At 50.1% G+C, this 62597-nt stretch overlaps 1 protein-coding gene across 2 annotated transcripts; it reads left to right on the top strand.

Moving 5' to 3' along the window:
• Positions 1-3834: 3834 nt before the first annotated feature.
• Positions 3835-60915, top strand: WNT9A (Wnt family member 9A). 2 transcript variants are annotated; one of them, XM_066197396.1, is made up of 4 exons: positions 3835-3964; positions 41564-41823; positions 49583-49845; positions 60442-60915. In XM_066197396.1, the coding sequence occupies exons 1-4, from the start codon at positions 3870-3872 to the stop codon at positions 60913-60915; spliced, it is 1092 nt and encodes a 363-aa protein (XP_066053493.1). In that variant the 5' UTR covers positions 3835-3869. The 2 variants fall into 2 exon arrangements, with proteins under 2 accessions (XP_066053493.1, XP_066053412.1); XM_066197315.1 differs by lacking the exon at positions 3835-3964 and having other exon boundaries at positions 41426-41823.
• Positions 60916-62597: the final 1682 nt, after the last annotated feature.

The raw sequence follows: 62597 nt of genomic DNA, 5'->3' as shown, positions 1-62597 counted from the left end.
TTCTCAGCTATCCCGGGAACGGCCCGAGCCCGGTGAGGTCCTCGCCTCTCGCTGCCTCGCTTGGGTTACTCCAACCTGGGAGCCGCTGCCAAATATCTGGTGGGGGAATCCATGCAGGACTGGCAGGGAGGGATGAGCGAGATGAGCTCACGGGTATTTTCCTTCCCGCTCACCCTCCTGTGAGTCAATGGCCCCGCTGAGCTGGAGCGGCTGCCCTGGAGAGAGCTCGGCTTGGTGCAGAGAGACCTCCGCGGGCAAAACGCCGAGCTCTGCACGGGGAACGATCGGATGGTGTGCGGAACCCGGTGTTGCACTGCAGAGAAAAACACCTGGAGCAAAGCTTCAGGGAGGGGAGGGAAGCCCCTGAGCAAATGATGCGCTGGGATTCCTGCAGGAAACACACGTGGATGGGAGCGAGGGCTCCTCTGGGATGGGGAAGCCTCAGGCAGAGCTGAGTCACGAAGAAGGAAAACTTGAAGTCACCTTCCAGATCCCTCTGGGAAGAGCCTGCTGGGGAGGACACAGCAGTGCTGGCTGAGATCCTGGCACCTGAGCTGCCATGGGACACAGGGCTCACCCCCAGGACTGAGACACAGGGCTCACCCCCAGGACTGGGACACAGGTGTCCATCATCCCCAGGACTGGGACACAGGTGTCACCCCCAGGACTGGGACACAGGTGTCCATCATCCCCAGGACTGGGACACAGGTGTCACCCCCAGGACTGGGACACAGGTGTCTGTCACCCCCAGGACTAGGACACAGGCGTCACCCACAGGACTGGGACACAGGTGTCACCCGCAGGACTGGGACACAGGGCTCACCCTGGCACCGGGAATGGGATGTCGGGGCCCTCTGCAGGACGCCAGACTTGGATCCTCACAGGTTGGCGTGTGGATCCCACATAAAGCTGTGTGCGGTCCCACCACTGCTTTGCCTGCAGGAGCACATTCCAGAAGCACAACGGTGGGGTCGGGGTTAGAGGGAGGACGCAAAATTTGTGCTGGTGCCAGAGCAGAGGTGACAACTCTGGAGCTCCTTGTCCAGCGTTATCCTTGCGCCTGGCATCTTTTAATCCCAAAGAAAACAATAACGACCCTTTGGAATTGCCACTCACACCACCAAACTCCTCGCGTGCTCGGCTGCTTCCCCCCGGCTCTGCTGTGTCCCCTCCATCCCGGGGAGAAAAATTCCAGCTTTCCAAAGCCGTGGCACTGCGCCTATGTGGCACTGCCCTCTGCTGTCGGCGGCTGCGGGGACACGGCCCAAGGCCACCGCTCTGAGTAGAAGCACCGAGATTTATGTCACCCGAGGGATTCCTGAAGGACCTGAAAGCCACAGAGCTGTCCCAGGAAGATGCTGCATCCACGGTCCCCAGGCGTGACGAGCAGCAAAGCCCCGGAGGACTCAGTGCCGCCTTGGGCTTCCCTTTTTCCCAGGCTGGAAGCAGAAGTGGGGACTATTTTTGGTGCTGCCTCACTTTGGAAAGAGTCACACACGGCCAGGGCATCACCCCAGACCCGGCACCTCTGCTGCGGGCAGAGAAAATGAGTAACAGCAAGGGTCTCACTGCCTTCCCATGACCCACAGCTCTGCCTCGGGGCTGCCTGGAGGAACAGGAGTTTCCTCCCACGTGCTGGGATCACCAGCTTCTTGGGGATGTGCGTGGAAAATGAGTCTTAAACTGTTTTTTCCACCGGAGAAACGCTCAGGCAAAGCCTCCCAGTGATAACATCGCTTGTCCTGCCCTTCATTGCCTTTTCCCAAGCTGGAGGAGCTCGGGTGGCAGGATAAGGACATTCAACATGATCCTGGCACTGGTTCTATCTCCCAAATTCTCCTCGAGGAAAGGCCTCTAGGTGAGGCTTTAATGAAATATTGCTCTGGTCTCTGCCAGGCTGTGATGGCCCCTGGGGCTTCTGACCCCCAGCACCCACAGGGGGCTGACTCGGTGCCACTTCACCCCAACCACTGGGAGAAGGGAACGGAGATATTCCCAGATAATGGCGAATCACGTGGATTTGAGGAAGCTGGAATGGATGCGACACCCACCCCAAGCGAGTTTCAGCCCCCACCCCGAGGGGTGCTGATGCAGAGCCACAACGGGAGCCCCCACATCCCATGCACAGGTGGGTGTGGGAAGATTTGAACGGTGCTTTTCCACAAGGCCGCTTTTGTTTTGGCAAAAACGCGGTCAGGAACTGGGCTGAGATGTTTTAAACATTAAAATAATAGTAATAATAAGAAGAAAAATTTTCCCCTCCTCACCCCCAAAATAAGCAGAATCCACACAGTCTACACAATGCTGGGAAGAGTGGAAATGCCCAAGGGCATGGTCAGAGGTGAGAATAAATTCACCGAGCTCCCAGTGTCACTCAAGGACAAAAGGCTCATCCCCGTTAATTCTCCCCCTGTGTGGCTCCTGAAGCGGTTTGTCCGCAGGTTTTGGGGGACAGAAACACCCACGACCCCATCCCGAGCACCCTTGCTGCTCACCGTGCACTCAAATGTCACCTGCTGGGCACAGCTCAGTGGGGCTGAGCTCAAACCCCCAGGGACAGTGGCTTTTGAGATGAGAGCCCAGCGCCAAGTGTCCCCCTGCCTCTGTCCCCACGGGGTGGCTCAGCAGGGTGACACACACATGCTCAGGCGGGGAACCTTCCTGTTCTTGGGTGCTGGAATTGCCTCCAGGATGACGGCGACAGTGACATCGACAGAGCTGGAAAAACTCTGCCACTGAGCCCGGCCGAAAGGGTGACATTCCGGGCGTTAACTTGTTGGAACCCTGGAGGCTGAAAATTCCAGGCTTTCTGCTCTAAAAAACACTGACCCTCAAGCAGGCACTGCATTTGACTTGAGGGCGTGGAAAAGGCTTCCGAAATTGAGTGACAGCACCGGGGTTGCGGGTGTGTGGTTTAAACAGTATTGTGTGATCCCACAGGGTGAAAAACTTAGGATTTAAGATTTTAGTGGATACTAATATATGGGGCAAGATTAAAGATTTAAGGTGTTGTCCAAGCCTTTCTTCACCACCTTCTTCTTAGTTTCGGGTGGGGTTTGGTTTTTTTTTTTTCCTAATTGGGAGAAAAAGGTCCTTTTAGGTCAATTATTAGGTCAAAATTATAAATAATTTAAGTATCATCTTGTTATTAGGTGATTAGCGCTTAAATAACCTAATAAAAGAGTTAAAGGCATCCATTTTACTGCCATTTTCGAACTTGCTTAACTCTTTCCCGCCCGGGGTGCTCGGTGTCCCGTCCCTGCATTGCTCACAGGAGTGTGCGGGGTGTGCACACGAGCGTGCGACGCCTGTGCCTTCCCACATCCAACCTCTGCACCGGCGTCCAGATGCGACGAACCCACCCCACCGCCGGCACACCCAGCCCTCTCCCCACTGCTCGATTCTTGCGCAGCTGCCCAGATGTGGCAGATTCACCCCTTGCACGACCGCCCACCCCTGGAAGACCCATGCCTCGCACACCCGGCCCTGGCACTGCCGCCCATCCCTTGCACACCCACCCCTGGCACGCTCACACCCCTCTCACGCCTTCCCATCTCTCTCCACCCCGGCACCCTCATCCTTTTCCCACTCAGCCGCGTCCCACCACCCCGGCATCCCCGCTCCTCCGCTCCGCTCCCGTTCCCCCGCGCTCTCCCCGCCCCGCCGCTCCGTCCCTCCTCCCGGGGCGTGTCCCCTCGTCCTCCCCCGCCCCTCCGCCGTGTCCCTCCCCTCCCGGCGGCCCCTCCCCGGCCCGCCCCGCCGCCGGTCGGGCTCTCGCCGCCGGCCGCGCTATAAGAAGCGGGGCGGGCGGCGGGGCCGCAGCGGGCGCGGCGGGGGAACGAGATGAGCAGCGCCGGCGCCGCTGCAAGATGCTGGATGGACACGTCCTGCTGGGATGGCTCTCCTCCTGCGCGCTCCTAGGGCTGCTCGCCTGCGCCCCGCGGCCCTCCGCCGCCTACTTCGGGTAGGTGCCCCGAGCCCTCCGCTCCTGCTCTCGTAACTTTTGCCCGAGTTTGTTCCTTGACGCCGGAGGGGTTTTGCGCCCCGAGGTGGGGATGCTGCCCGTGCTCCTGCGGGCACCCTCCGTCCGCTCGGTGGGTGCGGGCATCCCCTCCCGCTGGCGCTGACAGCCGGGCAGGGGCAGCGGCTATCCCGCGTCGCAGCGCTCGGAGCCGGGCGCCCGGAATCCCCTTGGATTTTCCACGCGGGACCGGGCTCTCCGGGAGCCGCGGGTCCGTCTGTGCCTCGGGGTTGCGAGCAGGAGCTGCCGGGGCCGTGCGCTTCGTTCCGCCGTTCCCCGCGGGGCTGACGCGCACGGAGCGGACCTGTAGCCGCGGGCTGGAACCCGCTCCGAACACGGGACAGCGCGGAGAAAACTCCTTTCCCCGCGCAGTGAAAACTCGTGTTTTAACGCCAGGTGGTGGCAGGCGGGTGCCGCCGGTTGTTTTTTTTGGGGGGGATCCGATTCGCGGGTGCCGCCGCATCCCCGGCGCTCACCTGTGCGCGGGGCGGGGCGCGGCCGGCAGGGGGCGCTCCCGGCCCGGCGCGAGTCGCGCAGGTGGATCCCGCTCCTCTTCCCGACCCCCCGATCCCGGGGGTTTGGATCCCCCCGATCCCGCTGGACCGGCTCTGCGGGGTGAGCTGGACCAGCCGAATCAACCCGAGCCCCCGCTCCTCTTCAACGCCCCCCGCAGCCTCGGCTCCGTGCGGGGTTTTCCCTCCGTGCTTTTTGGGGTGTCGCTGCCTCTTATCCTTAATTTTGAGCCTTTTGTCCCAAAATGTTGTCGGTTTGAGAGAGGAGTGGAGCGCGAGCACCTGTGTAAGAGGTTTCGTTGTAAGTTCACACAAGAGTAGTGATTCTTGCTTTTTTTTCTTTTTTTTTTTTTTTTTTTTTTTTTTTTTTTTTTTTTTTTTCCTTTTTCCTCTTTTTTGGGGATGTTGTGTTGCGACCGCTGGTAGGAGCCACTGGACCAGCCCTGGAGAATGTTTTAGCAGACTTGAGGTTTTCCCCCCTTCTTTCCAGTAAAACAAATCCCGGTGTTGAGGCTTGTCCATTGCTTGTGGTCTGGCAAAGTTTTCCAAACAGTGCTACTTACATCTTCTGTTTCCAACTCCAGAACCGTTTCACTTCCTGCTGCTGGGGCTGGTTTTCTAAGGAAACAGCCCGTCCTGTGTGTGCAGGTTTTTAGGAAAAGCCCTTTTCTCCCTGGGCAGTGCACGGAGGGCTGTTCCCAGCCCCTTGGCTCATGTGCCTGCCGAGGACCACCGGCACTGTGCAGCTGAATTGTGCCTTGGGGACTGACAAGCTTTGGAAGCAGCTTGGCTGTAACTCCCCTATTAATCCCTGCCGTGCTGGTGTCTGCTCTAGAGCAGCAGGTAACTCGTTCCAGCTTTTTCTGGGATTTCTCTCTTGGCTCGTAGAGGTTTTAGCATAAGAAGGGACGTTCCGAGCCAAGGGCAGTGTCTGCTGTCTGTCCTGACCGCTTTGAGTTTTTCTGTGTCTTGGTACAGCTGCTGTTTCTGATTTGAGACTCCCTCCCTGGCAATAAGGAGGGGAGGGGAGATGCTGCCAGATGTGCACCCAGCCAGATGTGCGCTCCAAGTGCTCCGGGGCTGCTGTGGTGTGCAGGGGAGTTCGCTTATGCAAAGCATCCTTGTCTCTGGTTAAAACCCCAGCGAAGGAGCAGCATCTGCTGCTGATCCCCTCTTTGTTCTGCCTGGAGCAGAGGCTGCACTTGCTGAGCTGCTGGGGACACTGGGAATAGTCAGTGCTGAGATCCCAGGTCCTGATAATCCACAGTGAGATCCGACAGGTGTGTGTGGAAGAGCTGAGCCCTCCTCGCTGAGGGCTTCTGTTCGTTGTTAAGGAAAGAAATCCCGCCTGGTAAAAGCTGGATGTTCCTGCAGAACTCGGTGGCTCTGCAAATGCTGATATCGATCTTTTTTCTTACGAAGGAGCTGCTCCAGGTGGGGCAGCACATCTGTTCATTCGGATAAATCCTTTCTAACAACTTGGCTGCATCACCTGAGCTAAAACACACCCTCCAGGCAGGGAAAGGGTTGCTTCTTTTGAGTCCAAGGCGTCACCGAAGCCACCTTTTGGTGCCCTGCTGGCCCCTCGGGGTGCTGACATCCCTGTGGAGGAGGTGGTGGGGCACAGAGTGAGGCTGTGTGAAGCAGATGTCACGCTGTGGCCGCAGCTTGGCGGCTCCCTTCCGCAGTCTGGAGGGGGATAGGGACAGCTGTGGATGATCCCTTTCCCCCCCGCCCCCCCCAGCCCCAATGTCTTATTTCAGGGAAAGAATTCCGTGTCTCCAAATGTGTGGCCTGGTGGGGAATTAGTGCCCAGGGACAGAAATGGGGCACGGTTACACGATAATGAGATTGTGTCAGCACGGAGTTATGTCTGTGCCTGTCCCGGGGGGGCGGCAAGAAGGGATGCTGGGCTGGGAAGACCCCGGCTGGAGGCTCCTGCTTCCCTGGAAGCCTGGCTCTGGTGTTCTTGGAGGGATGCACGAGCAGCCAAGAAGGATAAAATGCCCTCTGGAAGCAGAGTTTGGATTTTGTGTGTGGGAGTGAAAGCCGTGGGGCTCTTGCTGCTGTTTTGCTCCATCCCCAAGCTGCCTGACTGGGGGGTGTGCTGAGGGTGATGGTGCACGGGGGAGGAGACAGATTTTTCCCTTTTTCTGAGGGGAATTCTGGGTGTTGCTGCCCTCCTCCCTGGAGCAGGTGCCAGCGTGACCCGGGGCTATTGCCCAGCAGCAGCACCTGTGGTGATGCTGGTGTGCAGCACCGAGCTGAGCTCAGACCCTGCAGGCACCTGCTCAGGAGGGAATTTGAGGGGTCTGGCTCAGCCCTAACTCCTGGGGAACAGCTGGAGGAGCCAGCCGCAGGGATGTGGTGATGCTACACCTCCAAAACCTTGATAAGAAACGTCTTGATAGAATAAAATAAATCATGCCTGCAAAACCGAGCACAGCCCTGGTGGCTTTTTGCGCGTTTAGAGCGGCCCCTCAGGAGGATGATGACGGTGGCAGTGGCTGAATTTTGGGGTGGGATGACTGTGGGAGAGGCTGAGCCTGCACCAGAGGGGGAGGCATTGCCTCGGGATCGGTGTCAGCCTGCTGGGATGCGCCGGCTGCTGCACAAGTGAGGCTGCTCTTATGTCCAGCCGCGGCCCCTGCAGCTGGGCTGTCTGAGCGCTAATTTGCACCATATTCCAACCGGCTGCCGGGGGGAGTTTGGAGCAGCCCCAGGCTGCCGGGATCCCTGAGAAAGCATTGCATTTCACTTTTCCTCCCTGCCCTGCTTTCCCGGCGCTCTGGGCGTGGGCACCTCCCCTGCCTCCCTTTCCTCTCTCGAATGTGGCTGGGGGTGGTGGAAATGCCGGAGCGGCATCTGGGAATTGTGTTGGGACTTGCACTTCTGGGCTCTGGAAGTGGCAGGTGACAAGATTAGGCGTGCTGGGGTGACGGGGTGGCTGAGGAACTTCAATCCTGCTGCGCCCTGCGCTGGTGGGAAGGGAAACCAGCCCGTAGGAGCTTCTGCTTTCCTGAGCTGCCTGATCCGTGGATCTGAGGTGACCCAGGCAATAAAATCAGCCCCCCTCTATTTCTATTTCTGGGGGTTCTGATTTAGAGTCCGATTCAGTTTTGATGCACCTCTTTTTAATAAAACCAACACCATTTTTTTTAATTCTTGCTGGAAGAAGCATTTTTCCTGCAGGTTGGGATTTGCTCTGCTTTCCCTCCGGGAGAAGCAGAAGGATCCCAGCAGCTCTGCCCCCTCTGCAAACACTTGTCAAGACAGTAGTAATGTTACAAGTGGCTCATGCTTACATAGTGTTTATATTGACAGATTGCAATGTTCTGCATAAATGTAACTGATCTGTCCCCTGCACGCAGGCAACAGGAACCCTCAAATGCTCACGGGGTGGGGGAGAGGGAGGGAGGGGAAGCATAGCTTGCCCTAATTTACCAACACACCACTCCCGAGAGCTGCGCCGTGGGGTTTGCCGTGTGGGAAGCGCGATGTATTTTTATTCCCTTTGGCAGGTGCAGGATAGGTGCCCCGCTCTGCCGCAGGACCGAAACCTCGGCGTCCAGGGGGTAATTTTGTCAAGGGGGGACTTGGAGAAGGGCGGAACGTTGGGCTTGAAGGGCTGCTTGGGAGCGCTCCGGGGTGGCCTCCTGAGCTTGGGGGCGAGAAGTCACCATGAGTCCCTGAGCTCCGCTGTGCCGTCAGCTGGAACGTCACCTCCAATAAAAGCAATCTGCCATCCGTTTTTCCAGCCTGTGGGACGCTCTGGGCGATGACCCGGCCGTGGCAGGTCCCGGGTGTCTGTCGCTGTCACTGCAGGGTGCTGTGGGGCCATGGCTGCGGCCAGGCCGCGGTGGCTTCGCGGGCCCCGGCGTGTGTGTGAGACGGAGCAGCTGCTTCCCGGCACAACCCGAAAAAACAAAACCTGGCCTCGGCTGGTGAGGCAGGAATGCGGCACGCAGGCAAACACAGCTGGAGAGGCCGGAGGCAGCGCCCGGAGAGGACGGCTTTGGCCATCCCCGCCTTGAGGCGGTTCTGCCCGCTCGTTCTGCCTCTCCCGCGGGGTGTAAAGTGCTGGATTCGGGGTTTTCCTTGGAAAACTGGAAGGGTTTGCCTGATTTGTATTTTTGTTTCTTTCCCTTTCCCTTGCTTTTTTGGAGCTGGGTGAGCTGTCGCTGCTGTGAGTCCTGCCTGGCTTGGCTCCCGAAGTTGGCCTCTCTGGGTCAACTCAAAGCGGTGTTTAACCTCCATTCCTTTGGAAAGGGAGCTCCGTGCCCAAAAGCAGCATTTGCTTTTGTAGGTGCTCGGAAGTGGCGCTGGGGTCGATGAGGTGCCACGAGGGCGGTGACAAAGCCGGGAACGTTTGGGAAAACAGCTGTGCCAGACTTGCGTCTTCATCCCCAGGGAGCAGGATTTGTCCCAAATCTGTCTGGGAAGTGCCTGGAAGTTCCTGCTGACTGCAGGGGATGGAGCAGCATCAACTCAGACAGGGTTTCGTGTATTTTTTTTGGCCTAAGTAGTGGATTGACCACATTGCTTGACGCTTTGGAACCACTCCCTTGTGCCTCAGCTCCCCTCACCTGGGGCAGTTCTCTGAACTCAGGTTCATGATGAGCACTGTTGCAGCCTCCGCGTCCAAATATTGCATTTTTTTCTTTTTCCCAGTGCTGTAAATGACACCGTGGAGGTGGAAGATGGGTTGTCAGGAGAATATTGAACGAATCCCTGGCAAAGCAGGAGGCCGGTGACTTCCTGTAGCTCGACTGGTGATGCAGAACCAGAGACCAGGAATCCACAGGACTCTGGTCTCCTGCTGAAAGGGCCTGGTCAATGATTAACTTGATTTCTGGAAGCTGCTGACAACAATAAAAGGGAGTCCAGCCCCACAACCCCAACAGAAAAAGCCCCAGAGTGTTTAATAATTAAAGGCCTTGTGCTTTATCGGGGTAATGAGAATCGCCTTGAGGCTTATTCGGTGGCAGGTAATTGAATTAAGCTGTGGGATCAGGAAAGGGGGAGCAAGTTAAGTGGAAAGTCCGGAAGACTTGCATGGAGAAGCCTCTGTGATGCTGCTTGGTCTGAATCTTTCTGATCACAGCAAGTTTTGTCAGTTTTTGCTGCTTTCTTCATTTTTCTGTCAGATCAATTCATTGTGCTGGCAGACTTGGTGGTGGTTGCCTCTTGGAGAATCATGGAATGCTTTGGGTTAGAAAAGATTTTCTAGTTCCACTTCCTGCCGTGGGCAGGGACACCTTCCACTATCCCAGGGTGCTCCATGCCCTGTCCAGCCTGGTCTTGGACACTTCCAGGGATCCAGGGGCAGCCACAGTTTCTCTGGGTGCCCTGTGCCAGGGCCTCCCCACCCTCACAGGGAAGGATTTCCTCCTAATCCCTCATCTAAACCCGTTCTCTTTCACTTTAAAACATTCCCACTTATCCTATCACCATCTACCTGTGTCAAAAGTTCCTCCCAGCTCTCTCATTCCTGGCCCAGGGATGCTCCATTCCAGTCCCTTCATTTAAGAACATGCTGACGGTGTTGTTATTTCTAATAAATGTTGATATTTAAGCATTCTTTAAGATTTTTTTTTTTCTTTTAAGTGGAAAATCTGAGTCAGAAGAAACTGCTGAACTTAAACTGTTGTGGGGGTGGTTGGGCAGCCAGAGGAGGTGCTGGACCAGTGAACATCCCTGGTATTTCCACAGTATGAGGCATTCCTGGTCCAGAGCTGCACAGGGCTGGTGGGACATGGAGATCCTGTCTCAGGAGAGCTGAAGACTGGATTTCCCTCCCCTGTCTCCCGTTTCATCCATGTCCCTTGATGCCTTCTAAGAGGGAATTAGGTTGGAAGGGGATTTTGAAGATGTTAAATCGGAATATCCCCGCTGGGGCAACCACCAGAGGTGGGAGGACTTCTGATGCCAGAAGCTCCGTGTAGATCTTCTCTGCTCCAGTTATGTGGAATAATGTGGCCCCTTCAGGGCTTGGATTCTGTGGCCCCTTCAGGGCTTGGATTCTGCGGCCACCTGAGTTCTGTAGAAGAGAAAAGGGGTCAACTATTTCCCCTGATGAGGACTTGATGTTGTATTTCTCTGGGGAATGGTTTTTCCCCAGGACCCCCTAAAGCCTGTAACTATGTAGTTTGACCCCTTCCTTCCTTTCTTGACACAATTGGCTGAGTTCCGGACATCCTTTCCTGAGTAGGAGACTAGATAAAGACCCCTGTACTTCCTCGTTCTTTCTCTTGCCCCTCCCAGAACCCTTGAGAATAAACGCCTTGGAATAATCCTGGGGTAGGAGCCTCTTTTGGAATATTTTGTCCCGTCCCTCTGAGATATCCCTCCAAAGCCTCTCAGGCAACTGAGCTAGTCCCCGGGGGGCTGTGGGAGGGGATTATTTTCAACTTAATGCACTGAAAGTGCCTTGATCTGCTCTCTTTCAATTTCTGACCCTCTGGTTCCAGCTGCCTCCTGAGAGACCCCTCTGGGGTGGGATGGCGCTGAGTTCGTGCTGAAACCTTCTATTAGAGCTTCCCAAGTTCCCAACTTCCAGGGGATGTGTTGGAGCAAGCCAAGGACTCTCCTGGAGCTGCTTTTCCAGCCTGAAACCTGCTGAGCCTCTGGCTTCCTTCCCCTTCTCTCTGCGGCCAAAGCAGCTCCCTCGTGGCTTGTGGTGTGTTCATACAATTGGATCCTCGACCTGAGGAGCCCTCGAGCACAGGATTTGTTGTTTGCACTCCTAAATGCTCTTGGGGGGGCAGCTCCTCCTGCAGGTCCTGGACTAGCATGAGCCAGGTAGGATCTGTTTTCCTGACTTTTTTCCAGAGCTCAGGTCAAGTTGAGAGGACCCAGGAATTATTAGGATTCTTATTATGGAAAGGGTTAACCCTTTAGTAGCTTTTTTTTTTTTTTGGACGTCAAGATGCAAATTCTTTTTTTTCCTCTTCTCCTGTTAGTAACTGTGCTTTTTAAGGCTCCTTCAGATGGTGGCTGTAAGTGCTAAATGAGCCTTATCTCTCCAGATACTGTCATAAAACACACTTATGAAGTTTATCAGCTCAGCAAACTTTACATTTTATTGTAACGCGTGTTTGCACTTCCCGAAGTGGAACAGGGAGTATTTTGACTCCATGGATAAACACAGCAGTTACAGGATTTACTGGAGCTGATAGAAAAATCTATCCTGATTTTTTTTTTTTTTTTGTTCCCCCCTCAGCTCTTACCAAAAACTCATTTCGAATGGATCAAGCAGCTCCTGATTTGTGCTCTGTAGCCTTCCAGTCTGTTATTATAAATCATTCTCTAAGGTGTGGGGAGCATTTTGTTAATTCAGTTGCTGAAGGATTTTGGGGGAAGGGGAAACGACAGGTTAAAAAAAAAAAATTCTTTTTCTGGGAAGAATGCAGAGGAAAACCTCTTTTCTCTCCATCCCCCACAGAACACGCAAACTCAACAGCGTCTGACAGTAATGCTGAGTCTGGGATACAGCATGGAACACCCAATTCCTGTTGATTCCCAGCAGGCTGGATGGGAGTTGGCAGGAATTTCGTGAGCAGATTCGTTTGGCCTGGCTGATTAAAACAGCATTAATTGGGTGGGCAGCCACATGGTCGTGGCGTTAGGGGCAAAACTCGCCCTGATTTCTGCATTTGCCACAGGCTGGATGGAAGAATTGCCCAGTGGCAGCAAAACTTTCCTTTCTTGGAAAAACTCCTTGGAATCTTCCAGAAAGTGAAGCAGCAAAATTTGCCGCGGAGCATAGCAAGGGGTGGTTTTTTGTGATGGGGAGCATCAGATGATTTCTCCTAGAATGAAACATTGCAAGAGGCCCACAGGAATATCTGAGCTTATCTTAAAACCTTCCCTGCGTGCTGGCCGAGGCAATCCTGGCAGGACTGGGCAGAAGTTTAACCAGAACATTGGTCTGCTGTTGAACTTCTCTGAATTTCTGCGGAGCAGCCCTCCAGCACAAAGAGAGTCAAGCCACTGGTTGTTTTCAGGGTCCAAATCCTTTTGGAAGAGGTCAGTCGATGAGCAAAAAGAAACGATATTCAAAAATTAACAGCTTATGTTGAAGTACTCAGGGAGGTGTGCGGAGTCTGTCACCTGGAGGTGACGCAGGTGGCAAAGATGAATTGTTCTGACTCACTGAGCCCACGGCTTGGCACTGGGATTTCTGATTATGGACCTTCAGCACCTCTTCACTCTGGCCATGGAGAGACCTCAGAGCTCTTTCCAGTATTAAAGGGGCTCCAGAAGAGCTGGAGAGGGACTGGGGACAAGGGATGGCTTCCCACTGCCAAAGAGCAGGATAAAATGGGATTTGGGGGAGGAATTCCTCCCTGTGAGGGTGGGGAGACCCTGGCACAGAGTGTCCAGAGAAGCTGTGGCTGCCCCTGGATCCCTGGAAGTGTCCAAGGCCAGGCTGGATATTGGGACTTGGAGGAACCTGGGATAGTGGAAGGTGTCGCTGCCTGTGGATGACTTGCTGGGATTTTTGTAGCCTTCCCTCACCCGATCCCAAAAGGAACAACACAGAGGCATGGCTGTGCCCTGCTCCTCAGGGCTTTCCTGCAGCTAATTCCCAGTGTGGACCTCAGTGGGAGCCCCAGTTGTCATCCCCTGCTGGGCTGGCGGCATTGTTCTGTCACTGCTTTAATATCCTCATTGCCATCTCTTCCCTGTAGATTGCTTTATTTTTTTTTTTTTTTTAATTGATGATCTGGTGCTTAGTAATGCAACAAAACAAAGCCAGGCAGCCCTGGGAGTGTAACTGGACTTTTTTGTTAGAGGTTGCAGCTGAAGATTTTAGGTGAAGGCTGGGGGGTTTTCCACCTGTGTTTTAGGATCACTGTCAGCAAACACCTCGCTCTCCAAAGGGTCCAAGTTTGAAGTTTAAATTTCAAGTGTGAAGTTTAATTTTCTGGATGTTGGATGGTTCTTCTCTGTGGCTGAAGCTGGGGCTGGGGTGGCCTCATTTTGCCCTGGTGACCGTGCAATGCCACACTTGGGATCTGTGGGAGATCCCTGGCAGCTGACTGCTCTCAGGGTGAGATTTTTGGGGTGAATTTACTGTGCTGGGCCTTGGCACTGGAGCTCCTCACTGCCTGCAGGAAGGGTGGTGCCTCAAGTTTCAGCTTTCATGTATTTCATGTTCTGCGGTGCCCAGGGGTGCAGCTCTGAGCTCACACTCAGTGTCACTCAGCTCTCTGCACACAGCAGGGACACTAAACAAATCCTTCTCCTGCTGCACACCAAGGACAACTGGCACAAGTGTTCAGGCCCCAAAGCACAAACAACGGTGGCTGAAGGGAGGAAACAAGAAGGATGGGACTGCATCACCTGCAGCTGGGATTGGACAATTCAACCCCACGATGCAAATGGACCAAAACTCATCAAAGTGGGAGACCTCGTGACTGGTCAGCCATTTTTGTGGCCATTTTGTGTCCATTTTGTGACCACTTTGGATCCACCTTGGGTGTAGCCCTGGCCAGACTCTTGTCCTGCCCAAGGTGTGTCCTTAAAGGCCTTTTAATAAATATCTCTTGTATTCTCCAGCTGTGTCCAGTCTCTGTTCCAGCTCAGCCTTCCCAAGGCATCAAGGGTCACTGTTTTGTTTGCAGGAGCTCTGCCGGGTTCCTGCAGGGGAAACCGTTTTGTTTCCCCCAAATTTTGGGTTCAGTGTGTCCTGATGGATGCAGAAAACCCGTCAGTCATGTCTCCCGTGGGTGCAGAGCCTCTCCTAAGGCAGTGAGGAAGAGTTGGGTGAGGGCTCATCAGACAAGGCTTTGACAATTACTCAGATAATCAAAGAAAATGTGTTTCCGCTTGAGTTTAACGTGGAAAGGCTGCCGTGTTTTGGTGTTTCTCAGCTTCTTCACATCCTGCTTGAGCCTCAGCCCATCCTGGATTGGGAATGTGGGAGCCAGCTCAGTGATTGCGCTTGGGATGAGCATCCACCTTGGACTGGATCCACTGGTGTTGGCTGCAGAGCCTCTCCCAGGGCAATCCATGACTCCAGGGGACCTTTCCCAGTTCAGGAACACGGTGTTCAGCTGCTCTCCAGTGCTGCCCATCTCCTCTGACAAGAAACCCAATCCTGCAGCCCAAACCCCTCTGGGGACAGTTCACCAGAACTGAGACTTGATTTAAAAGAACTGACTTGTTTGGCTTAATCTTGACAAAATTCTTTTCTAGCCCTAATCCTCTCCCAGTGTAAGGTGAGATCTTGAAATACCTGGCAAACTTAGAGCTCAGCTCTCTCTCTCTCTGCATCTCTGGGCCTCTCTGCAATCACAGGTGAGGGGGGTAGGGGCATTTTCAGCCCCTGCCAAAGATAAATCTCCTGCTGGGAGCAAGCTGGGAGCTCTTTCCCAGTCTGTGGTTAACGAGTTGATCTGAGAGGCCAGAGGTGAAGCAGCCACTTGAGCTGAATTACAGGGTCTGACCAAAGATCCAACACTTCCTCTGGCTCATTAGCACAGCTGTGCTGCATCCCTGGGGACTATTTCTATCTTCTGGCTTGTCCCATGTTGACTCTGGAAATCCGGAGGCTTAGCATGAGTTTGGAGAGAGGACTGGAGCTGAGGAGCTGCCCTTGGGGCGGGTGTGAGCTGGACTGAGGAAGGCTTTGAGCAGTCCCTGTGGTCAGTGTTACGAGCTGTCATGTCCATACTGGTTTGTGGAGAAGAGGAAAATGTGTTTCCAGACGGAGTCCTGCCTCTCTGCAAGGTGCGGGGCCGGCGCTGGGCTAAAGGGATGGTGCTTGGAGGGGAGTAGGACCAGGTGTAATCCTGCTCCTGCAGGATCAGCTGGACTCCTGAGCTGGCAGAGGGATCACCAACCCGTGAAGAAACAAATCTGATGTCGTGCAGATGCCTTAAAAGTCGCTGCAGTGCCTGTGGGGGGGATTTGTGCTCCTAGTGCGTGGCCTGGGTTCAGCAGGGCTGTCCCAGACTCGGCAGGGTGGGAGGCACCAGGGGAGGAGGAGGGCATCCTCCCTCAGCACCACATCCCTGGGGCTGCTGGAGCCTCATGGAAAATCTGAGAGCTGCAGCTGAGCTGACAGCCTGGCCTGGCCTGACTCACAGGGACAGAAACGCCTCAGTTCGGGGCTGCACAGGCTGGCTGACCCTGTTACACCATGGCTCTGGGTGTATTTGTGCCCTCACAGACTGGGGCACCTTGTGGTGAGGAGGTGAGGGGTGACACCTCTGCTCCCAGAGCCTCCAGAGAGCCAGGACTGAGGTGAGCTGCTCCCAGGGATGCTCTGCTGGACACATCAGGGACAGAGGCAGGGACAGGTGGGTGGCCTTGTGCGAACAGCTGCTCCTCCCTGCCCGTGTGGGGCTGTTTGCTCTGCTCCCAGAGCTCTCTGCAGGCTCCTTTCCAGTGCTTTGGACTGAAGTGGCTCTAGAGCTGCCTGGATGTGTTCAGTTTTACCCCGTTGTGGGGTGAAGGGACCAGAGATTTGCTCAGGATCTGTGTGGCTTTGGGTGCTTCTGCTGTGGCACAGGACTGTCCTCACAGTGAGCAGGCTCTGAGCTGAGTCAGGGATTTGGTGCACATCCTTTGGTTCTTCTTAGAGCCCCAAAAGGCTGTTAGAGCTGTGGATTATATTTGAAAATGTCTTCAATATGTGCCTGACCAAGCAGAGCCCGCTGGGTTGGAGTTTCTCCTTTTGTTGCAGCAGTAAATGGGATCCAAAGAGAAATTTATAGGAACCTTCCTGCTGACCTGGTGAGGTCTGAAGTGTTTGAAAGCAGCAAACACCAAGCTTCAGCCCACGAGGTCTGGCTGCAAAGCAAATGAGTGGTGCAGGCTTCATTTTCGGGGTGCAGCGTTGCACCTGCTCTCCTTTCCCAGAGCCTGGCTGGGAGATGCGTGGCTGGATTTCCAGGGCAGCTGCTGCCCTTGCTTCAAGCACCAGCCACACGTTGCTCTTGCTCCTGTCAGCTGCCCCGAGCGCCTCTGTTTGTGTGTCCAAAACTTGAAGGCTGGGAGAAGGAAGAAACCTGACCAGTGCAATGGAAACCTTCAATTCCCCCGCGGTCCCAGGAGGAGCAGAGCAGCTCCAGGCTCCGAGCTAGGAATGAACTCGGTTTGTACGCTGCCTCGCCTCTCCAGGAGGAGCAGCGGCCAGGAAAAATATCAACAGTTCCATTAAAAAGTCTGCTGGTTTGCTAAAGTAGTGGAATAAACATACCTGCAGGTAAAACAGCCCGAACCGCACAGGAAACATTAACGGGAGCGAACACACGCAGCCTCGCTGCCTCTCCCTGTGGATCTCCCGGCTAAAAAACACTGCCTCCATGGCGATGGGGACATCAAACAGCAGCTGGGGGGATTATTCTTAGCTGGGGAAGAAGTGGCTTGCGTGAAACAAGGGGCTCCGTGGTTTCCTAGAAAGGCAAAAACCTGGGCTGAGCCTGCCCTGTGCTGCTGGCAGGGTCTGGGGAGGGGAGGGACCTGGAGTAAAAATCGAGGCAGGATGTGGTTTGGGGGTGGTTGGGTAGCCCTTTGTTTGAAATTTTTTTTTTTTTTATTGCCCTTCTTAGCTTTCTGAGATCCCTGGTTCTGTGGGAATTGTGTGGGGCTGACCTGCTTTTGCTCTAACCGGTGGAAAAGCTGGGATGAAAACCAGTGGGAAGTGGGAAACACCCTGGGGAGCTGGCAGGAGAGCGGGGTGGGTGTGGTAGCGCTAAATGGGGGATCCAGCCATCAGTGCAGGGTGGGGTTGGCCCCTTCCCACCTGCACAGACCCCCCCAAAATCCATCCTCTGACCCCTCTGGGGACAGGGGGAATGGAGGGAGAGCTGTATTTGGTATTTCAGTGAGGGGATGTGAACCTCGAGTGGGAGATGCTGCCAGCGCTGCCCATAAAACCCAACCTTCCCCTTGGCCATGCCCAGCAAACAGGGTCTGCCCAGAAAACCCATGTGGAAAAAAATGCCTTTGGTTGCAACCAGATGGCACCTGTCAGGCACAAGGAGACGTTTCTATTAGTGCTCCCATTGGAGTGTTTTGGATCCCTCCCAGGTCTGAGCTGTCCTCCCCGGGGCAGATTGATGGGATTATTGCATGCTAGAGACAGTCCCTGTGCTCCCAGGCCTCATCTGCACGGCCACTTAGCACAACTAATCTGAACTGACTTTTAAAGTGGATTAGTTCAATTACTCTTAACTAGCCCCGGCGTGGAAACACTCTCCTTGGGGATTAAAGGTCCTTAATTCACTTTAACAGCCTCGATTTCAATGCAAAGCGGGCTAAACTGAATTAAGGGCACTTCAGGGCCTTGTTTGGAGGAGGCACTTCCAAAACTGATGTGGTTTAACCACCCCACTTTGCATTCCTGGGCTCGATTCATTCCAGTTGAGCCTTGCTGGAGTGTCCCCTTTCTGGTGACTAATACAGGCAGCCTCTGGGATGGAAAAGCTGCAAACGCTTTACCTGCGCTAATGTGTGAACCAGCTCCTCTGAACACCTCCTGCATCCGCTGAGCCGCTGCTTAAAATTGGTGTTTTAGAGGTGTTTACTCTCCTTTTTTTTTTTTTTTTTTTTTTTTAACTTTTGTTTTCTTTTCTGGATCTTGCCTTTTTTTTTTTTTTTTTTTTCCCCTTTAACTCTTCAAACCAAGCTCCTCGCTTTTTCACGTAAAAATGCAGGGCAGTGAGTCACACACCAGCTTTTCCCTGCTGTCCTGAAGTCTCTGGAGGAACTGGGAATTCTTGACCAACAGCACACTCCTCTTTCAGCTGAGGAGTTTCTCTCCAGTTGAGGGTGAGCTGTGGTTGTGAAAGACTTTCTGGCCTCAGTTTTCCTGAAGTTTTGGTGAAAAACAGTCGTTCCGTGTGGTGCCCTGGGTTTGGAGGGAGCTGGGTGGGACAGGGCTTTTCCTCTGCACTTGGAAGTGTCTGATGATGTGGGTGTGGAGGAGAAGAGGGGAATCCTGCCAGTGCCAGGGAAGATCCCTGAGGGGAAAAATATGATTTTTTTGTTTAGTTTTGTTTTGTCTTGTTTGTTCTTTTCATGCTGTTCCTAAACATTTTGACTCTGAAGGAGAGAAGCGGTAGCACTGACCCCTCTGCAGATGGGGCTCTCCACCCCTTGTCCTCATCCCTACACCCCATTTTCTCATCTAATACCATCCTGACCCCTGCTTTGGATCCAAATTTAATCCCTGAGGAGCAACTTCCAGCAGATTGTGGAGGGAATGGCTGCTTGGCACAGCTCTGCCACCTTTCCTTTCCAAGGGAAGGAAGGGTTAAACCCGACGAGTGAAATGAGTGCCAGCATTGCTCTGGGTAAGGCTTCTCCAGCATGCCAGAGCAAGGTTTATTTTACTAATAGCCCTGTGTAACTTCACCCTTCCCCTCCTGCTCGGGATATTTCAGCTCCTCTCCTTAGTTCAGCATCACTTCAGAACTGGGGGAGCAGTTTGGGTGGCCACAGCAGCAGCTGGCAGCCGCGTAAGGATTTTTTTTTTTTGGGGGGGGGGGGGAGAGGGGTGAACAAACCTTGAACTTCTTTAGGTCGGGTTTTTCGTGGCTCTCCTGAAGAGTCCCTGCAGGCTGCGGAGAAGGGAACAGACAGTGCACACAGGCAGGACATGGATGCTGCTGCTGCCCTGATGTGCTGGGGCTGTGAGACCTCTCTGTGCTGCAGCTCAGAAATCCCTCAAAGGCCCCTCTGTGCTGCCCTGCAAAGGCTGTGTCTCGCTTATGGCTCTGCCTGAACCCTGAGCTGATTTAATCTCGTTTTTTTGCCACCAAGGAACTGCTCCCTCCCTTTGCACAGCAGCTGAAGGACATCACCAAGCTGCTCCTCAGTCCCTGGTGGCCTTCAGGCTTGGCTGGGAGCTTGGCACAAACGGTGACAGTGTGGCTGCTGAGGTTCTGCACTAAGTCTGGTTTCTCTGGTGAAGTTTTCTGGAGTGGTGATGGAAATCAGCGGCCGGATTTGGGGAGGTTTTTCCTTGTTCTTGTCATGGAATGGGTTGAGTTGGCAGGAATCTTAAAGATCACCTTGTTCCACCCTCTGCCATGGGCAGGGACACCTCCCACTGTCCCAGGGTGATCCAAGCCCCAGTGTCCAACCTGGCCTTGGACACTTCCAGGGATCCAGGGGCAGCCACAGCTTCTCTGGGCACCCTGTGCCAGGGCCTGTCCACCCTCACAGGGAATAATTTTTTTCTAACCTCTGATCTAAATCTCTATTCTTGCTCAAAGAGTGCTCTCAATAAGAAATACCAATTTAAATTTTATTTATATGACATTGTTTTTAATTACCTGGGCCACGAGCTCTTTCTCCCTAAGTTTTGGTGGCAACGCCTGGTGAGTTTAGCACCACGAGGTGCTGGCGTTTCCTTCTTCAAGACACATTAACTTCATCTTCAGCATCTCTTAAGGCTTTTGGGGACAGTTGCTCTGGGAAATACTGGAAACAAAGACTGCTGAGAACACAGAACATCAATTTTGTGTAAGTGTCCAACTGAGAAACTCCTGAGAAGACACCAAGGTGTTGCTGAGAACTCTTTCACCTCAGGGCACATTTTTATTTGGGAATGATGCTGCTTTTCAACCTCAGGGTGTATAAAGAGGTGCATTAATACATCCTGCAAAACCTTCTCCTCTCTTGGGGATACCTGGTGGTGTCCCCCATCCCTGGAAGTGTTCAATGGGTTGGACAGGGCTTGGAGCAACCTGGGATAGTGGAAGGTGTCCCTGCCCAGGGCAGAGGGTGGAACAGGATGATCTTTAAGGTGTTCTCCAACCCAAACGATTCCATGGTTCCCTGTCTGTTCTAGGAGAGCTCCTTGAAGGCCTCTTTGAGGCCAGGCTCACAAAGTTTGGGTTTGTGGCCATCACCTAAAGAGGGAGTCCGACAAGCTGCCTTCGAGGTGGGAATTGCTCACACCCAAGAGCAGCCCAGTGTGGTTTTCTGTCCCTTGTGTCTTCCTGGGGGGATTGTAGAGCTCCAGAGCAGCTCTTAGAAGTGGTCAGGAGTGCTGGAGACCTAAATGCAGGACCTGCCTAGTTCCTGGGAGCTCCATTTTAGACCCAAATTTAATTATTTCGCTTGCGGTGCCGCTTTTTTCGTCTTGTGTTGCTGGGACCATTGGGTGGGTGGGGGGGAAGGATCTGCTGGAGTGGCCCTAAAAATGGGCTTTCAGTAGGCAGAAGACGCCTGGCAACACCTAAACTGAATTTTTCCTCCTGTAAACTTTCAGTCTGGGGGACGTTGACCTGCGGCATTCATGGGATTGGTGAGGTTTTCCGTATTTTCCGTGTAAGCTGCCCCCTTCTTTCTGCTCCTGCAGCTTTTCCGCAGGGATGGAAACTCTGCGGTTTGGGGGGGTCCTCAACTTCCATCCACAAAAATGAACTAATCAGTGTCAAAATTGGGAGTAGTGGATTGAGTGAGATGTTGATGTACAGATTTTAGGGCACTTTTTGTGGTTCCATGTTGGGAAGAACAAACCTAGGAAGGTTTGGAGAACCTGAGAACTTCAGGAGTTCCTGCTGTGATCAAGTGGTGGTTGGGTGGAGGAGCTTTAGTTTAACAAAATTAAATCTGGAGTAGAATCCCATCTGCTGACAAATCTCCTGCCCCTGTGACTCTGAGGATCCAAAGAGGAAATTTCTTTGCAGTCCAGTGAGGTGAGGCCAACATCTTCCCCGGCAATCCCAAACAGAAAGATGATGTTCTCAAAATCACTGAAAAAAACCTCTTAAAATCACTCAAAAAATCTCTGTGGTGGGATTTTTTATACATCCTGCTTAATGGGTTCACCCTGGAACACTTCTTGATCTCTTGCTGCCCTGTTTTCAGCAGCCTCTGGACAACCTGAAGGCCGTTGCATTTGGGTGCCAGGATAATTTGGTGAGGATTTGTCCTTTTTAATGGTTTCTTTCCCACCTCACTCTTTAAAGCTGCTCTAATTCCATATTGCCCTAATTGTGATACGCAAACTTTAAAAGGAGAATCGCAGCCAATGTATTTTAAGATCCTTTTGGGCAAGCAGCCCCCTGCTTAACGTGATAAATTTGGACAGCTTTTCTCACTAAGGAAAATAAAAAGCTTTCCAAATCAAGAAAATTATGTAAGCAAATCCGATGAGTGTGCTCTAAAATTAAACCTGCCTCGCAAACTTTGGGACCTTTAGTGTGGAACTAGTGTTGGGGTTTTTTGGGGTTTTTTTAGTTAGGGTTTTTTTTGGGGTTTTTTTTTTTTTTTTTTTTTTGGAAGCTGTAAAACCTTGCTGGGGAATGTCCAGTGGTTTCTCTCTGATCCACCCATCCGCTTATTGTGACCAAATGTGGAAGAACATAGAATTATCGGGGACCATCCTTGCCCAGGACCCATCATCCTAAATGATCCACAGTGGGTATTGGCCGAGAAATTTTATGGAAGCATGTCCTGTTCCTTCATGGATCTCCTGCTGTGCAGCATCCCAAAGTATGACTCTGTAGAATTCCAGAATGGTTTGGGTTGGAAGGGACCTTAAAGCCCATCTCATTCCACCCTCCTGCCATGGACAGGGAACCTTCCACTATCCCAGGTTGCTCCAAGCCCTGTCCAACCTGGCCTTGGACATTTCCAGGAACGGGGAATCCACAACCTCTCTGGGAACTGTGGTGCAGTAGCTTGGTATGGATTTTCTGTGCTGTCTCCTCATCCGTGACCCAAATTGTCTTGTGTGAGCTTCCTAAACCCGGAGCTTGCAAACTACTACGGACACTCTACAAATGGCAATTATTCCAGGATGAAGGTGGGATAGAAAGGTTTTTACTGGGTCACTTTCCCATAAATCCCTGTCTCCTCATTCCATGTGCATTGGGAAATCTTCTTTTCTTGCTGCTGTCTTCATCCTCCCTCCCCGTGTATCACCTGAACTCTGCTCCACTTCGTCCAAGGTGCGTCTTTCCGTGGTACATGGCCAAAGTTGCTTCATTTCCTTGCTTCAAGCTCAGAAGAGCTCAGCATTATCCCATTATCCTCCGGGGACAGCAGTCAACAGCTTCCTCCTGAGGGAATTGAAGGTGCAGGCAGTGATCTCCTCTCTGTAGTGACCAGGGACAGCATCCAGGAGAACAGCAGGAAGCTGTTGAGGGGTTCAGGTTGGATATCGGGGAAGGTTCTTCCCCCAGAGGTTGCTGGGCACTGCCCAGGCTCCCCAGGGAATGGGCATGGCCCCGAGGCTGCCACTGCTCCAGGGGTGTTTGGGAAACTCTCAGGGACGGGGTGGGATTGTTGGGGTGTCTTTGCAGGGCTGGAGTTGGACTTGATGATCCCTGTGGGTCCCTTCCAGTTCGAGATATTCCATGATTTGAGTGTCTCCATGAGGTTTCCCTGTTGGGGCTCCGGTGCCAAATGCCCTTCCAGTTTGGAATGGGAGGGAGACCCTCAGCTCTGCATGCAGTTGTTTTCTCCAGCCTGAGCCGGAGTTAATTGACCTTTACATTTGTTCTGGGTCGTCTTTGGGCTGTTGATAGCCTGGGGTGACCTTTAGGGTTTCACGGCACCTTTCCTGGCCAAAGCCAGATACAAGCACCTGTAAAACCTTAGCGTTTCACCCTGCAGAGCCTCACACTGTGCTCTTCCCTCGCTGCCCCCAACAGCTGTGTCAGCTCGGCCTCCCAAGGTGTTTCCATGCGGGGAAAATCTCCCCTGATCCTGTTTTTATTCCTTCATCTGCAGCCTGGGGACAGGTTTCCAGCAAACACCCGGAGCAGTTGTTAGCGTTGCTATCCTTCCCCTCTCTCCTTCTTGGCCCTTGGTCCTCCGGAGCTCTTGCAGCCAGGAGAGACGCTGAAATCCCGACTGTGCGGGACACGGGATGGATAAACATCTTAATCTCACGGATCCTTCAATCTAAATGTTTTCTGGGGCCCTCCTTCAGGCAGGATTAGCCGGGAATGGTGTCCCAAAGGTCGTAGCCTTGCTCGGGGTGCTGAACGTGTGTGAAAGCCTCGGCAAAAGGCCTGGGATGCCTTCCCTGTTCTCCGAGGAGCATCTGTGTGTCCTCCTGGGCGTCGGACTTTGGTCTTGGAGCTCTGCCTGCCCCTGTTAGCCATTGTGATAGCGTTGCCTGGAGCGCCCAAATGTGACATGTAGCAACTGGCATTTTGGCTACACTTAAGTGTAAGATTTTTCCAGTGTAGGTTTATATCTGGGTTGTTGATTTTTTTTTTTTCCCTCCCTTCTCTCAAGTGTGTGCATATTACTGTTGTGATTTATTTTCAGGCTCTGACTTGGGTTTTATCACTTGAAATGCTTTGGAAACTTGGAGGGCTTTTTTTTTTTTTTTTTTTAAATTATTGGCATGGCCCTCTTTACCTCGGAGGAAAATTCCAGGGTGAAGAACGCTTTTGATTCACAAAGAAATTGTGCTAGAAAGGTTTTCCTCTTTATCTTTGTGTTCTTTGGGCATTACTTTCCTCCTCCAAGCTGCCACTTGCTTTGCTAAAGTTCACTTTGCTTCTTGACAGCTCTGAAATGGATTAGGGTTTGTTACTGGAATGTCAAAGCCCTCAATGGGGATATCCTTCAGCTTAAAGTTGGGTGGGAAGTCATGATCCTGGGAAAACAGTCTTGAGTTCTTGCTTAAAGCAACACAGGATGGAAGAAATTATTACAAAGGCCATTATTGATGATAAATAGCAATCTTTTTGTGCTGGGATGGGTTATGCTTGCTCCCTTCATCCTGGAACGTGTAACAACAGAGTGAACATCTTCCAGTCGTTCCCTCCCTATAAGATGTGCCTCCATGATTTTGGTTTCAGGATTTTTAGTCACTCCAGCCGTCTGCGAGCGATACGTCGTTGGGGCACTCTCAACCACTGCTATTTTGGGGGGCTGGACAGGGGTAAACTGGAGGGATTCCTTTCTCCACCACCGGGAAAACCAGTGGCACCCTGGGGAAGGCGGCGGAGCTGGCGAGCTCCTTGTTCCTGCGGTTCGCGGGATGGCTGGCGGGGTTTGGAGGAGCGAGGTGTGGGAGCTGCAGGTTGGTGTCCCCGGGGAATGTGGGTCAGGAGGTGCTGGATGCCTCCCCAGCCTCGGGGGGAGGTTTGGCGGGAGGTTCTGGCACCGGGGAGCCACCAATGCTGGGGTTGGGACAGGGCTCTTGACACGGGGCCAGCGGGAAAGTCTCTGGGGCTCAGACGGAGAGAGGGGCTGGGGAATGTGATCCCGGCTCCCAGGGAAGGACGTGGCCAAGTTCTGTCACAGAGCTCTTGGGTTTCAGCTGCTGCCTTCAGCAGCGTGGTTGTGTGGGATTTGCTTGAAAAAATGGGAATTCTGGTTCAGTTTGTCTGAGAAACCAAAGGCAGAGCTCACCCTGGGGTCTGTGTCTACTTAATCTCCAAACTTCCTTGAATCTCCTGGATTTCCCTTCAATTTACATCCATACCCTTCCTTTTAAACATCTTTTGCCACAGGATTTGGGGGAAAAAAAATGACTCAGGCTAAATTGGAGTGCTAGCAGGGCTCAGACAGATTTTAACTTCTTTTTGCCCTGAATTGTCTTTATGTATTGAGTAGGCAGCACTGGTTCTGCTTATTCTCCCTGCTGAGGAGATTTATTCATAAGCAAGTTTTTATTTTAATTTTTAATCAGGAATATAAGTCTACTCTTGCTCCAATTCGAATTTTTTTGAGATTTTACTCTATAGCTGATCACCTTTATGACACTTGGAAATTAATTTAGATCCTTCTGGGTTTTTTTTTTTTTGTTTGTTTGTTTGTTTGTTTGTTTTTAGTTTAGTTTAGTTTTGTTTTTTTAAAATATTTTTATCTTATTAACTCTAATTCTGATAGGCTCCATGTAGCTGTGCCCTGTATCCTCCTGGGAATAATGAGTCAGTCTCCAGATCCACAGAAATAGGTGGGATGTGGGATTTGTACAGCTAAGCCCACGTGCATTTTGGAGACAGATGGAAACTCCATTTCAGGCTGGGGCTGCTCTGGTTGTGATTAGCTCTAATGAGCATCTGTTGATGGAGTAGTTCAAGAGAGGTTCTCGGTGTTCTTTATCCCTGCTCGTGTTGGAATATCAAGAGCTGAGCTGAAAAGGAGGGTTTGGGTTGTTCGTGGTGGCTTCCAGCAAAGCTGTCTTGCTTATGGAATATACCCAGTGTGGGGGTTTTAATCCTTATTTTAATTTTGATTTCCCTTGTTGTTGTGCTTCCATGTCGGACAAGTTTCACCCGCGTTGTCAAAAATATTCCCTTTTTATTTATTCACACCCCAGGGTCTCCCTGGTGTGTCTGTACCCTCAGGTGTAGGCTGGGCTCCCTGGAATTTGCTTGTCCCTTGTAGTGCTGGCCACAATTCCTGGCATATCCTTGAAAACCTGAGCGTAACCACCAAAGAGCATCCGCAAGTGAATCCAGCTGTAATTTGGATTCAATGCCAGCGCCTCAGGTATCTGGAGACACCTTTTTGCTGCACAATTACTGCTAGTTAAGAGCTCACAGCTTAATTTGGGAAGCTCCAGAGGAGAAGTGAAGGAGTTACCTCAGTCATCCCCTCGGTGCCTGCACCCTGCCATGGAATTCCATCCCGTGATTCCGTGCGAGGTTTGTTCTGCAATTCCTCACCCCTCTCAGTGAATGGGCAATTACTGAATATTTCTTTACTGTTCTCATTAACTGCCTGGCCCCAGGGCTGATTTAGAACACATTATCCATGTTCTGTATTCCATGGAAAACACATTTGGGCCCTCGTGGGTGTTTTTAAGGTGCTGTCTGAGACACAGAGCTCAGGGAAGGCTGTCAAGGGTTCACTTACTCCAGCATCCCTCCTGATGCTGAAAATCAGATTTCTTCTCATTACTTTGGAGTACTTGGAATTACTACAGGCCATCCTATGTTTGGTTGTCACACCAGGGAAACCTAAAGCCTGGGAAATGAGCAATGCTGATGACTTGGGAACCACTGTGAATGTTCTTTCCCTGAATTTGCCTTTTATTGTGGCACTACGTGATTGAATTTTAATGCACGAAAATGAGTTTTCTCCTCCCGTTGCCCAATGCCTCCTTTCCCATTAGTTGTCCTTTGGGAATTAAGACAAGATGGGAATGTGGAAAAGGATTCTGCTTCTTTGCAAAGTATGGCCATTCTTCTATTCTTTTTGATAGAATTGATTTCCTACTGCATAAATAGAATTATGCTGATGTTTCCTGGCCCTTGAGTGGCTCAAATGCAGGTAATTTGCCTGTAATGATTTTGTTCCTTTTGCTTCTTCCACTCCTGGTTCCCAAAGGAATTCACAAGGGATAATTTAGACCCCAAACTTTCAAATCCTCTTCACATCTCTTCCACAGATGGATTCTGTAGCATTCTGGGGAATTCAGAGGAATTTAGGGATGCAGATAATTATTTCAAATGAGATGTCAGCTAAATACCTCTGAACCTTTAGAAAACTGATCGTCCAGGCCTGGATTGGGAATGGATCGTGTATTTTCAACAAAAGGAATTTTTGTTGTGGGGCAGAGCATCCTCTTGGGTCAGCTCAGCTCTGTGCTGGGTGCAGAAATTGCACCAGTTGTGCAGAAATTGCACCATTTGGCTTTTCCCAGATGTGTCCATTGTTGGGATTTTTCTCAGCTGGGACTCCTGGCCCCTCTGTAGTTTCTCGCAGATGAAACTCAAGGCCTTCCATTCAGCTGAAACCCAACAATCTTTCTAAAGGAAAAGATTCAAACCCTGTGCTGGAGATTGGTTGGGGAATAGACCCCCCCAAACCCTCAATTTCTGAGGTTGAAAGAATAAAACTGTAAGGACAAAGGGAAATCACAGAATCAATGGTTTGGGTTAGAAGGGTAAAGGATAAATCATCTCATATCACCCCCCTGCCATGGGCAGGGACACCTTCCACTATCCCAGGTTGCTCCAAGCCCCAATATCCAGCCTGGCCTTGGACTCTTCCAGGGATCCAGGGGCAGCCACAGCTTCTCTGGGCACCCTCTGCCAGGATCTCTCCACCCTTACAGCCAGGAATTCCTTCCCAATATCCCATCCAGCCCTGCCGTCTGGCAGTTTGAAGCCATTCCCTGTGCCCTGTCCCTCCAAGCCCTTGTCCCAAGTCCCTTTCCAGCTCTCTTTGGAGGGTATTAGAAGAATTTTCCTTTTTCCTCAAGTTCTTTGGGACTTGGAAATGCCCAGTGAAAGGACCCAGTATTAGACCATGGCAGCTTTACTGATCTCTCAGCCCTGTTCCCAGCAGGTGAAGATACAACATCATTTTTCTGGGTAATCCATGATTTAGGAAACGTCTTTCTGCTCTGCTGCTTTTCTGAGCTTTTGATGCGTGCTTTAGGAAATGGGAATTTGCACAGATTGACTGAAGGTGTTTCGGATGGTGTTTACACGCTGGGATAGCTCTAAACTTGCGGACGCTCTTCCCCTGAGAGTTTTTTTCCTCAAGATACTTCCTATCGTATTTTCTTGCACTTTTAAATTAGGATTTTAAAATTAAAATGAATTAGAATTAGTGTTTTTCCCTTTAACTGCAGGCACCAGGGATGCAGAGGATTGGCACGGGAGTAACACAGTGTAAGCTCTGCTTTTGTTGGGACTTCTCAAACACCCCCAGCTCTTGCAAATCAAAACGGTTTCTTTACCTGCCCTGCTGCTCCTGAGGTCGCCTTTTTTAGGCAGCGGTTGTAACTCGAGGCTCGCTCTGAGCTGGTTCTTGGAATTGCAGTGGAACAGCCCCAGTTCGATGAAGGATGAGTCTCACAGGGCTGGGGAGCAGCTCGATGAATATGGATGCAGCTGTGGCATCCCACAACTTCACATCCAGCCCTGAAGCCAGGCTCCGTCCCCCCCAAACGTAACCCGCAATCTCCCCGAACGCCGTGAGGAACAGCTGCCACATTCAGCGAGGATTGGGCTGGCGAGGCACACGGTGACATAATATGTCTTTGCCCTCTGTAATCTTGTGCCCCTTCCACCATCCAGGCACACAAGAGCCGATTCAATTCTTAATCTTGGTGTAACGAAACCGCCTCGTGGTTTGTGTGTTTTGAGTTGATCTAAATTGGGATGGCAGGAGCTCTCGAATCCGACGGCTTTAGGCTATTTTAGGTGGTGAAAATCTGCCATTGGCACTATGGGAGGCATTTATAAGTAGCAAGCTAATTATGTAAAATGCACACTGTCCACTTGTTAAGATCTTCTTAAAGTTTCATAATCTAATCAGAATTTGCTATGTATAACACTTGGCTTGTTGTCCTGCCCCCTGCCTTTTTAATGCCACTTTGTGGGGCTGCGTGGATGATCAATACAGGAAGGAAATGCTTTCCCTAATACTGGTTGGTGGAGTGTGCCCCACGTGCTGCTTTAATACGAGGCACAAAGGATTTGCCTTTCAACTGCTGAGCACAAATGCATCGCTTTGGAGTGGATCAGAGGTTGGGTTGGGTTGGAAGGGACTTCAACATTCCACCCCTGCCATGAGCAGGGAAACCTTCCACTATCCCAGGTTGGTCCAAGCCTCATCCAGCCTTGCCTGGGACACTTCCAGGGATGTGGTGCCTTACAGGGAAGAATTTCTTCCTTATATCTAATCAAAATATCTCCTCTTTTAGTTTAAAACTCCTTCTATTCATCCTACCACTGTATAAAAAAAACAGCTCTCCCTCTTTTTCCCAATTTTATGGATGTTGTGCAGTCCTGTCGTCTCAGCAGCACTCACAGAACAGAACTGTGGCTTTCCCTGGCCTGGAGTATTTTGGTTTACGTGGCTCTTTGTTCAGACAGACTTTATATAGTATTAAAAAAAAAAAAGAAAACAGGTATGTGCTGAACTCAGCAAGTATCCTGAGGGTGTTCACCTGAAGTTTTGGCCAGGGTAGGTCTGGCTGAGGTCCTTGCCAGTGTTCTGTAGTCAAGTCACATTCAAAAGGTAGCTGAGGTCTGTTAAAAACGCCAATACTGATTTATTTATCCCCTCTGATTAACCCCAGCATCTGCTTCCCTGCCACAAAACTGGGCCTGGGTGCAGCCCTGAGCATCAGCAGGTGTTCACACGGTTTGTTCTTTCCCCTTTTCCTCCCCTCCACACACAAGTTGAGGTGTGGGGGGCTTTGGAGGCTGGGGGAGCCCCAGGGAAGGGGCAACACTCAGGGGGTGGCAGGGAAGGAAGGAAGGACCACGCAGTGCCCCTGAATCTGGAGCAGAAAAATGGTTTTGTGGTGTTGGTGACTTCCTGGACGCAGCAGCAAGAACAGCTTCCCCTTCACTGGTGGAATCTCATTCTTACCTGATTTCGAAAACTTGGCCAGAGCTGCTTTGTTTAGCTGGAGATTTGACCCTTAAAGTCCCATTTGAGGCTTGTGAAGCCTCAGGACTGCAAGGCTCCTTCAGGAAGTCATTCACAAGACACCTTTTGTCATGGGATGAGCTTCCTGCAAGAGCCTTTGGGTGTCTTCCTGTTGAGTTTTGTCAGGAATCAGCCTCTGTGCTCACAAGGGATTCCCACAACCTGTGCTGGGGCTCAGGACGAGGATAAACTTCCACCACCCCATCACCCCAAAGCCTCTCGTGCATCCTGCTCTGCCCAGTGCCCTGAAAGTTTGTTTTTTCACCTGTTTAGTTTTGAAACCTGCCACGAGGATAATGTGACATTAGAGTGGAAAAGCTATCGGGGGCTGTGCAGGGGAGGAATTGCAGACCCGTAAACTGCTCCCAAAATAGCTGAGATGATGTGTCAAACCGCCCAACCATCCCAATCCTCCACGAGCTGACCTCCCAGGGATATCTAATAGGGGCTGGTAACGTTGGGAGGGGAGGGGAGAGCTGACCCCCCCCTCCTCCCTGAATCCACATGCTTGTTTCTAGAAGTTGTCATTTACCCAGAAGTTGACCAAGAGCCAGTCTCTGCTTCCAGCTGGGACCTCCAGGTCCTGGATATAAAACTAGGGCTGGGGAAGGAGGGAGAAGCTCATTCTCCAGTTGTTTTTCTGTCCAAATGAACTCGACGAGCTCTTTGCACTCTCTGTGCTTCCCTCGAAGGTTTGATTTCATTTGTGTTGTCTGGAGAGTGAGCTTGATTTTCTCTTTGGAGAAAATCTCTGCCCGGAGCCTGTGTGTGTGTGCACACAGGGATATCTCCAGGCAGCCAGGGAAGCTGCTGCCTTGGCTCCAAGGAGTTTCTTCCCCTGGCTGCCAGGCTCTGTGGTCTGGGCAAGGGCAGCTCTGTGGCTGCAGCATCTGCCGGGAACAGACCGGGCAGTGTTCGGGATGGACGGCACAACCGACCCCACAGATGGGATACAAGGCAGGGAAAGGCCCAGGCTGGATCCTGCTGCTGCAGAGCTGCTCAGCCTTCACTCCCCCCACCCCAGCCCACCCCAAAGCGGACAAAAGGGCTGGCTGAGGTGTGAGGGAGACAAACGGGGACGGAGTGGGAAGTGAGCCGCATTCCCTGGCAGCGGGAGAGTGACACTGACACATGGCCCGCGGGAGCCGTGCGAGCCGTGCCCACAGCCCGGCGTGCGCGGGGCTGCCGTGGGTGGGAGCCCTGCTGGGACCCTGGAGCCTCGTGCTGGGATTGCTCCAGCCCCATCCGACCTGGCCTGGGACACTTCCAGGGATGGGGCGGCCACGGCCTCTCTGGACAAGCTCTTTGTCACCAGCTGAGAACGTTTCCGTAGCACCTCGTCTAAATCTCTTTATTTAAAAGCATTCCCCCTTGTCCTATTCCTTTCTTATTATCTATAAAAAGTCTCTCTCTCTCTCTCTCTTTTATAAGCCCTGGAAGGCCCCAGTTGCAAAAATATCAGTGTGTGGTGTGTGTTTGACACCTCTGGGGCCGTGTTTGCCATCGTCCAAAGGGTCCCAGAGTGCAGGTGGGTTAAATGTTAAATATCCAAATGCTGTGGCTGGAGCAAGAAGCACCTTGCAGGTGGCTGGGAGCACAACAGCTGCCAAATGGGGTCAAATCAACGGTTTCTGCAGACAGAGAGGGATCTCTGGGGGATCCAAGGAGAACTGGGACCAGTGATGTGGCTCCTGACGTGTCCTGCTCCCTGCTGGCAGCCTGTGGTTTAGAGGCTTCCTGAGCCCTCGTGTTTCATCACCCATCTGGATGAACCTCCCTTTCCTGAGTTTGTTTAATCCCTCTTGGAGCCCGTTCATCATTTTGGGCTTCACAACATCCGGTGGCAGCGAGCCTTGACGTTTAATGATGTGCAGTTTGGAAAAAAAAAAAAAAAAGAGAGGCTCCCTTCTCAATGTCTGCCATTTATTATTGTTATTATTATTATTTTTTTTTTTAATGCTGTGCCTGGTCTGAGTCAAAAGGTCTGATCCTTGCACTGCCCTGAGCAGAGTCCTCCCTGTGGAACTTCCAGCCCTGGCTGGATCTGCAGGGTTTGCTCACACCTTGCGTCAGGAGTTTGAGCTGCAGAGAGCCAGAAGGATGGGCAGGATGCGTTTTGGGAACTGGAATTATCCTTTTGAAGGATATGATTATTATTATATTATTATTATTAATTAGGATAATTAAAATTATCCTTTTGAAACTATGTTATCCTTTTGAAGGAGTGTCCTTACCCCTCTCTGGGATGTTTTCTGATTCCTTCTTGCTAAACCTGCTGGAATAAATAAAAACCAGCATCAGTGCAAGAAGCTGAGGGAACAAACTTTTATGGCCTTCTCGGGCCTCTTAGTTTAGATTTCAAATGGCAAATATCATTTATTCTGTGCAACTCTTCCCAGATAAGGGAAGCTGGTGAGAAAGACTGTGAATGTGGGTTCTCTGGGCTTGGAACAGAAAATCAAAGCTGTTTCTGCAGGTTTACAGATGACATTTTGGCTTCTAGGAATTTGGGATTTGTGGAAGGAGCAGATGGAACAGAGGGGGCTTCCATGGGGCTCGAGTTTGTCACAAGCAACTCAGACCACTGAGCACCTGGGCCACTCCCCTTGGTCTCCTGTCTTGAAAATCTTTTATAAATCCTTTTGCTGTGTTCTGTCTTGTGGTCCATGACATTTGTGATCCTTTCCTGGCCCTGAATCCCACCAAGAGCTGCTCAAAAGCAAGGCAGGGATGATTTTGCATGTTTTCTATAAGTGGCATCTAGAAATGCTCTTTGTTTTCTGTCATTTTAGGCCAAATTTTAGATTAAAAACCATGGAATATCTTGAGTTGGAAGGGGCTTGCAAGGATTGAGTCCAACTCGTGTTCCTGCACAGGGCACCTCACCAATCTCACCCTGTGCCCGAGAGCATGGATTTCTCTAACCCTGTGTTAGGGATGGAGCTGAGATCCTAGGATAAAAGGATATTCAGTAGTGTGAAAAAACCCCAACAAACCCAAAACCCACAAACTATTCTCCCCCTTCCCCCAAAAAACCCCAAAGAAAAGCCCAAATATTCTGAAAATCTGTCACTTTTTGGCATTTTGGATTTTTTTCCCACCCCTCTAGACCACGTGGAGTTAATGGCTTAAAACAAACCTTTTATTTTTCTCCTCTGTGTTAATTCCTCATCTTCCATCCCACTGTTCCCCATTTCCCTGCACCAAAACCTGCTCCTCATTGCCCATGCCGGAGCCAGGCTCCAGGCCAAAAGAAACGATGTTAGGCTAAAAAAATAAACGAAATAAAAATAAGCAGTGGCCGGGCAAGGAGCAGGCGTTTGGATTGGGGGTCCAGGAGCTGTCCAGCCGAGGAGGAGATGGCACTGGGGGGATAATTCCTGGCACAGGCTGCCAGGGGCAGAGCTAATGCCTCTTAAATCGACAGTGAAAGCCCCTGTTGCCGCCTGGCCCGTGCATTCCACTGGCACGGTTGGGTTGAAAATCCTTTTAAATCTCCCCGATTGTTGTTTCATTCTTGAGAGGATGAAGGGCAGAGGAAACAAACCTTTCCCTGCCCGCCCCTCTTTCTCTGCTTCTGCTTGTTTGCGGGCAGAGCGGGTCGTTCCAGGGGAATTAGCTCTTGGGGCTGAGGTGTTGACCTAAAATAAAAATTGTTAAATATCTTTTTTTTTTTTTTTTTTTTTTTAGTCTGATGAGCTGGAAACTTCCTGAGTAAGGTTTGGTGTAAGGAGAGGAGGGGGGGAAAAAGGAGAAATTCTTCAGCCTTGTGGTTCAGGTGCGTCGCCAAAGAGCTGAAATTGATTCTTTCCTCTGCTGTGGGATCTCCCTGAGTTTGTTCCCCCTCACTGGGGAAGGGAAATTCTTCCTTCAAGGAGTTGTAATTCAAAACCAGTGCAGGTCTCCTGCTTGGAGGAGTTTCTCATGGTGCTCCTGATGGCCACGGTGCCAGAGGAGCTGTTCCTTGTGGCACCTCCATCCCACAAAGTCCTCTGCAGGAATGGGAACATCTCCAGCCCTCCACAGCTGAACTGAGTCACATCTTCCCTGCTCACCCACTGAGAGATTTTTTTCCTTTATATATTGCATGCCAAACTTTTTGGTAATTTGTCCAGGGGGAAGGTGAGGGCCTGTTTTGGCAGGAAACTGGATGGAAGTTTATTTATACGTGCAGCCACCATGCTGTATCTGGGAGAAAACCATCCGTGCCTTGTCCCATTCCCAGAGAAATCCCTCCTGATTTAACAACCTGCTGGTTGCTGTAGTCCAGTGCTCTCCTCAGGGCAGGCCTGGGGAAATTCCTCTGTGTGTTCAACAGCCCGGGAGAAATCTTCCATGAGAGCATAAAATGTGGTAACATCCGCCAAGAACTTTGGAGTGGTTGCTGTGAGTTCTGGAGGCATTCAGGAAAATTCAGGGAAGCTGTGTTGGAAAGGGAAAAGCTGGAGGTTTGCACCGTTGGTTTATTTTGTCCAGGAGCAGCTGTTGTTTTCCCTTTTTGCTGGAATAACTCTGGGTAGAGCCCAAAATTGTGGATCCTTCCGTGTCCATGTATCCATCCTAAGACTCTCAGAGGAGGTTCAGGAAGCCACTGTATGGATCTATCAAGGCATGGCTGAAAAAAGGCTTGAAAGAGTGAAACCTACAAGAATCTGCACCCTTTTCCCCCCAAAAAACCCCAAAAACAAACAAAAAACAAACAAACAAAATTTTAAAAAAAAACACCAAAAAAACCACAAGCACACACAAAAACAAAACAAAACAAAACCAAAACAAAAAAAACCCAAAAAACCCTAAAAACCAAAACCCAAAACAAAACAAACCCACCAAAAAAACCACCAAAACAAACAAAAAATCTGTTTGAGCATATTCCATAAGGAGACTGGTGCTTCCTTCCCTGCTAAATGGGATCAGCTGGGTTTGGATTCCCCCTGTGCTGTCACTTTCGTCCTCTCTCCTCCTCCTTCCCATCTCTCAGAGGCTGATCCAAGGACTTCCCTCCATCCTAAAATCCCAGAACCTTCCACTAGAAGATCCTACTGAGCACATGCTGTCCTTAGGAGCAGGACTGTGGGGTTTGGCTGCGTCCCACCCGGATGCCGTGAGGTTGGAAGGCTCCATCGCCCCTACCCTGTGTTTTTGGGAGTGTGTAACGTTGTAGTAGCCTCTGTGTTGGGGGGCTGTGACTCGTGTAGAAGCCGCACCTGAGATTTGGGCACTGCTGGCCGTAAGGAGGAAGTGACATTTGAGAGGTTGTCACCTAGAGAAAGCTCTGGCCGGGTTTGTTGAGAGAGGGAGATAAGGATCAAATCCGCGATGGGAATTGCTGTTGCTGGAGTTTCCAATTGCTTTGTTTAATGGTCTCCCACAGCAAGGCCCCATTGTTCAGGGACAATGACAGGGAGAGGTGAGCCCGAGGCAGAGCTGGTTGGGAATGGTCCCGAGGGAAGAGAACTCCCACGGGCACGGGGAACATGAAAAGATGACTTTTAGCAAAGCTGGGTTTGATTTCTAGCTGGGGTTCAGCTTCATCTTGTAAAGGCCTGGAGGGTTTGGATGCCCTCAGGCTGGGAAAACCATTTTTTTTCCATGAGGAACCTGCAAAGATGAGTTTTAGCAAGGCTGGGTTTCATTTCTAGCTTTGTCTTGTACAGGCCTGGAGGGTTTGGATTCCCTCAGGCTGGGAAAAACATTTTTGTCTTCTGTCACCTTCCTTGACCCTCACGATGTCACAACATCCTGTCAGAGGAGATCGCTGGGAAAATTACACCGGGAAAGGGTTGAGGTAGAAGTGGAGAATTCAGATGGAACAATCTTTGTGAGCACTTGTTGAGATTTCATTTTGGAAGCCTGAGGTTTGGAGAATCCATAGCCTTTTTTTTATGGCTCTGTTTATCTAAGGAGATAAAGGATATTTTAGAGTTCAGAGTTCATGTGGGCACTTAAAAACCCAAACAAGACAGTGCAGAATGAGGTAGTTGAGCCTTCAGTGTCCAGCTCTTCCTACAAATATAAAATATTCATCACTCACCCCGAAATTAAATTTTTTTTTTCTTGGACTTTTGGGTTTTTATGCTCCAAATATTCAACAGCGTTTGTGGGAGGAGGAGAGTGATAAATCAGTTTAGGAAAGGTTCACGGTGTGGGAATGTGATGATAGGAGGAGAGAGAGAGCAACTGGAGGCTATTGGGTGCAAATTAAAATAATGTAGGCCTGGTGTCCAGCATAACTCAGACTCCTTGAGCTGTGCAATCATTAATTTAGGTGGTGTAATGAAGACTCGTGGTCAAGTTGTCAATTTTCCAGAAGCTTTTTTTTTTAATTATTAAATGAAAAGCGGTGGAAAGAGAAGAAAAAGGGCTGAAAGTGTGACGATTCCACAGGAAAAAAAAAAAAAATCATGTGGAAGGTGGAACCAGAATTAATTCAGTCGTTGTACGGATGGACCAAAGAGAAACTTTCTAACACAGGAGAAAGTGGGATGGGAATGCAGTACTTGAACAGCCCTGTCATTCCAGATGGGAATAGCAGAGACAAACAGCTCACCTTGGATCCCGTCTCCAGTGGCACTTGCCAAAGGGAACTCTGGAGAACCTCAAAAACGGGGGTGCACTGACAGGTCTGTGTAGGTGCCTTAAATCTGCCTCATCCTGCTCAAATCCTCATCAGGAAAGTCCCCACTTAACCAAGGGACAATCCAGGGGCACTGATGGAGGTGTGAGCTGATGAGGCCGTAAGAGCTCTCGACCCCTGAGATGAGTGGGAAGCAGGATCTGTCCTGAATTGCCTCTTGGAAGGGCAATAATTCCATGATGTCACAGATAAAACCAGGCCTGTTTAGTGGGCTTGGGATCTCTCCCAAACCCTTGGGTGGTTGAACTCCAGGAAAAAAAAAAATATAATTAGCAATGTTCGAGATGAAGTTCACGACCGAGGAAGCCGAGCGACACCAACAGAGCGTGTGCAAACCAGATGGGTCTGGCTTTTTTCCATCAATTAATGCTAAACCTTCTGATTTCCTGGCTTCAAACTGGTGGGTCTGGAATGGGAGCAGCACAAATGATGCTGCAGAGGTTCCTTTCAGCGTGGTGGGTGTGGCACAGAGCAGCCAGGTCCTTCCTGAGGTTTGGATGTTGCACTTGGAGCAGAAATTGGGCAAGGTCAGGTGAAAAAAACGCACAGAATGTCCTGGAACCCACGAGGTTCGTCAAAGTGCAAAATTTTGAAGCAGAAATTCAAAATCCTGAATTCTTTTAACAGTCTCTGGACTCTGGAGGTTAATGTTGCTCTCAGAGAGGCCGGAGTTAACTTCCAGAGAGTTAAACCTCCCTGGGTTGTGTACAATGAGCTGTTTCCTCTCTCTCTCCGGGTTCCTGGTGGACACACACACACAATCCTTTGGATTCTTGGAATCTGGCGTAAAACAGTTTGGCGCAGAAGGAACCCTAAAGATTCACCCAGTTTCAACCTTTTCCCACTCAGAGGTGTCCACTAAGTGGACACTTAGGCGTGTTGTTGGAGCGAAACAACACAATCACAAGGTTCTGGCTGGCAGTTTAATCGTAACAGTCGTGGCTTGGGTGTGTAAAAAACAAAAACACACACACCTCCCCTGAAACATTTCCTTGGCAAGAACAGCTTGGCCTTTGTGAGGAGCTGAGAAAGCGTCCGACTGACACCGTTGCCTTACAGGACCTTGCTCAGCCGAGGTTGCATAAAAGGGCTTTATGGGATTAGAAGGGTTCCATGCAGCAGCAGCAGCAGCGTGTCAGGTGGGGCAGCTCTCCCTGGCTCTGCCTGGGCTTTGTTATTGATGCCACACTCTGCAGAGTGCCACCTCACCCCTGTTCCCAGGGCCTCTGGAATGTGCGTGCGGAGCCGAGGGCCCCGGGGAGGGAAAAACGTGTGTGTGGGTCCATGTGTGTGTGTGTGTGTGGCTTCTGCTCTTCACCTGACAGAGTTTCTGCTTGCTGCTGAGGGAAAACCCCTTTTCCCCCTTAATTTTCCCCTTGTCTTGCTCCAGGGATGCTTCAGAGGAGTAACGCAGGCAGGGATGAGCGGGTGTGTGTTCACCATGGTGTTACAAGGGTTGTTCTTCCTCCAGTTGTGGCACCATGAATCCTATTTCCTGCCGGTCCCTGGATCTTTATTCCGTGTGTGTTTAGGTGACTTCTGTTGGAGATCCACACGATTGCTCTCAGCAAGTTTTGGACGGCTGCTCTGTGGGAAACTGTAATTTAAAGTATCCCAAAGCTAAGCGCCTGAGAGGGAAAGGTGGGCAGAGGGTGAAAATCACCAATTGCTCTGCAGAAATCTTGGCTGTAGGATCAATTCCCATGTCCCTCCTTGCTCCAAGAGCCATCTCCTGCAGGATCCTTGGAGCTTTTTTCCAGACCATTGAGGTGAACAATCCCCTGCTCAGCTGGAAAGAGAAAATGGGGAGAGGGAGCTTAGGAAATGCTTTGATGCCTTCCTCATTCCCCTTTGCCTGCTGAGGGTCTTGTGCCAACCGTGAAAGTTTGCAGGAATGAATCTTTAGAGTATCCTGAAAGGCAGGGATGAACATCCTGGAGATTTTGTTACAGGTCTTTGCTCCAGTGAAGCTCAGACTGAGGCACCTCTCTCATGAATGAGCCCCGTGGGAGCTGGGGAGCAGCTGGGACAGACCAAAAATGAAAAGGTTAAAATATGCTTCAAATAGACCTTGCTGTTTGGCCTTTCAGATTATTTTTTTTTTCATTTTTATTACTATTTTGGGGGGAGCAAAACTTGAGGAAAGATATTTTTCCATGTTTCCCACAAACCACTCCGTGCTTGTATCACTGCAGGATTTTTCTGGAGACATCAATACCTTTGAATGTAACTGAAGGAGAATGTTTTCCTGCCCATCTTTGTTCTAAAAACCCCACCTCAGTCATTTTTGCTCCCTCCCTGAGATATCTGATATTGAATCACCTCATCAATGCCTCAGTAATGATTGGATCTGTACTGGATGTCCCTGGCTGGGACTCAGGTCTGGATTTTATGCCCGTTGTGCACCAAGGCTTGGGAGTTAAAGCATCCTGAGTGCCTGCCCTCAGGAAATGTGCTGCTGGCAGGATGCATCCCACTGATGAGAGAGAAATGCTCATTAAAATCAGCAAATCACTGCTCCTGCAGGACAGGTTGGGCTTTAAAGGGTTTCCAGGATCTCAGCAAAGGGGGTGAGGGAGTGCTCCCCTCCCATTCCCATCACCCCGTTTTTCCCAGTGCTCCTGCAGCACTGGAGATGTCCGAGCCCCCAGCCCACCCCTGTGCTCCCCGGTTGCAGGACTGCACCATTCCAGCATGTTTCCAGTTCTGGATTTCAGCCACTCTTCTTTCTGGCTAGGGATTGTGTCTCCAGGTCCTGTGCGAGCCCGGAGAGCGATTCCCATTGACTGTGTGGACTGGCACCTGGCCGGAACGGGGCAGAGCCAGGACACTGGGGTACAGCAGCCTGGCCAACAAAGCTCTCCTGAGCCCAGCAGATGTTCCTGCAGCCTCTCTGCTCCCTGGGGCCCATGCCAGCCTGGTCCTTTTCCAGCAGCTCGTCACTTGACACCGGGAACAGTCCACTGGCATCTTTTGTTGCCCACTGTAGAGTCAAGGACCTTGTGCTGGGAGAAGGCAGGGGAGGGAGGGGACAAGGCAAAGGGACACGAATTTCTTTGGGTTATGTGGGGGGGGTTTTTTAGGTTTTGAGCTTGTTCTGTCTTGTAAAAGCTTTTGGCAGCATCTCCTGGAAAGTGTATCCTGCTCTCCAGCCTCGGGCTGTGGCTCGCTGGGTTTTATGTCGGGATCTCTTCTGCTGGGGGCAGGGTGGCTTTCTGTGCTTTCTCATGGTGTCTCTTGGGCTTTGATGGGACAAATCATGCTCTGTCCCTTCCCAAGCTGGGTTCTGGCTCTGCTTGATGTGAAAAAAATGATTTTTTTTGTTTATGCCCAGGACAGTGACAGTGGTGCTCGTGTATTTTTGCCAGTTCACCAAGTTCATGCAGTGAGGCACCTGAAACGATTTCTTTCCACTTTCACATTTAAACACAGTCCTGTGGCGGAGGTGACCAAGGGTTTATGTCCAGACAAGCTCTGTGAGAGCTGGTAGGAAGCATAAATCCAAGTATTTCCTCTTACCTTTTTCCTGCTGCCACCTCGCACACACACTGTGAGGAGCCTCACTGTACAATCAAGTCCAAAGGGATGCTCAGCCAGGAGATCCTGATCCCACCACTGACCCCATTTCTATCACAGGCTGTATCTTGGCTTCTGGGAATTTGGGATTTGTGGAAGGAGCAGATGGAATAAAGTTTCCCAGGGGCTCAAGTTTGTCACAAGAAACTCAGACCACTGAGCACCTGGGCCACTCCCCTTGGTGTCCTGTCTTGAAAGTCTTTTATAAATTCTTTTGCTGTGTTCTGTCGTGTGATCCATGATATTTGTGATCCTTTCTTGGCCCTGAATCCCACCAAGAGCTGCTCAAAAGCAAGGCAGGGATGATTATGCAGATTTTCTATGAGTGGCACCTTGATATGTCCTTTGCTTTCTATGTCACCTTAGGCCCAATTTTAGATTAAAAACCACGGAATATCTTGAGTTAGAAGGGAACCTGCAAGGATTGAGTCCCACTCGTGTCCCTGCACAGGACACCTCACCAATCTCACCCTGTGCCTGAGAGCATGGATTCCTCTATGCATATTTTCTATAAGTGGCTGTATTTCATGGAACACCATTTCTATCACCGGCTGTATTTCACAGAATCCCAGAGTGGTTTGGGTTGGAAGGACCTTAAAGACCATCTCTAGATCCAAGCCCCTGCCCTGGGTGGTGATGCCGCTCACTAGATCAGTTTTGCATTGTAGTAGGACCCACAAGGGGTGATTTTAGATGATTGGCTTTAAGGCATTAATAGCATGGTGTGGCAAAATCTGATAGACCAAGAAACGCTTATAATGGGTTGTAATTAGGAAGTACTTTGGCTTCTGATTCTTCTGATTTCACATTCTGATTGTGATGGCGTGAATTATAAGATCTATATTGTCCCACCCCTCACATGAGACTGAAAATAGAATAAAAGTTTTTAAAATGCCCCTCAGTTGCCCCATCTCCGGGTCAGATAAAGAGTATAATCCAGCACTCAGTGTCCAGCCTGGCCTTGGACACTTTGAGGGATGCTGCAACCACAGCCTTTCTGCACAACCTGTGCCAGGGTCTCACCACCCTCATGGGGGAGAATTTCCTCCAACAGTTCTTGTTTTCCCCTGTCACTCTGATTAGGAACGGCTGTAGAAATCAACACACAGACTCTCAGGCTTATTAGCAAGTGAGAGCAATCTTTACTCTTGGAAATCTTCTTTTATAGACAGTTCTGATGGAGTAGAACTTCATTGGACAGCAAAACCAACACATTAACATCATTGGACAGTCAGGAGCAACACCCCTCAATCATTTCTTGCAAGTAAACAACGGGGAGGCAAACAACACCTGCAAGGGTTGTTTTACTTTCTCCAAGGACTGTTTAAATTCCTCCTTCCAGTTTCTCAGGCCGCAATATCCCAGGCCAGTATGAGAAATCTGCATGATTCAGTTTCCCACAGACACCGTGCTGCTGCCTGACTTTTCGCATTCGACACCCACATTCCCCGCCCTCACCGCAGTGCCCCTCTCATTTTTCGGCAGGCTGACGGGCAACGAACCCCTGACCATCCTCCCTCTGACGTCGGAAATGGAGGAGGCGGCCGCCAAGGCCCACTACAAGGTGTGTGACCGCCTGAAGCTGGAGAAGAAGCAGCGCCGCATGTGCCGGCGCGACCCTGGCGTGGCCGAGACCCTGATGGAGGCCATCAGCATGAGCGCCCTGGAGTGCCAGTACCAGTTCCGCTTCGAGCGCTGGAACTGCACCCTGGAGGGCCGCTACCGCGCCAGCCTCCTCAAGAGAGGTGAGTCTGGGGTGGCTTTTTGGTTTCTTATCTCCTTTTCTTCTTTATATTAGAGCCGGGATTTATATACGGGAGTCACGATTTGGTGTTCGGTGTTTATTATTTCTTGTCTGTATTACAGTCTCATGAGCCATGAGCTCTAACTCACGAGTTAGAAAATGGAGGTGAAAATGGAGGTGAAAATGGAGGTGCCTCTCTATCTCCACAAGGTCTTTTCAAGGACAATCCGTCCTATTGTGAAATGCCACCCAAATTATTTTTACTTGTGTGGCGGTTTGAAAGCAGTGAGAGGCTCCAAGTCAGAAATACAATTTGATAGGAAGAAAAAAAGAAAAAAAGAAAAAAAGAAAAAAAGAAAAAAAGAAAAAAAAGAAAAAAAGAAAAAAAGAAAAAAAAAAAGGAGAAAAAATAAAGGAAGTAAAATAAAATAAAGGCAATAATACAAAAGACCATTGACAGAGTCAGAATACAACCTGACACCCTGTTGGTCAGGGTGCTGGAAACAGTCCAAAAGTAAGCCCATCTGGAGTGGCAGATGTGGTCCTGTTGGAAGTAGAGATGGTGCTGTAGAGAAAGGGTCCAGAGATGGGTCTGGTCTTCCTTCGGCAGTCCTGTGGGAACACTGGATGTCTGGTGACACTTGTGACTCCTTTTTATCTAGGTGGAAATGGTTTGGCTCCTCCTCCCTGGGTGGAGCATCTCACAATGGGATGATGTAATGTGTCGTGTCATTGGTGAGCTTTAATGGTCCATGAACAGAAGATATCCCCATGGAGGTAACGAGAGGCACTGGGGTGATGAGCTTTAATGGCCCATTAACAGAAGATATCCTCTGGGAGGGTGGAAAGAGATAAGAAACAATGCCCCACCCAGTTTTAACAGCTGGCTTGTTATCAGAAAGGCAGCCGCCCCCTCCCTCCTGGAGTTACAACGGATAAAGAGAAAACACCTCCCCAAACGAGTTTCAACAGATGGAATAGAATTAACTTTTTTTTTTTGGTTACATAACCCAAGACATTATCTTCTTTTGTTCTTTGTGTTTGAGCCAGGATTCATATGTGGGAGTCACTGTTTCATGTTTGTTTCGTTAATTCTTATCTATATTACAGTCTAACGAGCTCTAGTTAGGAGCTCTAACTAGCAAGTCAGGAAATGGAGGTAAAAATGGAGGTGCCTCTCTATCTCCACTAGGTCTTTTCAAGGACAATCCGTCCAACTGTGAAGTGCCACCCAAATTATTTTTACTTGAAACCCAATAATGAACCACTTGAAGTCGGCAATGCAGGCTTTGTTGACCAATTACAGAAATACATAAATAGATATATAAATAAATAACCAGTTACAGAAAACCACCCAAACCCACGGAGAAGGAGGAAGAATGTGGTGAAAAGAGAACAACTAACCTCTGCCCTGAAGTCTCCATCTTGCCCCACATATTACATTACTATACACTAAAATCCTAAAATCTACGTTTCCAGAATTCCAACATGGGATGTTGGATCTTAGTATTTCCAAATAACGGAACGGGACTGCTGGGAGATGTTCCTTGAGCTTTTATTGCAACATCAGCCTCAGCACAGGGTGAGGCGAGAGATGGCAATAGCTCACGTCTTGCTAACAGCTGTGTTGGAGCTTTGTGCATGAACGGGATGGGACTACTGCTAGACATTCCTGGAACTTTTATTTTATTTTATTTTATTTTATTTTATTTTATTTTATTTTATTTTATTTTATCCTCAAAGTTCCTCAAACTTTTATTTCCTCAGTCTCATAACAGGGCTTGAGACAATTGAAAGACGGCAACAGCTCACGTCTGCCAGCAGCAGTGAAAGATTTCTTTGTTACAGGGCATTTTAAAAGTTTTCCAGCCAATAGCTAATATTGCTATATTAATATAATTATATATAATATATATATAATTATTATATATAATAATATCATATTGATAAAGCTGACAATTGTTCTAGCCAATCACTGAAAGCACACGTACACCTGCTTCAAACAATGCTTGCTTGTACGCTTTCTATTAACAATAAACAATATTCCGTTATTAAGCTCAAAATTTTTTACTATCTTGCTAAGCATATTTTTCTGCAGTCCTAAGATCTATCCTAGCCAAACCTAAGACCCAGACTATTGTTTCATCTCCTTGCTTGCTGTACTATTGTAACTTCTCCTACTTTCAAGCTTTGCGGTTGCAGCTAAGTCTAAATTCTTCTGCTCCTTTTGTTTCCGGGGCTTGCTTTCACAGCTTTCTGAAAGCCTTATTGCCTTTAATACTTCCCACAAACAGCATCCAAAATTCTCTGTGTTTTTAAAAGTATTCCCACTCTGGGGGTTCTCTGCTGCGCTGGTTTTGCACGGAAGTGACTTTTTCAAGGAAGTTGTAGTAAAACCAGTCAGCAACTAGGTTTGAATAGAGACATCTTGTAAAGCCAGTAGAAAAATGATGCACCTTTGATTCTTCTCCTAACACTATCTCACAACAGGAAAAAAGTAAATAATTTTAGTAGATACGCAGAGACCTTTTCAAGAAAGTTACAGCAAAACCAGTCACCAACTAGGTTTGAATATTGACATGTGATTATGCCAATAGAAAGATGATGCACCTTTGATTTTCTCCTAATCATGTGTCACAGCAGAAAAAAGTAGATAATTGTATTAGACACTCAGTGACCTTTTCAAGAAAGTTATAGCAAAACCAGTCAGCGACTAGGTTTGAATACTGGCATATTGGTTAAGCCAATAGAAGGGTGATACACCTTTGCTTTTCTCCTGATATTATCTCACAGCAGAAAAAAAAGTAGATATTTCTAGTGGGCACTCAAACCACCACACATAATTTGGGAAACAGAAATACTTGAAACCACTACATCTGTGCTCATCTCCTGCCCTGGTGGTCAGTCTGGGCTGTCCTCTGCTCTGGTGCTCCCCATCCACAGAGAGCTCTCTGGAAGGCTGGAGCTCATCCCTGGAAGTGCAGGGCAGGCAAAGAATGTGCTAATGGGGGTAATTTATGGGGCTTGCCCTGCCTGCTTCCCACTGCTGGCCTTGGCTGCTCTCCTTGGAGGCTGGAGGTGTTTGTGCAGGTCTCTGCAGCCGGAAGCTACATTTTCTCCTCATTTCTGCTGCTGGAAATTGAGCTGCTGCTGGAGGAGAGGGTTGGGAAGCTCTCAAAGATGTCCCCTCTTTCTTTATTATTTTATTTATTATTTTCCTATTAATTTCTCCTATTTATTATGCCAGTCTGTCAGGAAAGAAGTAGAGAAAATCCTTTTTTTTTTTTTTTAAGGAAATAAAGCAAACCAGATTGCCCTGTGCTGTTCTGTTAGAGGGGGCAAGGAGAACCCTGTCACAGTACAGGACAAAACCTGAAAATGTGTCCTATTACTGCCATGGACGTGAGCAATGGGTGATTCCCACACCTCTTCCCACCAGCTCAAGTGGAAATAGCCAGAAGTTAGGAGTATTGGAGGAGAAGGTGATATTTTTATTTCTTTTCTTTGCACTGCCACATACAGTCCGGTTTCTTCCACCCTCCCAGTAAAATCCAGTTCCTATTTCCAGGCTGCAGCACCATTTTACAGTCAGCACGCGAGGGTCTCCAGGGCTTTAGTGACTTCCAGAAAGTCCCACGCTCAGCAACGGGCCTGGACCTGCACAAGCCAGGGCGTGAAGTCTTTAAAGATAAGAGCAGAGGCTTGCAGGGCTAATTAATAAGGAGGAGTAATTCAGGAGCACCAAGGGCTTAACTAATGCACTGTCACTGACTGGTGGAAACAAGGAAAGTCCTCATGAAACCCAAGAGGTCCGGCCAGAGCTGCAAGACATTTAAAAATATCCCCGCATGCCAGAGGAGTCCCTGGATTAGTGGTGCCTTGGGGAAGCCAAGCACTTTCTCATGCTGACACCTGGAGGCCACAGCTCGCTCCTTCAGACGTGCCTGTCCCCCGGGCAGCCCCTTCCTGCAGCGAGAATCCCACGGAGACCCCCCCCATCCCAGCCCTTGTCAGGGACCTGTGTGATAAACGAGAGCTCCGGGGGTTGCAGGGCTCTGCTGCCGTCTCATTCTGCCGTGTTTTATGTCCCTGCAACATCTCTGCCCTGCCCCGGTGCTGTAAATCCTTCAGGTGGTGTTCCCCCAGCAGCGACACGGTGCCCTGTAAATCTTTCTCCTCCTCCCCAGGAGCTGCTGGTTCCTGGTTCAGCCTTGCAGCAAGTGATACCCCCAGGGCAAAGGATCACCCACTAGGACACAGCTTTCCAAATTCATCGCTGAGGGCTTCTTTCCTCTCCTCCAGGGCTTTGCACGGAGAAAGGGAAAAGGGAGAGAAAACAAATCAAAACACTTTTTTCACTCAAAAGTTTCTCTCTCTGCTTTTTGGTCACCAGATCAGCCCTGGCTGCTGGTTTGCAGCTTGGGCTGATGCAGCCCCGTTTCTTAAAATAACAGGGGATTGTTTGAGGGACTCGTTATCCTCTTTGGATACTCGTGCACAATTTTGGAAATGGCTGAAACTGGATAGCCGGGGCCGGCAGACTGTCAATGCACTGGGGCTTAGAATGCCTGCATTGATTTAAAGCTCATTATCTTGTTACAAAATATCTTGGTGCAATCAAATAGTGCGTGGCGGAGATGGCTTTAAAATCTGGCCAGAGCCAAATGTCACATGGAGCTCGTTGGGAGCTGCCTGTGGGTGAGATGATCCCCGTGCTGATGGGCGCTGGGAATTTGGGAAGCGTTCAGTGATGGAGAAGGGGAGGAGGAGAGACAAAGCTGATGGAAAGGGAAGGGAAAACCTGGCAGATGAGCTGTCCCTGCTGGCTTTCTGTCAGGTCTGGAATGTGCTGTGGTCGCACGGCGCTGATTCCTCAACCGCTCCGAATTCAGCGCTTTAAATCAGGAGGGCTTCCAGCAGCAGGGAGATCTGGGCTGCCTAATTAATCAATTAAGGCTGATGGCTGTGAGTTAAGTGTGCAAGGCCAGCTTGGATGAGAGCTTGGAGCAACCTGGGATAGTGGGAGGTGGCCTTGCCCATGGCAGGGAGTGGAACTGGATGGATCTCAGGGTCCGTTCCAACCCAAACCATGCCGTGACTGCAGTCTCAGACCTCAGGGCAGGGCCTGCACACCCCATCCCGTTGAGGATTCTCTGTTTTGCACTAGTGCCTCTTCATTCTGCGGCCAGAATTCTCCAGTCCAGGAGGACAGAGGCTTGGGAACGTCTGTCTTTGGTAGTGGCATCCCTCTGAAAGGCATGTGGGCAGTCTGACCTGGGATGTAGCCTAGAAAAAAATAGTTTAAAAGGGATGAGAGATGCTTAGAAGGCATTTTCTACCCAGAGGAGTCATGTGGGTACCCATGAGGTTTTGCTGTGTGAATTATGAATTATCTCACCACTTCCAGGAAAGTATTTGCAGTGGTGAAGGTGTTTCTGGGCTGTCAGAGGACACGATCTGACTTCAGGGAGAAAACAGAATTTGGTATTTTAACTCTCACCACTCTTTGCAGTGTCCTCAGTGAGTGTGGAATAGAACCATTTTCATTTTAATGTTGTTTCTAGTGAGGAAAAGGTTCCCGTTTTCCTTTTCCAGGTGAGCAGTGGAGTGATTGGTTAATTCCTATCACCACATGGGAGGAGGTAGAACCTCAGAACCCTTGAGAGGACCAAACCTCGGTGTCCTGGGCTGGATTTTCATCCGTCTTCCTGCTCCTGGGAGTGTTTTGGGAAGGCAGACTCTGGGAATGGCCACATGAGTTTGCTTGGACTGTCATGAACCTCCCAAGGAACAGTTCCAAAAATGACCTGGCAGTGTCTCTGCATGTCCTTGGTTGACACAACCAGCTCGCAGATATATCCACTACTGTCACCATCCACTTGTGTTATTTTTGAGTGGGGGATTTCTTGAGTCCCATCCAAAGCGGTCCTGGAATTGCATCTCAAATATGCAATCGTTTACGGCTTCCATAGCTGGAGAATGGGCAGCTATAAATATTGCCATGTTTGCTTTTTATTTCTGGCTTTTATAATCTGGATTGGAACCGTGGGTCCCTCTTGGCTGTCGGGGGGAGTTGGATGCTGTCACATCCCTGCAGGTGAGCGTGGAGGTATAAAGAAAGGCTGTGCATGGGAGGTTTGAGGTGTAAGCTGGTTTATTTTTTTTGGAGTGAGGCGCTGTGTTGGGTGACACATCTGCTTCCCAGCCCTCAGGTGTCTTTTGTCAACAATTCTGCTGGAGTAGGAGCCAGTGATTTGATTCAGGAGGAGAGGGAGGAATGAGGAGGACTGGAAGTCTGTGCTGGGTCCTTGCTGTTTGGTGTGCCCTTGGTGGCAGCAGTGGGACCTCCATGTCCTGTCCAACTCTCCATGGAGTCAAACAATGCTTTGGCTTTGAGGGGACCCTAAAGCTCGTCCAGTTCCAGCCTCTGCCATGGGCAGGGACACCTTCCATCAGACCAGGTTGCCCCCAGGCCTGGACACTTCCAGGAATGGGTCAACTCTTGCTCAGCTCTTTCCATTTTCAGGCAGAGCCTGTGAGTGACACAGAGTGACACAGCCACCAAGCCGGCCAGATTCCATTTGCATTCCTGAATCCTGGCTTGTGCCACCTCTGCCCATCATCCCTTGCCCTCCCCTGTGCCCTCTTCACCATCTGTGATGCAAGGAGAGCTTGCCATGCTTTGAGGGTGTTAGGAGAGTGGACCGGGCTTTTCCCAGTGGTGCCCAGCAGTGCCACAGGAGGAACAGTCAGGAACTGATGCCCAGGAAATTCTACCTGAACTTGAGGGAGAACTTCTTTCCTGACTGAGCACTGGTGTGGAGTCTCCATCACTAGGCATATTCCATGTTGGAACTCTGGTCACTGAGAATTCCAGATTTTCTGTGCTGACAGGCACTGACCCCCAGGCAAACACTGCATTTGACCTGAGGCTGTGGAAAAGGCTCCCAAAATTGAGTGACAGCCCTGGGATTGTGGGTGTGGAGTGGAATAGAAGTGTGTGGTGTCACAGGGTGGAAAACTTAGAGTTTAAGGGTTTAGAATACAGTAATAGATATATAAAGCAAGATGGAGGATTCAGGGCAGAGGCTGAGTCCTTTTTCACCTTCTTCTTCATGGATCTGGGTGGGGTTTGTAATTGGGTAGGGAAATCGACATTGAAATCCACAGGTGGTTGGTTATTGGGTTAAAAGTAAAAGTAATTTAGGTGTCATTTCTTAATTGGACAGTTTGTGCTTAAAAGACCTTGTAGAGAGAGAGACAGGGGCCATTTTTTGTTAGCTAGAAGTGCTGTAGAAGTCATAGTTTGTGACACTGTACTATAGATAAGAATTAATAAACACCTGAGTCCGAACAAGAAACTCCATCTCAAGCATTTGATCCCGACTCTGGCAAAAAAGAAAATAAAAGCAACATTTAATGGTGCACTGTGTAAGGACCAAACTCACAACCTTCAGATTCCAGAGCAGTCTGGATGTCATCCTGAGCCCTGTGCTCTGGCCCTGCTGGAGCAGCGAGGTGGCACCAGACGCCCCACTGTGTTCCCTTCCAGCCTTACCACTCTGGTATTCTGTGGCACAGCCCTTCTCCCAACGACTTTTCCTTCCATTTCCTGTGTGTTTTTTCTTTCTTTAAGCTCTTGCTACTCTGCTGTTCTGTGACACAGCCCTTCTCCCAACAACTTTTCCCTCCGTTTCCTGGGGTTGTTTTTTTTCTTGCTTTAAGCTGCAATTTAGACCTTCTCCCTGGTGTCCCCGCAGGTTTCAAGGAGACAGCCTTCCTGTACGCCATCTCCTCGGCGGGGCTGACACACGCCATGGCCAAGGCGTGCAGCGCGGGGCGCATGGAGCGCTGCACCTGCGACGAGGCCCCTGACCTGGAGAACAGGGAGGCCTGGCAGTGGGGAGGCTGCGGGGACAACCTCAAGTACAGCAACAAGTTCGTCAAGGAGTTCCTGGGGAGGAAGCCCAACAAGGACCTGCGGGCCAGGGTGGACTTCCACAACAACCTGGTGGGCATGAAGGTGCGTTGAAGGCGCCGCGGTGGTTGGGGGCGGTTTTTGGGGGTGGTGATGCTGGGTTTTGTGGCAATAGGACATGAAATAAAGATGCTTGGCTTCAGTCGGTAGGCAGGAGAAATCAGAAGGTTTTTATTTACAATTCATTCAGCCCTTTTATAACACGCTGCGCTAAAAACTCACGTTATTGTTCCATAGGACTGACGCCTCTCCCGTTGGCTCAGTAACAGAAATAGCAAACAACACCTGTTGTTACGGGGAAGGAATATTGTTTACACAAGGTCGTTTTGGGAAAAAGAAGAACTGTTGGAAAGTTCCCCTTGGGAAGAGCTGACGATTCTCAGGTTCAGGAAATAGCGGGTCTACAGGGTTTGGGTGTGGAATAGGAGTGTTGGGTGTGAAATGAATGCAGTGATCCTCCTTCTGGAAGGGACAAGTCTGATTTGTGTGATTATCGCCTGGTTTTCACTGTGCAGAGCCACTGGAGGGAGACCAGAGGGAAAGAAATGGGACTGGCCAGGTCTAGGAGATATGAGGTTGAGACAACGTTTGCTGGTTTCACACAGGGAGGAGAGGGCTTTGCACCACAAAGGGGTGGAAAGACAGGTTCCTTACATGAGGTAGGACATGGAGGAAGGGTGTTTTACAGCCACAGCACGTCCTTGAGGGATTGCAGCAGTTCAGTAGAGCATGGGCAGTGTAGCATCTCCTTGGCCAGGTTTCTTTAAGACTGGCTGGAGAAACACCTAGCACGGAACCAGAGTGGAGAGATTTATTTCTGGCTGATCTCAGACCTAAAAGTCCCTTCCGTTTTGTCCTCTGGCAGAAACCTTCTGTGTCAACTAGAACAGGAGATGGTGCTTGGTTGTAGAGTCCCTTTTTTCTTTTCATATCTTTATCCTCTTTTCCTGCTCTTTACACCTTCTGTGAGGCTGCCTGGGGGCTTCCCTGCAGGACTGGCAGAGTTCAGGAAGCATTTGGACAATGCTCTGGGGTGATTTTTGGGTTTGTCCCGTGCAGGGCCAGGATTTGGAACTCGATTATCCCTGTGGATCCTTTCCAGCTCAGCACTTTCTGCGACAGATGTAAAGGACAAAGTGTCTGCGAGTGCTGGGTCATCCCAGCAAGGGGGAAAAGGAAGGGGCTCTTCACCTTCTCCCATAATACGCTTGGCTGTACCTAGCCTAGAGTAGCTCCAACATGAAAATCCCTGGGATTGGCCAGCACAGGTGCTTAGGATCAGTGTTCCATTGCACCAACCTCCAAGGGGGACATACTGCAAGGCCAGAAATAGCCCTCGAGCCTTGTTATTGTCTGTGTGATTGGATGCAGGCTTGGGGCTGGGAATGGGGGACCTGGGTCTCCAGTTTCCCAGGCAAATGCAGCCCAGCCAGTTGTGCATTCTAGGAATGGCCACCCCAGCTCAGTTGTTGCTGTGTCTATGTATAAAATGTCATTCCTCGCGACGGAATCGGGGCACCGGGGAATGCCACCAGCCAGGGCTGGCCAGCAAAATGTCTCCCCCTCTCCCCACTGCCAGATGCTCCTAGACAGCGCTGAGATCAGCATTAGAAATATCCCGGATTTAGCTGGTGTCTGGTTTTGGCTGACGGCTTTCCTGCTCTGGATTAAAGGGCTCAGTGTCTCTGAACTCCTGTGGCAGCTCTTTGACGTGTGGGACGGGCTTTGCAGGGTGATGGAACTTGTTTCAGTCCTTGCGTTGGTTGCTCTGTCCCATTTTTTGGAGCTGATGTAGCAGATGGGGCTGGTAGTGGAGAAGGTGGTCCATGGAGGCTGTGATTCCATGCTGGATGTTCCTGTGAGAGGTCCTGGCTCTCCTCTCGTTCCAGAGTCACACAACACAGTCTCATCAAAACCTCCAAGGATGTGACTTCAGCTGCCACTGGCAAGTCTTTGTAGCTTCAGGAATATCCACCAACAGTGGCAGGGCTAAAAAACCTCCCAGAGGGGTTTGGCCCAACTCCGGGTGTTCCCAATCCCAGGAGCTGCAGTCAGGATGTCCACATGGCTGAGGCCACTCTTGGATTCAGGATTTGTGTCCTTGATTACCATCAGAGCTCCACACTGCATGACTTTGAGCTAAACAAACGCCAAGGATGAGCCGGAGGGGTTGAACCTTCCCTTCTGTGCCCTGATCCTTGCGAGTTAGCTCCCAGGGGAGGATGCAGGACTCTCCAGCATCCTCTGCCTCCACTTCCCTTGGCACAGTCGGACCCTGGCCACTGGCAGTGGTTTCACAGTGTAATATCTGCAGCTAAACAGCTGAGTAACAGTTGTGACGGTTGTCCAGACACCGAGAGCCCTCCTGGCAGTCCAAGTCACAGACCTTTGCTGCAGGTCAGTGATCCAGTGTTCCTATTTTCGTCCACCCCCACAACGTGTCTGCCGAGCTGGGATTGCTGTCTGACAGCTTTCCTTCGCCTGTTTGCAGCAGCAGTCGAAATGATTTCTCTGTTTGTGCTGCTGGAGTGATTCCTTGCGCCATGGCATGGTTGAAAGCCAAGCCAGGCAGCCCACTGGGCTCACAGCACCACCACGGAGCCAGGCAGGGAAGGAGGGGATGTTGAGGAGGAAGCTTTCAGGAGGGTGGTGGTTGAAGATCAAGAGAACACACATCTGTATGGTCGGGACATGTGGCCCTAAGCCACTGGCACAATTCGGTGTCACTAAAATGATGATCAGAGACGACCCAGGCTGGCTTTGTGACTACAAGGTCAAAACTTGCAGTGCTTGCTTCAGATTCCGGAATGCTGAAACCAGTTTGACGCTCTTGATGTGGTGGATGGATTGTGTTTGGCAGTTTTTTCTCGGGTGTAGATTAATCCCAGGGTTGATCTCTGTTCCTCCTCCTGTTCCCACTGCAAGTGCAGGGGTGAGAGGATGGAGGCTGAGAGTACCACTACAGTCCTTGCTGAGTTCATGGATATTTTCCTGGAGGAAGGTAGTGAGTTAAATATGATTCTCAGCACGTTTTCTGTGTCTGCAAAGAAGCTGCTCACCAACCAACTCCTGCCCTAAAGACTTTGCAACCATCGAGTAGGGTTTGCTCGCCCCATGACTGCAGCAGTCTGAAACCACTTTGGATTAACCTGGTGTGGTTATTGGAACCGTAACTCATCTGGATGTGATTTGGGGTGGATCAAAGGCAGTCATGGGAGTGCAAACAGCCTTCACTTGTGCCATTTTGGAGCCGATGTTCTTGCAGTGTGTGGATGTGTGTGTTCGCTGAGGGAGCGGAGAAGTCTCCACGAAAGATACAGCACAAGCTTGGTGGTCTCTCACTGATCCTTTACGTGTCATTTTTCCCATCTAATTACTCCCAACCGTGGCAAAACATACAAATAGTCCCTTGAGACCCAGCCAAGAAAGGACCTGTGCTGGACTGACTAATTTTGGCAAGCAACCCTCTCCCCTCCTGGTCACCGCAGCAGTTTCTCCATGGTGTCACACCGGCAAACAATCCGTGTATTTCTGCGAGGGTGACATGATCCTGTCCCGCCTAGTTTTAGTGTCTCTTGGTAGACGTTTCTCGTTTAATTACGATTTCACTTCTACTTTTTTACAACCTTGATGGGCTGCCTGTAATTTCGCTGCCACCAGTGAAATAATCACTGAACATGTTGTGCCCGTGGTGGCTCACCAAGTTATATGATATGACCTCAGTGGTTAATGAAAGGGCGAGCTTGTCTAGTGTGAGGATGAGGTAATTAGACCAGGACTTCTCCAGCCTTCTCTTTATTGAAAAGCAGGAGCTCTGAATAGACCACTTATTAAAAAAGCAATTTCCCTTCCTTTGCCAGATCTCCTCTCCCTCATTCAGCCATTCTTTCCGAGGGGTCTTGGGTGGAGAGGGTGTTCTGGGGGGAGATGTGTGTGTGTGTGTGTGTGGAGGGGACGGGGGAGAAGTCAACTGTATTAAAGCTCTGTTGCCAGCAATGAAGTTTCTGAGTTATATTAAATGAAGCCCAGGCAGCCTTTCTAAAGCTCTCATCTTCTCTGTGTCCTCCCCCCTTTTCCCCCTTGTACACACAAGTGCAGCCCTCTTTTGTAACCCATTAATGAAAAGGAGGAATATTAGAGCACTCAATTAGTTCCACTGGGCTTGAGTAAGTGATGTTTTAATTAAATTTGCCCAGTTTCTCAGCAAAGTATCATTAAACATGACTTTCCAACTCCCTCTCTGGAGCGTTGCTAAGTTTCTTAATCCCAGGAGTGCTGACCTCTTCCAGAGGTATGTCTGGTCAAGCATGTCTTACATATCCAAGGGGCACAATTAAAAGGGGCTGCTGTTACCCTAGAAAAAGGGGAAAAAAAATTATCATGTTCTCATTGCCTTTTCCCTTCATCCTTCCAGAAGGGGGGACACAAACCTTCGCCTGAAGTCCGTGTATAACCACAGTTGTCTTGAGAGCCGAGTGTGTTTGACACAAAATTATGGGGAGGCAGAAATGGAGAGCAAGAAAAGATCTCTCTTTTAAGCAGTTTCCTGCTTTGAAACTGGTTCCTTTCGTGGGGCATCATTGGTTTTTTTGCCCAAGATGTTTTGGTCCGTGCAGAGCAAGCGTTTCTGAAGGATCGCGGAATCCTGGAATGGTTTGGGTTGGAAGGGTCCTTAAAGGTCTCCTTGTCCCAAGCCCCTGTCATGGTCCTTGTCACCCTTGTGGGCTTCAAGTCCAGACCCATCCTGAGGCAACCACACCTGAAACCCATCTGGGATGCTCTGGAGAGGATAGTGGGAGGTGCCTGGACTTTCCCTTGCTGTTGACTTGCTTATTTTGGAATTCCATGTGAGGAATGGCTTTCCCCCCCTCCCCCAGGGCGGTGCTGGCAGGGATCTCTCTGGAGGGCTGGAGATGCGCTCTCCATATCAGGGAGATGTTTGCCCAGCTATCATCTGTCTGAGGAACTTGGTGAGCTATCACATAACACGTTATCAGAGCATGCCACCCTCTTCATTTCTGGAGCTCCGTTGGGCAGAGGGGGGGAAACTGAGACCCAGAAAGATTAAGTGACTCACTAAAGGTCACACACAGGCGGAGGGAGGCCCAACTCTCCTGTTGCAGAGACAGTGTTTACAAGCACTGGCCATCCAGTCTCACACAGTTCCTTACTCGTTAACACAGTGCCAGTCGAACTCCAGGTTTTTGCTGCACCCCCTCACGATGTGTAATAATTGCTGTTTTGGGGCTTAATCCACTTGGTGCATGCAAAAAAAAAAACCAACCAAAAACCCAAAACCAAAACATAAAGCATCCTTTTTTGGCAGTTTTTGGGGATGTGTTTGCAGTGAGAAATGGGGCATCACATGTTTACTGAGGTACAAACCAAACCCAGCAAATAACAGCCTGAGAAGAGCTCTTAACGTACAGATCAGTTTTCAGGGCCACCACTGGTATTAATTGCTGCAGGTTATGACAGGTAGGAATGCCCAGGCGTGCTCTCTGGATTTTCCTCTCCTTTCAGGCTGAGAACGGCTCAGCCAAAGCCTTTCTTAGGCCTGGAAATCAATACTCTGGAAAAAAAATTGCTTGCTGTGTCCCATAAGTGATTGCAGTTGGTTGTTTATGTGGAGCTTTTTTAGCATGGGAAGCATGCTAGGAATACTGAGCATGGGGTAAATACTTCTGAAGTTCTCAGTTTTAAGTAGGGTTATGTTGTTCCGTGCCTAAATGTTTGTGTTTTAATACCTATGTCACTAAAATATGAGTGTTCCCGTTTTTTAAAGAAGGAAGGGTGGTGAGAGGGGAAAACTGTTCTGAAAGAGCAGGTTGAGAGCAGGCTGAAAAGAAGGGGGTTTTTTTAGCAAGGTATAAGAAATAAAAGAAAGGACAACTTCTAACAATCTGTGAAACCTTTAAAATTCAGCCAATGGCATTGGCCAGTGTGGAGGGACACGTCTGGTCCACTGGTTGTGTGTGTGGACCGTATGGCTGCTGTCCAAACAAACATTAATACTCGAGCTGAGAGAATGCCTAAGCCTATTTAAATTGAAGGGGGGGAGGGGGGATGGAAGGGATTGGATTTGTGGGGAAGCATCCCAAAGCCCTTCCCAAAAAGCCAGGCAAGGCTTTTTCCCTGGACGAGCTGCCTGCCAGGAGGGCTTTCGCTGCCTCCTCTCCCCCCCAAACCATAGCGAATGGTTTGAAGCCTCGGAGCCGCGGCCCAGCCATGACGACAGCGGAGCAATGAGCGAGGAATTCCCACGGCTGGGTGTCCGCCCTGGGCTGCTGCTGCTGCTGCTGCTGCTGCTGCTGCTGCTGCTGCTGCTGCCCAGACAAGAGTTGTCTGAACAAAACAAAAAAAAAAACAACAAAAAAAAAACCAAAAAAGAAAAAAAAACCACCAAAAGAAAAAAAACCCACCGCCAGAGCCCCGTGACCCAGCTGGGAATGAATGGGAATCCTGTCCTCGGCGTTTCGGCTAAAACACTGAGAAATTGTGTGTTGCAGCATGTCTGAGACTGATCATGACGGGGGCACTTAGTCTGAGCTTCGCAGCGCGCCATTGTTGGGGGGGAAGGATTACATGTTGCATAGCAATGCTCTGCTGTGATCCCTTTCCCCCGTGGCTCCTCGTAAAGCCAGGCCAGCGGCGCTATCTGATTTCCTCCCAGCAGCAAACCCCAGGAGAAATGGTTCTGTCTTGCTTTTGTGTTTTCCTCGTCCTGTGTTTGTCGGTGTTGGGTGTTCTCGCAGCGAGGTCAGCGGGAATTCGTGTTCATAAGTCAAGCTGAATAGCTCGAAAATCCTCATTTTTCCTCCCAGACTGTTCTGTCTGAGACTGCCAAACCAGGTGGTTGTTCAGAGGAGAGTGGGAGGACAGAATTTCCGTGTGTGATGCCATCCCTGACCCACCACTGGTCTTTGTTTTCATGGTAGGAACTGTCTACAGCAAACAATACAAAATGGATGCTCCTCGATTCTGTTACTCCTGAGTTACTACAACCCTGCTGCCGTGTGGTAGCTGCGGAGTTGGGGCCACGGGGAGCATGAAATATTTTGTGCCTTGGATTGAAGCTGAGCCATTCTGCTTCACATCTGTGACAAACATTGCAGGTGGCCACATCCTTGGTGTAGATGAGGTGACCATTCAGTGATCATTCAGGTCATTCACAGAACAGGTTCAGGTCTGTGTAGGATGGAGGTAAATCGGGCTCTGAACTGTGATGAGCCTTGAAAAGAAAGCAGGAGCTACTACAGCTCTTGAAATATGATTTTGGATGGCAAAACCTTATTCTTCCTCATCTAACCAAGAGTTTTTTTGGGAATAAAAGCTGTGTTTTTTCTGTCCTGGAAGCCCCTCCAGGTTTGAAAGCACGATCCAGACATTTGTCCCGGGATCCAGCCAGCAAAGCTTTCCCCAACACTGCTCCAAGCAACCTGCTGACTTGGATCAGTCTTGCTCTGCTTCCTGAAGAAATGAGGTGGATTTAAGTGTCTCTGACAGGAGCTTGCAACAAGAGGAGGAAAGGTCGTTGTGGAAGCTGGGGAGCGGGACGGGAACCAGAAGGGCTTTGCCAAGATTCATTCTGGCTCGTGGGTGGTTGGGGCCCGGAGGCAGCAGTTCCCCATCACGCAGCGCCTCGAGGAGCTGCAGCGTGACTGACAGCAGCAGGGGAGGCTGCCTGGGCAAGGAATTTTTCTAGGATTTTCACTCTTGCTGCCTTGTAACATTCTTGAGCCCTTCCCGGTCCTTCCAGGAGAAGGTTTACGGGGCGGTTGGGATGCGCCGCGCTTGCTCGGCAGCCGTATGAAAATCCACACGCTGGGTTTCGTCAGCTGGTGCCTTCATGGGGACAGGGACAATGGAAACCTTTTATGCTTTGGTCCACCATTGCGTGACACCAGAGCTGTCCCAGCCACTGCTCAACAAGGAGCTAGAGGCAAGTCAGGAAAATCCAGGCTGGGGTTCATGTGGAATTTTGTTTGAGCCCAGATGAGCAGAATAGAATTAATCTACCTAAATACTTTTATTAGTACCCCTTGAGAGACCTTTATGCAGCTGGTGTGAGGAGAATGTTTTAAAGCACCTCAGTTAGTGCTAGGTGGAGATATTTAGACACTTGAGTTGGGTAACAAGGAGTTAGAAGCCAGTCAGGAAAATCCAGACTGGGGTTCGTTTGAGCCCAGATGAGCAGAATAGAATTAATCTACCTAAATACACTTACTAGTACGCCTTGAGGGACCTTTATGCTGCTGGAGGGACAGCTGGTGTGGGGAGAATGTTTTAAATCACCTCAGTTAGTGCCTGGTGGAAATGTTCGGACCCCTGAGTTTGGCCCAGAGGGTGGGATTCTGCGCACAGTATGCCCCAAACTGAGGTGCCTCTGTGTGAGCTGGGTCCCCAGGCTCCTGTTGGTGATAGAGATGTGCTCAGCTGTCAGTGGGAGGCTGGAGAGCTGTTGAGTGGAGCAGGTGTTTGCCTCCCTGCAGGGTCCTCTCCTGCTTTGGCTCCCCTGACTCCGGTGGGAGTTCTGAGGTGTTTCTCAGACGGAGGTGTTTAAACTCAAGTGTTTGCCTCAGTGAGGTCAACCCTGGCTGACTGATGCGATTCAAGTGCCCAAACCTACATGCTTACACCTGACTGAAGGTCTTCTGCCATCAGCCAGCTGCCAATCCATCAGGATCAGGTTTTTCCAACACGTGTTGGGCTGTGTCCACCAGCCCCACGTGGATGCCTTGGCTGTGGTGCTCCCGCAACGTCAGCACTCCCACAGAGCTCCGGAGAGGTGGCTCCTGACAAGAACAGCCCCGACTCCAGGTTCCCTTCCGGACTTTCATGACCCTGTCTTGTTCAATCAGCTCCAAGTCCAGGAGCATGGCTGCAAACTGAGCCAGTTCCCGCTGGTTTCTTGCTTTCCCAAATCCCGTACAATGGGGGTTGTCTCCTTTTCCAGGTGGAGCAGATGCGAATGTGCCAGAGGAGGAGGAAAGGTTAAGGAAAGCCTGAAGTGATGAATGACTGCAGTGTGCAGCCCTTTCCCAAGTATCCCAGCAATTTCTGCCCCGTTTGCTGATGGTGTGGGCGTGAAATCAGGTGGAGGAGCTTTGTTTCACACGGACTCAGCCCTCACTTCTGGACAAGCAGTGAAACGGGGCTTTACACGAGGGAGGGTGCGGGTGAGGGTTGGGGTTTTTCCCCCCCCCCCCCGGTGTTGAAATGTGTTCTGCACGCTCTTGTCTGACATTGTGGGATTTCTTGTGGACTTGGCGAGACACTTTGGCACACAAAGCGTGACAGCCCTTACCCAAGCCATCCCAGCTGAGCGCTATAACCAGCAACACATCTCCCCCTGTAACCCGTCACCGCTTCGAATGCTACTGTGTATTATTGGATTGCACTCGCAGAGGCCTTTGGCTGTCACAGGAATGAAGTGTGACCGTTGGACGGGCTCTGCTGAAGGCTGCATTATGAGTATTGTCTTTCTAAAAATGTTTCTGGAATATCACAATTGGGCCGGGCCCCAATTCCGAGTCCATGACCTATTGCACGGATGCACATGGGGCTCAGCAGGATTTGTGCAGCCAAATAATTAAGAACCGGATGGTCAGGAAATGGACGGCAGCCAGTCCTCTGCTGTCAGGAGTCCACAACGTAGCCAAGATGCCATCATGGGCACAGGGGGAGGTTGTTTTCTTCTTTTTTAGGTACCGTAGATGCCCGAAGGAAGGGCACTTTCAACAGTACTTTGGTACCTTGTCAGGACCCAGCTCTGAAAACAAACTCTGTTCTCACCTGCTGTTTTAAGGGGTGGTTTTACCTTTCCCATTTAAAATCAACAGAACCTAATTTTGGGGGAAGAGGCAGGCTGGGAGAATTAGAAACACAAATTTGTGTTTATAATCTGTGGACAAAATGTGGGGTACCTGTGGCTGTTCAAATAACATCTCTGCTCTCGTGTTGCCCATGGAGGTATCCCGGGTGTAAATCTCTCTCTGGAGAAGGGGACCTGAAACAGTCCCATGCTATTTCTAAAGAGGTGGATGTAGTTTTGTGCTGTGATGCTTCTTTATTGCAGTTGATTTGAAAAGGATAGGAGCCTTTGTTTAGCATCAGTCAGCTGATGATGGAAAACTAAGATTACTTGTGCTCGTACTTGGGTTTGGGGTCCTGAGGTGTGGAGAAGGTTCCTATTGTCCACACTCTTGTTCTGGAGCATGGGCCACCCCACCTCTTTCCACTAAACCAACTTCTTCCACTTTTGTATCTTATTTACTTATTATTGACAAAGATAAATAGGTGTTAAAATATGTATTATTCTCTCAGTTGCATCACAGTTTCCGATCTCTGTCTACACGATGAGTGGCAGCACTGGGCAATCTTTGTGCACCTTTCTAGTACCTTTAATTAGGCAATTAAGCAAAGTTTTTGCAGGTAAATGTCATACTCTGGGAACTAAGAGCCTTTTGAGACAAGTATTTCCTGTAGGATGTGTTTTCTGTCCACTTCCAGCAGGTATTTTTTGTACTGTCATCGATTTTGTGTCCCCGAGGTGTCTTCTAGAAAATGTCTTGTTTTACTTGGAGCTTTGATTCCTTCCGCCATGACTGATTCTCTCTGGGGCCGTGTGTGTGTCTGCAGGTCATCAAAGCCGGCGTGGAGACCACCTGCAAATGCCACGGCGTGTCTGGGTCCTGCACCGTCCGAACGTGCTGGAGGCAGCTCTCCCCCTTCCACGAGATCGGCAAGCAGCTGAAGCAGAAGTACGAGACCTCGCTCAAGGTGGGCAGCACCACCAACGAGGCCACGGGGGAAGGCGACATCTCCCCGCCCAAGAAATCCATCCCCGGCCACAGCGATCAAATCCCAAGGACTACGGATCTCGTCTACATTGACGACTCCCCGAGCTTCTGCCTGATGAGCCGGTATTCCCCAGGGACCTCGGGAAGGAAATGTTACAAGGACAAGAACTGCGACAGCATCTGCTGCGGCCGGGGGCACAACACGCAGAGCCGGGTGGTGACGCGCCCGTGCCAGTGCCAGGTGCGTTGGTGCTGCTACGTGGAGTGCAAGCAGTGCACCCAGAGAGAGGAGGTTTACACCTGCAAGGACTGACACGGCCCATGGCCGCCCCTGGGGAAGGGCCAGCCTGGAGAACTGCCTATGGAGACAAACAGGGTTTGATTGACCTTCTGGGATCTGGAAGCTATGTCGAGACATAAGCACTTTGTAGGGTACAGGTGACCCAGCTGTGTTGCTGTTTTGTTTTTGGGGGGTTTTTTCGGGTTTTTTGTTTTGTTTTGTTTTTCCTGTAGACTGAGTTTTCCTGAGGTCCAACCGTGTGGAAATAAGTGCCTGTCACACTGGGGTTAGACACCAGTTGACCTTCACCTTCGTCGTCTACGCAGTTTGGTGGATCATTTCTCCTTGGAACATTGTTTCAGCCATCCTCCGTGAACTCCTGGGCTAAGATATTCCCTTTGGCATAAATATCCTGGACTTCTTTATTCCGGGAGCTCGCCAACCGCTTAGAGAGCTGAGCAGATACAAAAGATCTTTCCGCTTTGAGTGCGGTGGTGCGGGAAGCGGACGTTTATTTCTCCTAAAGCTGGAGAGGGATTTTTAGGGAATGATGGGTTCTTCCAGTGGAGTTTCTGCACATGGAGCAAACCAGGCTCTGACAAAGAGACCCGCTGGGAGCATCAGCTCTTTAATGACAGCTCTGTTTCCGCCTGCATTGTCACCACGTACCGCTCGAAAATGTTGGGTCCACCACGCTGCAGACATAAATAGATCCAAGAAAGAGGTTGGGAAGAACAGCAGAACACCAGACGTGCCTGTCCCCTTCAGTCCAATCCCACATTCTTTATTTAAAACAATTCGCCCAAATGCAGATCTGTTAGCACTATCGCTGTCTTAAATTTAATTTTTTTTTTTTTTAAACCACTAGATACTTTTGTTTCATTTTCACTTCGCGCGTGATTTATGTTCCTCTCCTCTTCCCACCTCTTGCTGATGGAGGTCAACCTGTGGTAACTGCTTCAGAAATCCCAACTGGAACTCGCTGAGTCTTATTCCAGCTGAACTTGGACATGTTTCTCTTGAGCAGGACAAGAGGAATCCCAGTGCATCTTGGACCCCGGGGCTGTCTTGTGTTGTGGAGCAGCCGTTTTGGCCTGGATCAGACCTCTGGAGGAGTTGACTTTTCTTTCCTAGGTCATCATTCCATTTACTCTAAACCATGGCAGTGTGGTACATGACACAAGCTGTATGTAAACCCTATGACCTTAAGATGATTTTTTTTTTTTAACCACTAGATCGAGAACTGTATTTTTAAAAGCACATCTGCTAAATCCTGACAAAACTCGTGGATTTGGAATAACCAATTGACACAGAGACAACCTGAGAGAAGCCAGAAATTTGACTGCAGGGGGTGGTCACTCCAACGCTGTGAAACACAACAACCTCCAGCGTTTCTTTTTTACTTGGAAGAGGAGATTTACAACCCAGGACTTGGCATGCCAATATTCTTCATATAAAAGTGGATTGGAGGCAGCCAGCCAATATCTGAATGAAGCTTTCTAAGGAAAAAAATAGGGAGCAGAGGGTGTTCTGTTTGATTTTTGGTAGCAATTTTTGATTGTCCAGTAGTAGCAATTTCCACCAAGCTTCTATAAGCCATTGATCTGGTGTTCAAAAGAGGAGATTCTCAAGCATTACTAAAAATTAGTAAAACAAAATGAGAGCAATTTCCCAAGACGGACCATTATTTTTCAAAGTCTTTCTTTCCTTATTTA

Source organism: Chamaea fasciata, unplaced genomic scaffold (genome assembly GCF_029207755.1).
Source record: "Chamaea fasciata isolate MVZ Bird 193981 ecotype frontalis unplaced genomic scaffold, bChaFas1.0.hap1 SCAF_1, whole genome shotgun sequence".
Taxonomy (NCBI): Eukaryota; Metazoa; Chordata; class Aves; order Passeriformes; family Sylviidae; genus Chamaea; species Chamaea fasciata.
This window is presented reverse-complemented; position numbering and strand designations above follow the sequence as displayed.

Bases quoted from the DNA above. Each gene is read 5' to 3' on its own strand.
- WNT9A (XM_066197315.1), top strand. From the start codon at position 41,463: ATGATTCAGTTTCCCACAGACACCGTGCTGCTGCCTGACTTTTCGCAT. The intron at 41,824-49,582 runs GTGAGTCTGGGG...GTGTCCCCGCAG, and splicing joins CGCCAGCCTCCTCAAGAGAG to GTTTCAAGGAGACAGCCTTC. The intron at 49,846-60,441 runs GTGCGTTGAAGG...GTGTGTCTGCAG, and splicing joins ACAACCTGGTGGGCATGAAG to GTCATCAAAGCCGGCGTGGA.